General features: G+C 39.7%; 4 protein-coding genes across 11 annotated transcripts in view; 2 read left to right on the forward strand and 2 right to left on the reverse strand.

The window, feature by feature from the left end:
• The first annotated feature begins 4,407 nt into the window (after window positions 1-4,407).
• On the forward strand, window positions 4,408-22,780 carry rhogb (ras homolog family member Gb). Of its 2 annotated transcripts, XM_057820784.1 has the most exons (5): window positions 4,412-4,579; window positions 15,392-15,453; window positions 17,440-17,580; window positions 21,237-21,407; window positions 21,470-22,780. In XM_057820784.1, the coding sequence occupies exons 3-5, from the start codon at window positions 17,452-17,454 to the stop codon at window positions 21,743-21,745; spliced, it is 576 nt and encodes a 191-aa protein (XP_057676767.1). In that variant the 5' UTR covers window positions 4,412-4,579; window positions 15,392-15,453; window positions 17,440-17,451; the 3' UTR covers window positions 21,746-22,780. The 2 variants fall into 2 exon arrangements, with proteins under 2 accessions (XP_057676768.1, XP_057676767.1); XM_057820785.1 differs by lacking the exon at window positions 15,392-15,453 and having other exon boundaries at window positions 4,408-4,579.
• A 42-nt stretch (window positions 22,781-22,822) lies between these two features.
• pgap2 (post-GPI attachment to proteins 2) lies at window positions 22,823-38,941 on the reverse strand. Of its 6 annotated transcripts, none has more exons than XM_057820781.1 (6): window positions 38,778-38,909; window positions 31,968-32,115; window positions 31,628-31,877; window positions 28,482-28,588; window positions 28,279-28,387; window positions 22,823-28,214 (listed from the first exon to the last, which is right to left on the reverse strand). In XM_057820781.1, exons 2-6 carry the CDS (start codon window positions 32,055-32,057, stop codon window positions 28,084-28,086), a joined length of 687 nt encoding a protein of 228 aa, XP_057676764.1. In that variant the 5' UTR covers window positions 32,058-32,115; window positions 38,778-38,909; the 3' UTR covers window positions 22,823-28,083. The 6 variants fall into 6 exon arrangements, with proteins under 6 accessions (XP_057676764.1, XP_057676765.1, XP_057676761.1 ...); XM_057820782.1 differs by lacking the exon at window positions 38,778-38,909 and adding an exon at window positions 38,280-38,699 and having other exon boundaries at window positions 22,824-28,214; XM_057820778.1 differs by having other exon boundaries at window positions 22,826-28,214; window positions 38,782-38,940.
• A 3,936-nt stretch (window positions 38,942-42,877) lies between these two features.
• On the forward strand, window positions 42,878-46,775 carry LOC130906716 (uncharacterized protein K02A2.6-like). Its single transcript, XM_057821278.1, has one exon. It carries the CDS (start codon window positions 43,465-43,467, stop codon window positions 45,376-45,378), a length of 1,914 nt encoding a protein of 637 aa, XP_057677261.1. The 5' UTR covers window positions 42,878-43,464; the 3' UTR covers window positions 45,379-46,775.
• A 946-nt stretch (window positions 46,776-47,721) lies between these two features.
• Window positions 47,722-55,167, reverse strand: part of timd4 (T cell immunoglobulin and mucin domain containing 4) — a 14,626-nt gene continuing 7,180 nt past the window's right edge. For both annotated transcript variants that reach the window (XM_057821817.1, XM_057821818.1), the window contains 6 exons: window positions 54,531-54,693; window positions 54,360-54,434; window positions 48,444-48,523; window positions 48,244-48,358; window positions 48,111-48,144; window positions 47,722-47,901 (listed from right to left, as the gene is read on the reverse strand). In XM_057821817.1, coding sequence (XP_057677800.1) covers window positions 47,817-47,901; window positions 48,111-48,144; window positions 48,244-48,358; window positions 48,444-48,523; window positions 54,360-54,434; window positions 54,531-54,693 — 552 coding nt within the window. In that variant the 3' untranslated portion in view covers window positions 47,722-47,816. The remainder of the gene's footprint in view (window positions 47,902-48,110; window positions 48,145-48,243; window positions 48,359-48,443; window positions 48,524-54,359; window positions 54,435-54,530; window positions 54,694-55,167) is intronic.

The following is a 55,167-nucleotide window of genomic DNA, read 5'->3' on the forward strand; positions in this document are numbered from 1 at the left end:
TGGGGGGAAAGAAGGAGATGAGTTGTTGATGGCTTTCTCCACTTTATTGTGGCAACAATAAGAAAATAAAATAATAGCGGACTGCCGCCACATTCGACTGCGAAGTTTTGCTTCTCGCTGATCTCCTCCTCGCCTCCTAGTACTCCAGCGTCTCTTAAACGGATCGTGCATAGTGTCTTGTTATGAGCTTTTTGTTTACAAATGTATCGAACACACGACGTGCTGACAACTTTGTTTCTTTAACACATGGAGCTAACAGTACGAACACAGCTCGGGGCTCTCGGCAGGAAGTGGCGTCTAATGGCGTGAAGAAATGTAGTTTTTTCACACAAGCGAACAGATTACAAAGCACCACTTCAGTGTCGTCCCGAAACTGCATTTCCCATGATTCACTGCGTGACCTGCGCGCTCGCTGATTCGCTGCCAGACATTAAAAGCAACACGCTTGTTGTTGTCACCTGTCAGTGGCTCTCGTACGTAAAACACAAACTAGAAGGCTATCAAGCAATCACCGTGAAAGAAACGCCGAACCGTACAAATGCAATGCAATGCTTGAAGCATGAAGGTGGAAATACATAATACAAATACAAATAAATGTGCACAAACTCACCGGCGGTGTGTGTCTCTTACGGCAACGTGACCGTGAATTACCGCGACACCGACCCGCTTATACGCACATCCACACCCCTTTCCCGATTGACAGTGGATTAACCCTTTCGGACAAGATCGTAGATGACGCACAATTTAAACACGCTTAACCTAGCGAACGCAACAACAACTATAATCGGGGATTGCCACAAATTCACTTTCGGCTAACGTCGCAAGCTTATACTGTTCATTCCACAACAGTTGGCAGCTCTGCTTTGACAAAGTCATCAGTCATCTATTCAAAAATCACACTTATTTTTTGGCAAATCCTTGATCATAAGCAGACCGGTTAAGGAAGCAGGCATCTTCGAAGTGTTTGCAGCCGAGAACACTACTCGATCATGGCGTGAAATTCATTCGCTTCGTGCGAACGAAAGATGTCCATTTACGTGCCCTGCTATCCTTTGGCCACTCATACAACTTTTCGTTTGAGTGAGAACAAAACATCGCAACACACCGCCGTGGCATCTTACCGAGAAGCAATGCAACAAACAATACTGTTTTATGGCGGACTTCCCTCGCACTTCCCGGTGTGACGTAATTTCCGAAGATTGCCGAAGAAAAGCATTTTCGTTGTCAAGGGCGTTGCTATGGGTTAAACAAAGAATCTGGAAGGGTTGCGTTAAAAAAAAAAAAAAAGAAAAAGAAAATATGCCTATAATTGTTTAGCCATTGATATTATTTAAAAAAATGGTTGGCCAACCTTAGTTCACGTTTCTGCTTTAACTCTTTCAATGCCATTAACCAGGGGCGTCACAAGGTTTTAAGGACGGGGGGCGCGCTTAGTACATTTTTAAACAAACATGGCTATAAAAATACTACTAATTACTTGAATTTAAGAATTTAAGTAATATCGGGGGTCAGGCTAATTTGCCATACACACACATGCACACAAACATATCCAAAAATTATTCATAACATACATACATACAGTACAGGCCAAAAGTTTGGACACACCTCATTCAGTGCAACCCAAATGAAGGTCCCAACCCAATTGATAAAGCAATAAATTCCACTAATTAACCCTGAAAAGGCATACCAGTGAAGTCAAAAACCATTTTAGGTGACTCCTTTTTGAAGCTCATCAAGAGAATGGCTATAGTGTGCAAAAAAGAGCAGAGCAAAGGTTGGCCTTTGAAGATATACGTATTTAGTTATGTCACCTTTTTGTGCTAAGTGCATAATCCCACTCATGTTCCTTCGTAGTTTTATTACCTAGAACAGAGGCCACGGAACCGCGGGCCTCGGTCCGGTTCCGGACCCCCAAGCTGTCTGGACCGGATCTCAAGCTGTTGCGACTAATACACGTTGCAACAACAAAAATCATTTTTGTCTGCGGGTTTGCAGAGTTGGAGGTGGGCAACAAACAAAAACCTTAGCGGTGACGCGCTTGAGCCAGCCAATGGGAGTGAAGCATTTGAAAGTTATTTTTAGAACAGCATGTCTCAGGGGCAGTTAACATGGCGACTCTGCGACACAAAGACGCAATGACTGAGTAGCGGACTTGCCTCACGTGCATAAGGTGTCGGCGAAGACGGAAGGCGAAAATGCAAAATTCTGAATCCTGCCTCCAAAGTGGAAGAATCCGATTGCCGGGAATTGAGGGGGGCTTCCTCGGCATGCATATTAAAGGCTCCCGCGGCGCGAGACCGCGACGTTAACGTCAGCACTCGTACACGTCACATTGGGTGTGCGCAGCGATACTACTATACATTAAAAACAGCAAATATGGCAGAATGTCGGCTTTAATTTACTGTTTTAATAATATTTTTAAATTGAATATTTCAATTTCTGTGCCTTTTTGAACAAAAGAAAAATGCCATTGCTTCGAGTGGGCGGGCATATTTTTTTCCGGGCTGAGGGAGCTTGGTGGGGTCAAAGTGCATCATTCTCTGTCACACTGTAAATCTGCACTGCCCCCTAGAGCCTGGCATGAATACTATATCATTTTCATGCAGAATTGTGACATTGTTCAAATGGAGACGCAAATGCAAATTTGAAATTTTTCGTATTCTCCGCGGAGTGACAGCCAAATACTGAGCCGAATGAAGTTGGAGGAAGAGGCGAAAAAGGTACGGCAAATGGCGTGCTCAAAACTATGCAAGATTGATGCAGAAAACAGAGTGTTTAAGGAGGAGTGGACCAACACATTTTTGTTCATTTTACCTGGCGGCAGCACAAGACCGCTATGGCTCATCTGTTTAGAGACGGTAGCGCTTGTAAAGAGCAGCAATTTGAAAAGGCACTATGAGACGAAGCACGCAGCTTTTTCGCAAAGTTTCCCTATGAACTCTGCCGTCCGTTCTCAAAAATAGCGGCATTAAGGGCTCAATATGATCGCACCTCAATGCTCATGGTTCATTCATTCACTGCACAGCAACGCGCAAATGAATGCTCCCTCAGAATAGCGTGGATATTGGGTCAAAACAAAAAGTCTTTCAGTGACGCACCGATTGTCAAAGATTGTGTGAGTGCAGTTGCTGAAACTTTGCTTCATGGAAAGCAAAAAGAAGAGGTCTGTCAAAAAATAAAGCAAATCCCCCCGTCAGCATCCACAATTAAAAAAAAAAAAAAATTATTCAATTAAAGAACTTTTTAGTTTTAAGCACCTTTTATATATTATTTACAATTTTGAATGTTGTAATTATCAGCATGGCCACGTAAAGATATGTTTGAATTTTTTGGGGAGAAAAAAAAAAAAAAAAAAAAAGCATTAAAAATATTTCTGGACCCGAGATTGTTGTAATTTTTAAATTTCTGACCCAGAAGATTTTTAATTCATGATCCCTGACCTAGAATTTACAATATAAATAGTCATGAAAATAAAGAAAATACAATAATGAGAAGATGTGTCCAAACTTTTGGCCTGTACTGTATATGTGTGTGTGTGTGTGGGGGGGGTGCTATATATAATCATCTTCTTGGCTTTCTCAACTTTCTAATCATTACTTTTCTACTCACCTTTTAAGTAGAGGTCTCTCCCCTGTCACCATCTTTGCTCCTCTGCTCTGACTGCTACAGGTCGATAAACACGGTGGAGTGATTATTATTAGTGTATTATTATGAATATCAGCTCCTGTACTCATCTACGTAAAGTGGGAAACACAGCTTATGCTCCAGAAGGAAGTCACCCCAAAGATAGTGGTAACAAGAGTGCACACTTTACCCTGCGAGGACCTTCACAATGCATTTCAGATTAACGCGCGAGCAGCACCAAATTAGCAGCATTATTTTAGAGCAGTTAATTTATGTTTTTGTTTTAATTTCAACAATTCAACGGGAAATGCTCTGAAAATAACAAGAAGTGACACGATATTAACAGATTGTGGCCAAGAAATGCCCCAAAATCGACGGGCAGTGGCCCAGAAACGAAATGCTCCCAAATCAACAGGAAGTGACCCGAAAATGTCCCAAAATAACAGGAAGTGAACCAATATCAATAGGAAATGACCTTGAATTGCCACACAATTAACAGGAAGTGATCTGGAGCTATCCCAAAATTAACAAAAAAAAAGGGCCTACTGTATATCAATAGGAAGTGACCGAGAAATGCAACCAAAATAAGGGACTTCCCTTCAGGAATTAAGTGACCCGCATAAAGGCATTCTCACACAACTTCTCCAATGATTAAAGTTATGTTTTTAAAATGACCAAAAATAGTCACTTGCCCTTCCAATGTATTTTTTTGAGGCGGTACTCAAAAGTTTGACAAGCACCGACAAGCCTCCTTCCACCCGGCTGCTAAAACTCCTTCCTGATAGCAGTCCACACACATACACAGAGTGGAGGACAGTAAACTTCCTCTTCCTCCTCCTGCTGTTGCTTTCACGCTCCACCCATCCACATCCACGCATGCACTCACGCAAACATTGCACAGACCCACTGAGCTGAAGTGAACGGAGCGGGTGTGATCGGACAAGACCAATGACTGGTGAGTGAGGAGCTTTTTGACTCGATGCCTTAATATATAGTATTTTCATCATGACCAAAAGAATAATAGGCTATTAACTTGAGGAAAGCAACGTCAAAGCAAAGTGGCTCATTTTAGGATCATGTTTGTACAAGTTGACATTACAAATTGTGAACATTCCAACTACAGTATATTATCGCAGATGATAAGGAAAATTACTCCTATTATAGCACAATATTGCAATAATACATGTATACATTGTTTTTTCCTGGTCGATAAGCCAACAGAAGAGAATTTGGCACTACTATAAAACTGTCAAATGTTCATTTAGGGCATAGTTTAATACATTGGCTGACATTATAAGGTGGTTTATGAAGTAGACTTGCTTTAAAAAAAAAAAAAAAAACATTTTTACATTGACTATATACTGTAGTAACTTTGGCATATTATCACTTAGAACTTATCAAACTCAGGAAACTCATCAACAACTTTCCTATTGTTCAAAGGGCTTTAACCCTTCATGTATTCATTGTTTTTTCCTTAAATGTTTTTTATGTTATATTCATATAGGACAAGGGTCTCAAAAGTGTAGCCCAGGGGCCAATTGTAGCCAAAGGGACAATATTTTGAGGACCCCATTTGATATCCAATGGTTGCCAATAAAACAAACATACTAAATATATATATGATTTTGAAAAAAATTAAATAATTGAAGAATCACTTTTGCGGAGAACAAAACAGTGATAAATAAATAAATTAAAAATCACGCAAAAAACAAAAAACAAAAAAAAAAAACCATGAGTTGAAAAATAGAAAATATGAATAATTCTAAATAAAATAAAATTAGTGCTGCAACGATTAATCGATTGACTCGAGTATTTGATTAGGAAAACAGATTCGAATTAAATTTTCTGCTTCGAGTATTCGTTTAATTAAAGTGGCGTTGTCATGGTTTATTTTGAAAGTGTTTGCATTTAGTTGTATTGATTTGGGTGGATACGCTGCCCTCTAGTCTGCTTCATTTCACATGGCTGAATCCAGCTGCTCCATATTAAGACCAACATAAGCCAAGTTTTTGTATGAGCTTTTTTTTTTTTTAATGCATTCATAATTTAGTTTATTGGTATATTTAACCTTTTTTTTTGTGGGAATATGTGTCTGAACCGTTTGTTAAGAACATTGTAAGAAAAGAAAAAAACATTAGCGTTTTATAGCATTTAAGCTAGCAGACTTTTGCTCTGTAAGTTAGCCATTGTTTCTTTGTTGTACATAGATCCTTATTTATTTATTTTTTTACACCCTTTGAGGTTCAGCTCAGGTATTTTAAATTTTCATGTTCCTTATCCGGTTACTCGATTATTTGAACTAACTAGTTCATCAATTAACTGACTACCAAAATAATCGATAGCTGCAGCCTTAAATAAAATTATTAAAATAAATGAAAACTTCCCCAAAAAATAAAACCAAGTGTAATGAATTGAAAAAAGAAGAAATAAATTAAATTCAATAAATTCTATAAATTTCTTTTGTTGTGGTTGTTTTTTGACTTCATGCAACCTAACTCGTTGGCTTCCATTAAGACATCCAATCCATTTCAACTGGATTATATGATTCAACAGATTATTCGATCGCTTCCAGCCCCTCCCAGTTTTCAATACCCCAGTTCCCTTTTTTACTAACTACAACAACACATACTACCAGGAATAAACAAATTAAAAAAAAAAAAAAAAAAAAGACACCCCATGATCAGACGGTTATCATCGCCAATGGCAACGAAAGAGTTAAGAAGCTGACGACAAACCCTTCCTGCTTCACGTTCAACATGAACACACACACTAAGTTCCTCTATTGTTGGCGGGTCTATGAGAGGCACGATTGTTAACGAGATGAAATACTGTCAACATGGACGTCTTGGCACACACACAAGGACTCCAGTTGGAAGATGTAAATGGAAAAAAAAGAAACACAAGATGACGCAGCCACAAAAATGGCGCTAATATTAGACATATTCCTGTCAAGTCTTGGTAAGAGGCAGTTCCTCAACAGGTCATCAGACACAAAATAGAGATCTCAGCTGACCAAAAGGAAGTGTAACATTTTTGCTCACTTCCTTATAATACTCACTTAGTGTTAAGTCCCACTGAATCTCATCTTTGTCACGGGCCATATTGTAGTTAAATGTTTGTCACGGCTGCCACCATTAATTGACTAGTCAATTAACAAATAAATTTAGATAGCCAATGAACTATTTAGAGACAATGTTGACTTTAAAAATTGTCCAAATCCTTTTTTGTCCTCTTTTTAACCTCTTAGCCCGTGGTCAGCAACCTACGGCTCTGGAGGCACATGCGGCTCTTTAGCGCTGCCCTAGTGGCTCCCTAGAGCGTTTTCAAAAATGTTTGAACATGGAAAAAGATGGAGGGAAATATATTTTTTGTTTTAATATGGTTTCTGTAGGAGGAAAAACATGATTCTAATTCATTAACATTGTAATGAAGTTAAACTTAAGGCAGCATCATACAACAGAGTAGTCACGTGGTGCATTATTTTCTATAGGATGCTCTGCAAGGAGAATAAACCGTATTTTCTGCACTATAAGTCGCACCTAAAAGCCTTAAATGTTCTCAAAAGCCAACAGTGCGCTTTACGATGCAGTGCGCCTTATACAGTGGTATGATAAAGTATCTGAACTAGGGGTGTGACAAAATATCGAAATTGTGATTTATCGTGATACTTTGTATCCCAAAAGGTTATCGATATGCTCCTGTCAAGAATCGAGATATTGTTTTAAAAAGGTGTCAACAAAAAAAAAAGGCTGCCATTGACGGTGCTCAACACCCAATCCATTTAGACTGGGAACGTTCGTTCATTCAAAACCAGAGCATTCACAGTCATTCGGTCCGATTTTCGGGGCATTAACAGGTCACTTGCTTTTCATTTTAGGGCATTTACAGGTCTTTTCCTGTTGAGTTTGAGTCACTGCCTATTCATTTGGGTGATTCCCGGGTCACTTCCTGTTCTGCAACGCAAAATAAACAGCAAGTGACCCATAAAATACCCCCAAATCAACAGGAAATAACTGAAAATAAACAGGTAAATGACCTTAAATGGCCCAACATTACTCATTGACTGGCATTGGCTACCACTGACGGCCATAGACGTTCAATACGTTCGCTGCCACCCTCCCACTTCAAACGGATTGGACGTCTACTAGTGATAAACTCATTCCAATTCACATCAGAAGCTTGTTTTTCTGTTTATTAGTTTTTTTGTAGAATATCCTAGAATGATTTCCTGACCAATGTATCAAAAATCGTTGTATCGCTATATCGTCAGATCATCATTATCGGGAGCTTTGTATCGCAAATCGTATGGTATTGTGAGGTACCAAGAGGTTCCCACTCCTAATCTGATTTTGGAATTTCTCACATTTCTGCATAAAATCACCATCAAATGTAATCTTATCTTTGTCAAAATCACACAGATGAAAAAACAGTGTCTGCTTTAACTAAACCACCCAAACATTTAAGGTTTTCATATTTCAATAAGGATAGCATGCAAACAATGACAGAAGGGGGAAAATATGTAAGTGAACCCTCTGCCTAAGGACAATTAAAGAGCAACTGAAACCAATTATTACCAAACAATTTAAGTCAGGTGTGTGTCCAATCACTGATGAGTGGTTTAAAGCTGCCCTGCCCACTATAAAACACACACCATGTAAGAATTGTCTTGTTGAGAAACACTGTCTGATGTGCATCATGGCTCGGTCAAAAGAGCTTTCTGAAGATCTGCGAGCAAGGATTATTGATGTGTATAAAGCTGGGAAAAACATCTCTAAAAGTCTGGATGTTCATCAATTGACAGTCAGAGAAGTTGTCTAAAATGGAGAGAGTTTGGCACTGTTGCTTCTCTCCCAAGGAGTAGCCGTCAACCAAAGATGACGCCAAAAGCTCAGCGCAGAACACTCAGAGAGGTAAAAAAGAACCATAGAGTGCCTGCTAAAGACTTACAGAAATCACTGGCACAGTACAGTATCTCTGTGCACACATCAAGTATATGTAAAACTATGGCCAAGAATGGTGTTCATGGGAGGACTCCACGGAGGAAGCCACTACTGTCTAAAAAAACATTGTTGCTCGTTTAATGTTCGCAGAAAGGCACTTGGACGCTCCACAGATGTTTTGGCAAAATATTTTGTGGACTGATGAAACCAAAGTTGAATTGTTTGGGAGTAACACACAACGTCATGAGTGGAGGAAAAATGTAACAGCTCACCAACATCAACACCTCATCCCCACCGTGAAGCATGGTGGAGGGAGCATCATGATTTGGGGCTGTTTTGCTTCCTCAGGGCCTGGACAACTTGCAATCCATAATGGAAGAATGAATTCAAAGGTTTATCAGAATGTTTCTCTGGAAAACCTTAGGCCATCTGTTGGACAGTTGAAGCTAAAAAGAGGATGGTTGCTGCAACAAGACAATGAGCCAAAACACAGAGGTAAATCAACTTTAGAATGGTTTCAGAAGACCGAAATACACGATATGGAGTGGCCAAGTCGGAGTCCAGACTTGAACCCCATTGAGATGCTGTGGTATGACCTAAAGACAGCGATTCATGCCAGACATCCCAAGAATCTTGCTGAATTACAGCAGTTTTGTCGAGAACAATAGGTCAAGATTAGTTCTGATCGATGTGCCAGACTGATCTGCAGCTACCTGAAGCATCTGGTTGAAGTTATGTCTGCCAAAGGAGGGCACAAAATATTAAATGTGTAGGTTCACTTACTTATTTTTCCCCCTTCTGTCATTGTTTGCATACTATCTTCATTGAAATTGGAAAACCTATAAATGTTTGGGTGATTTTAGTTAAAGCAGACACTGTTTATTCATCTGTGTGATTGTGACAAAGATCAGATCACATCTGATGGTGATTTTATGCAGAAATGTGAGAAATTCCTAAAGGTTCAGATACTTTTCATCCCACGGTTCAGAAAATGTTTCATGCCACTATATATGAATCAATATTCAGTTGCAAAAGGTCTCACTGCAACTTGGTGGGCAGCTCCATCTAATAGATGCATAACGTAACCCCAGCCTCTACTGTAGTGTCTAATCTATGCGCCCTATAATGCACTGCGCCTTATATATGAAAAAGGTTTTGAAATCGGCCATTCATTGAAGATGCGCCTTTTAATGCGGTGCGCCTTATAGTGTGGAAAATACAGTAATCATGAAGGCTCATTATATATTTGTAGCCAACTTAGCAGTAGTCATTTTGATAATAGGCTAATATAACATACAGCATGTGTTACCTTCATTATGAGGCTTTTAATTTTTTGTGGCTCCAGACGTTTGTTTTTTTGGTCCAATATTGCTCTTCCAACATTTTGGGTTGCCGACCCAAGTCTTAGCCAATAATACCGGCTGTTAAAAGCATTTTAAAATGATATCGGATAACATGCACTATGCATGCTGCCCTCAAACTGAATGTAGAAGCTTTCTGCCTTTGTACAACGGCTGGTCACAGTTTATCACAGCAGTTGATATTATTGTATTTATTTTATTTGAAAAGTTATTGCCAGTTGGTCGTCATATGCTAACCTTTTACCTTTATTCACTGTACTGAAGCTGTGTGCCTTTATTGTTATTTTGAGCTACAAGTACTGTGTGAGCCGCATATTATATTGCAGTGCTTCATTGTCAATTTGCACTTACACTTGATCCAAAAAAACTGCTGTTTGCACTATTTTGATTTCCACAATAAATATAGTTGTGAAATATAGGCACTTTTTCCATAACATCTGTTGACGTTGTTCTTTTATTTTTAATAGAGTGTTATTTGGAAAACCTTAAGTTGTTACATTTATCATTATTAAAGCCTCCCGTGGGGCATCACAATACAGTACAATTAGACATAATATGTTAAGTCCATGACTGTATCGGATTTTTTGGAGTTGGACAATATCGGGATATCAGTTGTCTGTTCAAAAGTCATTATTGGATAACTCTACTCTTGACATTTTTCCTTTCATTTTTCAGTAAATATTTATTTCCCTTCAAAAAAGGAATGGGAAACCGTAAACATTGTCTTTTTTGTATTAATGACCTTTTTTTAATTAAAAAAAAAAAAAAAAAAAAAAAAAGGAAAACTGAATTTCTTGATACCGTATTTTTCGTACTATAAGTCGCAATTTTTTTCATAGTTTGGTTGGGGGTGCGACCTATACTCTGACTTAAGTGTGAAATTATTAACATATTATTATATCATTTCACATTTTATTTTGGTGTTTTGGAGTGACACTGATTGTTTGGTAAACTTATTAGCATGTTATTTATGCTATAGTTATCTGAATAACTTAATAGTTATGTTACGTTAAATTACCAGTCACGTACGCATTTCGTTGTTCATGCATCATTTAACATTATCATACTGTACACTTATTCAGCATGTTGTTCTCTATTGTATTTTTATTTTAAATTGCCTTTAGAGATGACATACAGTGGGGAGAACAAGTATTTGATACACTGCCAATGGGAAAACCCATTGGCAGTGTATCAAATACTTGTTCTCCCCACTGTATCTGTTCTATGTGTTGGATTTTATCAAGTAAATGTCCCCCCAAAATGTGACTTATACTCCGGTGCGACTTATATATGTTTTTTTCCTCTTCGTTGGGCATTTTATGGCTGGTGCGAAAAATACGGTATATTTTTTTCATTTTTGTGTATTATATAACTATTTACATTTTGAATCAACAAAAAAGGGAAAATCGTTACACATTCTGTTTCATTGTTGGATTAGATAAAAAAAAACAAGGAAAAACCCCCCTGAAATATTTCATTATATTTTGATATTTTTTTAATCTACTGCTCTCAAGGACAGTGGTAACTACAGTGGACAGCTATTAAAAGATTTATACTTAACGCCAATAGAGCAAGTGATTTTTATCACTTAAAAAAAAATCATAAGTATTAGCAATTATTATATATGTTTAATTATTTATCCTGTGTGTATAGTTTACGTTGTTCTACAATTATTAATAAGTCAAAATGTATTGGACGTTTAGAACCGTCAATGGGAGCCAATAAATTTAGTGAGTTCTCTGTCAGGGCTTAAAAAAAAACAAAAAAAACACGTGCATAAAAACACGTGCATGAAAAACTTAATTCATTAAAAAAAGGGAACTTAACAGTAAATGTTCTCCGATTTCTCAACGAAGAAAATTTTACATGTCCGATCATGTGGCTTTTTGCTGTGAATTTCTACGAGATTGTCAATAGTACACGTCCAAGCCATTCGAACTTCAAATCGCTGTCAATGGCAGCCAAACTAAATAGAATCAGGCTTTTATTAGTACTAAGAAAAAGAATTTCACAAAGCGGGGCACTGGAGATGCCGCCTTAATTTCAACACGAGACCGCAAGGACTTTTTGCTTAAGAAAAGCTTCCTTATTTTAGTTAAACGTTTAAGTTTCAACATGAGAACATTTCAACACATTTCTTTCAATGTCATCTCTGCGTAATTGTATGTGTGTAAAACTAGTTTAGGCTTTGCATGTGTCAAGACATTCAAACAAATACTGATTAAATACTTTGGAACAATTAGTCCAACTTGCTTTTTCCTCAAATGCTCATCTACTAGTGCCATTGACAGCAGTAGACGTCCAATCCATCAGACTGTCAAAATGGATTGGACGTCCAGCACCGTCAATTAGTGTGCTATAAAGGCGCAATAGTAGTACTGTATTTTTTCAATTTTTTCTTCGTGTTCATGTTTTCACTTCTCTGTAACTGGTGCATTCCAACATTTTTGGGGTGAGTAAGAGCTTGAGTAAGAGCCTGGCAGCTTCATGGATCCAACTGGGTGGAGACCATTGACAGCTTTTGACGATCTTCCTTTTAAACAAGCTTTGAAAGACACATTTTACTGTAAGTGGCAAAGTTAATAAGGGTTTTGACTTTTGAGAAATGTTACAAAAAGTAATGGATCAAAGTTTGCGGAGGTCCCCACAGACTTCTTCCAGCAGGACTAAGATGAGAGTGGGAGGGGTTGCATCCATCGGTCCCCGGAGGCTGGGCTGAGCTGCATTCTCAAAGTTAGGATTTCATTCTTCGACGCCACGTCCACCGGAATAATGTGCTGATCACTTTTCCTGAACAGAAAATGTGCGCGGAACTTTGACTCAAATCCAGTCTACAGTTGACCCGGGCATTTGTAATAGAATGGTGCCTTGAGATGCAAGTGCATTCTGTTCTCTTGTAACTCTAGTCAGGCCTTCCTATTGAAAGGAAAGGAAATTTGTTCTAGTTTCGTTCCCATAATCGCCCACAAATGTACTGGGTTTTAAATAAGGGAGTTGCATGTAGTGCAGTACTTCTCAACTAGTGGGGCGTAGAGCGACACCAGGTGTGGCGCATGTGGCCTTGGGGAACATACTTTTTTGCCCAACTAGAATAAAGTGTAATTGCCATTCCACTCAGTGGGTGGCAGTGGCGCTCTCATTTTCAGAGTGTGCGCAGTATTTTTGAACCAAACAAGAGCACACAGTAAAGAGCACTGGAGATAGAAAGAACTAAGATGAGGAAATATGACGAAGCGTGTGTAACGTTTGGCATTTGGCTTTGACTTTTAATACAGTGTGAGACAAGGAAAGACCAGTCTGTTTACTGGGTTTAAAAATGTTTGTTGCAGACAGCAGGAAGCCAAATTAAGACATCACTTACAGTCAATAGACCCCAATCACTGTGTCAGTGTTATATCAGTAAACCAGCTAGCACTGTTAGCATGCTCAGTGCAAAATAACCCCACACCATAGCAAAGCGCTAATACTGCCTGCAGTAAAAATAAAAACTGTCCCTCTGTCCAATGACACTGTCGTTTTTGTACTATTATTTATTTATTTATTTATTTATTTTTTTTGGTCAAATTGTTTGGCATATTGTCCTCATGAGTCAGTATTGCTAATCAATTTAACATTATTATTTATTGAGTTTATTAAATTTATTTTTGCAATATTAAAGGGTTATAAAATGTACCTTGAGTGTATTTTTACAGTTTGGATGTGACTTTTTGAAAAATAAATAAATAAATTCAGGCAAATTGATGCGCTTCAAGTGTTTTCTGTTAAAAACAAAACAATCTTAAAAAGTTATACTTTATTGTAAGTTGATCAATATTACTTTTTTTCTTTAATATAAAAAAGGACACAAAAAAACACTAAAGAAACATTTTGAAAACTTCCAGAATACGTTTCTGGATTTAATTAGCAAATTTAAATTGCAATATTTGTTTATTTACTTGCAACATTTGTCTTAAGACCACTCAACATTATCTTTCTAAATAAATACTAGTAAATTAAATATAATTGGAAAAAAAAGCCAAACCCTAACAAAAATAAAAATGGAGCTGTCCTTCAGGTAAAACACTCCTGCTTTTGTCTACAAGCACAGCCAAACTGAACAAAAAAATGAAAAAGCTCCTTTGGGCGGCTTTAGGACCACATAAATAAAATAAAAATGAAAATTGAGGAGAAGGGGGTAAACCTCGGTTCACAAAATTTCTCACAGTTAACGTCAACAGAAGAAAACACATACAAGACGACACTTCTGTCTAAGCAGCTTTCCTACTTGAGTTTAGCAAGTTCACACGTTCAATGTTATGCTATGTAAGTCAGACTTTCAGTAGCAAAATTATTGGTGTGCTCCCCACCTCCACAATATTGACGTCTTTTTACATTACTTACAGTGGCTACTTACAATAGCTGCTGCTGGCCGGAAAAAAAAAAAAAAAAAATCCCTAATACCGTATTGGCCCGAATATAAGACTGTGTTTTTTGCATTGAAATAACATTGAAAAAGAGGGGGTCCTCTTATATTCGCGGTCTACACATTATACCCATTCACGACGCTAGATGGCGCCAGATATCATTGAAGCGATGTTCTGTCATGACAGATCTCAGCTACTCTCCCCATTCACGACGCTAGATGGTGCCAGATATCATTGAAGCGATGTTCTGTCATGACAGATCTCAGCTACTCTTTTTAGTTTAACCAGTTTGCATTATTTTATTGCAATGTTTTTCCTTATTCAGATTTGTTTCAAGACTACAGTTACAGTTAGACTTCACTTTGATGGTTAATGCAGTTATTGCAATTTTGTTGTTTTATCACGATAGATTGGTTTATTTACATTTCAAAAACCAGAGCCATTCATTTACGAATGTGACTGCACTTTAGTTTACATATTTAAATGTTCAGATATTAAGATTTGAATGAGGCAAAATAACATGTTTTTTCTCTCAAATATATTGTTATAATCATTTGTTTTGAATGTACTGTAATTATTTTCTGTATAAAAATTAATTTGGTGTTCAAAAAGTCTTTTTTTAAACTTGAGTCTTGAAAAAGAAGGGTCGTCTTATAATAAGGGCCGTCTTATATTCGGGCCAATATGGTATCTCTAATATTTAATGTGTGTGTACGTGTGTGTGTGTGTTGGAGTCAAGTCATCAGACATTTAAACATGCGTTTACAGGGGGAAAAAATTACAGGCACGTTCAGCAAGTGAGAAGGGGTAAATGTAAGTCCGAACATAATGAAAATAATTCACTTAATAATGGTAGGGTCAATTCTATTCTTACAACATATGGGAAGACAATCTAAATGACCAGTATAACTGAACTAATGATATAGTGCAAATAAGATTGCTTAAAAGTTGGTGGGGACAATTTGAGCATCCTGAAAAGTTGTTAGTAGTGGTATGTCCCTACCGTCCCGATGCAAACCTACGCCCTTGTTACTGTATAAGAATTACTCTTTTCTCTTCTCAGGAGCCAGACGATGGGACGTCATGAGTCTCTGAATAATTAATTAAATCCAATCAGGCAAACAGGTAAACATGAATAAATTACATTTTGTCAACCAACTATTCATTTTACTTTAGCCATGTTCCTGATCTTGTTACCTTCGTCGTTTGGTGAAACCTACTGAAGACTTATTTGCTTCCCCATGTCGGCAAGTTAGTCCATATGTTAGTGTTCACGATAAAAACACATAAAGGAATTCTTATCGAACTTGCAGGATATGTTTGTAATATGAAACCAAAGAGGTGATTCAATTCTGGGGTCATGGGGTCATGAGATCAAAGGTCACATACAGTCATGCGAAAAAAATAGGACACCCCATTAAATAGTCAATTCTTTATTTAAAAATGTTCCCATATCAATGTCTGATTTGTTTTTCTTTATTTCTGGAAAAGAAAGTGATTTAATTGCACTTAAACAACAAAAATTAACATAGTTTTACTCATTAAACCAAATATACTAGTATCAACAAAAATGCATATTCTAACTGAGGAAAAAGTTAGGACACCCTACCACCTAATAGCTAGTCTTACCTCCTTTGGCTGAAATAACTTCAGTGAGACACTTTTTGTAACCATCTACCAGTCTTCATCAGCCTGAAGAAAGTTTGCCCCACTCCTCAATGCGAAATACTTTCAACAGTGACTGACTGTTGAAGTGAGAGAAAACAGCATGGTGAGACCAAAGGAGCTGTCTGAGGCCTTCAGAAAGAAGATTGTAGACGCTTATGAGTCTGGTAAGGGATTTCAAAAGATCTCAAAAGAATATTATATCCGCCATTCCACTGTCCGGAAAATAGCCTACAAGTGGAGGGCATTTGAAACAACTGCCAACATGCCCAGGTCTGGCCGTCCAAGCAAGTTCACCCCGAGAGCAGACCACAAGATGCTAAAAGAAGTCTCCAAAAACCCTAAAATGAAAAAGGAAAAGAACCTCATACCGACTGTGAAGCATGGAGGTGGAAGTGTCATTGTTTGGGGTTGCTTTGCTTCAGCAGGACCTGGCCAGCTCACCATCATAAAATCCACCATGAATTCTATCGAGTATTAGAAGGTGCTTGAGGAACATGTGAGATCACCTTTGAAAAAAATTAAAGCTGAAGCGAAACTGGACCCTGCAACATGACAATGACCCAAAGCATATCAGCAAATCCACCAAGGACTAGCTGAATAGAAATGGAGATTCCTGGAATGGCCGAGTCAAAGCCCAGATCTTAATCTCAATGGGATGCCGTGGGGTGACTGGAAACGGGCTGTACATGCAAGAAACCCCTCAAACATCTCACTGTTGAAAGTATTCTGCGTTGAGGAGTGAGGGGGGGATGCAAACTTTCTTTAGACCGGTGTCAAAGACTGGTTGATGGCTACAAAAGTGTCTCACTGAAGTTATTTCAGCCAAAGTGGGTAACACGCTATTAGGTGATAGGGTGTCCTAACTTTTTCCTCAGTTAGAATATGCATTTTTGTTTATCATATTTGGTTTAATGAGTAAAACAATGTTAATTTTTGTTGTTTGCCTGCAATTAAATCACTCTTTTCCAGTGATAAAGAAATACAAGATCAGACTTTGATATGTGAACATTTCTTAATAAAGAACTGAATATTTCATGGGGTGTCCTAATTTTTTCATATGACTTTAGTTCAGAAAAGGAAGTTGATACAAAATTAGCCTATTTAACACCAGTTTACAGGGTAGGTAATATGAGAAGAGGCGTGGTCAAAGGTCACATAGGCTATTTTGGTAAAAGTCTGTTCTTTCAGAATGCTCCTCGTTTAGTTTTGAGTTGTCACATACTGTAACAGATCCCATTCATGCCTACTTACGTTCCGCCGGTTGCAGATTCTCCTTAACTAAGTCGTAATTGGTCTCAAGGACATACAGTACTGTATGTTGATTTGATACACCTTGAGAGAGACAAGATTTGCACGCTTCAGGGAGGAACGAAGTTTAGCTTAAGCCGTACATGAATTTAAGGAGCGTCACACTTGTTTTAACTGCGTGTATGTCTGTTGCAGGTTGCTTTGATCATGCAGACAATCAAGTGCGTAGTGGTCGGTGACGGCGCCGTGGGGAAAACCTGCCTCCTCATCTCCTACACCACTGGAGCTTTTCCCAAAGAGTACATCCCAACCGTCTTTGACAATTACAGCAGCCAGGTGTCTAAATTTTCACAACGTCCCGATCAAATAACAATGGACCATAAAGTCCCACACCAAATTACAGTGCTGGCCAAAAGTATTGGCACCCCTGCAGTTCTGTCAGATAATGCTCAATTTCTCCCAGAAAATGATTGCAATTACAAATGCTTTGGTATTAATATCTTCATTTATTTTGCTTGCAATGAAAAAACACAAAACAGAATGAAAAAAAAAAATCATTATCATCTCACACAAAACTCCAAAAAGGGGCTGGACAAAAGTATTGGCACCCTCAGCTTAATACTTGGTAGCACAACCTTTACACAAAATAACTGCGAACAACCGCTTCCGGTATCCATCATGTAGTTTCTTACAATGCTCTGCTGGAATTTTAGACCATTCTTCTTTGGCCAACTGCTCCAGGTCTGTGAGATTTGAAGGGTGCCTTCTCCAAACTGCCATTTTCAGATTTCTCCACACGTGCTCTATGGGATTTAGGTCTGGACACATTGCTGGCCACTTTAGAAGTCTCCAGTGTTTTCTTTCAAACCATTTTCTAGTGCTTTTTGAAGTGTGTTTTTGGGTCATTGTCCTGCTGGAAGATCCATGACCTCTGAGGGAGACCCAGCTTTCTCACACTGGGCCCTACGTTATGCTGCAAAATTTGTTGGTAGTCTTCAGACTTCATAATGCCATGCACAAGGTCAAGCAGTCCAGTGCCAAAAGAAGCAAAGCAACCCTAAAACATCAGGGAACCTTCGCCATGTTTGACTGTGGGGAGCGTGTTCTTTTCTTTGAAGGCCTTGTTTTTTCCCCCCTGTAAATTCTATGTTGAGGCATTTTCCCAAAAAGCTCCACTTTTGTCTCATCTGACCAGAGAACATTCCTCCAAAACGTTTTTGGCTTTCTCAGGTACGTTTTACCAAACTCCAGCCTTGCTTTTTTATGTCTGTGGGTCAGAAGTGGGGTCTTCCTGGGTATCCTATGCATAGAGTCCCTTTTCATTCAGACGCCGACGGATAGTACGGGTTGACACTGTTGCACCCTCGGACTGCAGGACAGCTTGAACTTGTTTGGATGTTAGTCAAGGTTCTTTATCTACCATCCGCATAATCTTTCGTTGAAATCTCTCATCAATTTTCCTTTACCGTCCACATCAAGGGAGGTTAGCCATAGTGCCATGGGCTTTATACTTATTGACAGGGGTGAAAGTGGCTAGAATTTCTTGCCAGAACACCTTGATGTGAAGTTCGCCACAGAGTCAGAAATTGTATTTATTTTATTTTTGTTTTCCTTTCCTTTTTTTTAAATTTTTTTTTTAGCACAGTTATTTCTATAACAAATACCAAAACTGATTTTCATTCTAAATTGTATTTTTTGAATGATTTGCAAAATAAAAGTTTACAAAAACAGCAGTAACCCCAACCTCCATCTCCTAATTTTTATTTTCCCTCATTTCCTCACATACTAAATGCCAAATCTCAATTTTAACTACTTAAGAACATAGGATGTATATTAAAATTGAAGTAATGTAAAGTGACGTAAACATGTATTTATTTATTTTTATAATAAAGATATAAGTAACATACATTCAGAAAAATAAGTACAACTGACCTATATCATGCAGAGTGAAATGGAATATATTTTGAAGATCCCGCAAACATTGACTTTTTTATATCATAAGGAAATGAATAAGTAGCCTAACATAAATGAACAAATCTAAGTCCAAAGTGCACATTGACAGCTAAGATGTTTTGAACCTCCCCATCAGAGCAAATAAAACTAATTATGATAAGTAAGCATCCTCAACTATTTTGTTGATCTTAAAGATTTGATCCATTTTATGTTGCATTTCCCTTTTTTTGTCGCATCAATTCAACAACCTTTTTTTTTTTTTTGCTGTTCCAGAAAACATGCACATTTGAACCAATCAGTGCTAACTATCTCTGCTGATCACATGTCAGTATGTCTGCCAATTGAACGGATAAATGAGTCCAGGCGTTTTGCTTTCCTGCGTGCATTCGCACATTGACGTATCTCATCATCGTCAGACTCAGATAACTGCAGCAGCTGGGGAAACATCCATGCCGTCCGTGGAATAAAATAAATCATAAATATTGGTGGAAACAGATTACGCTACACCAGCACTTTATTTAGCTTGTTGTTAACACTTGTGTATGTAAATATGATGTTGGTATATTGTTTTCTTCTTAGAGATAAAATGCATGTGCGTCATCTTAGCAGTTTTTTTTTTTTTTTTTTTAACATAGCATTTTGACAGTTGTCGTCATATTTTTGGAATCAAAGCACCATGAACAGCATTCTGGCTCTTAATGTTATACCGGAACTAAGTTCTGGCCCTGAATCTGCGTTTCTGACCGTTCTGGCCCACTTTCACCCCTGCTTATTGATGACACTGTGCACTAGGGGCGTGACAAAATATCGAAATGGTGATACTGTATATTGTGATACTTTGTATCCCAAAAGGTTATCAATATGCTCTTTCCAAGAAGCGAGATGTCGTTTTAAAAAGGTGTCAATGTTTAAAAAAACAAAAAACAAAAACAAGGAACCAACAAGTTGCTACCAAAATCTTCCACCATAATAGCGTGTCAATTAAATCTAAGGCTGCCAATGACAGTGCTCGACGCCCAATCCATTTAGACTGGGAACGTTCGTTCATTCGAAACCAGAGCATTCACAGTCATTCTGTCCGATTTTCAGGGCATTTACAGGTTACATGCTGTTCATTTTAGGGAATTTACAGGTCATATTCTGTTGAGTTTGAGTCACTGCCTATTTATTTGGGTGATTCCCAGGTCACTTCCTATTCTGTAACTTAAATTAAACAGGAAGTGATCCATAAAATGCCCCAAAATCAACGAGAAGTAACTGAAAATCATCAACAGGTAAATCACTTTAAATGGCCCAAAATGACCTCGTTGCCTGGCATTGGCTGCCACTGACGGCCATAGACGTTCAATCCGTTTGAAGTGGGAGGGATGGCAGCGAATGAATGTTCATTCGCTGCCATCCCTCCCAGTTCAAACGGATTGGACGTCTACTCTTGATAAACTCATTCCAATTCACAGCAGAAACTTTTTTCTGTTCATTAGTTGTTTATAGAAAATCCTAAAATGATTTCCTGACCAATATATAGATAATCGTTGTATCGCCATATCGTCAGATCATCGTTATTGTGAGATTTGTATCGCAAATCGTATCGTATCGTGAGGTTCCCACTCCTACTGCACACGGTAGAACATTCAGGTCTTTGGAGATGGACTTGTAGCCTTGAGATTGCCCATGCTTCCTCACAATTTTGTTTCTCAAATCCTCAGACAGTTGTTTGGTCTTCTTTCTTTTCTCCGTGATCAATGCAGTACACACAAGGACACAGGTTGAGACAATTTTAATCCATTTTAACTGGCTGCAAGTATGATTTAGTTATTGCCAAAACCTGTTATGTGCCACAGGTAAGAAATGCAGAATTGCAGGCGTGCTAATACTTTAGGCCAGCAGTGTAGTTCCTTGAGATGAGTGACTTGAAGTGTCTTCTTCGCCCAGTTTGTTTTGAACTTGAGGAATGAGGCTTTTACTGTCCAACCACTGCACATATTTTCTGCAATGTTCACATTAAGATGGTATTTTCTGTGTGTCCATGGTGCATTCAGGTGACCGTAGACAGCAGGATCATCAGCCTGAACCTGTGGGACACGGCGGGCCAGGAGGAGTACGACCGCCTGAGGACACTCTCGTACCCACAGACTAACGTCTTCATCATCTGCTTCTCCATCTCCAGCCCGGCCTCCTACGAGAACGTCAAACACAAATGGCACCCTGAGGTATGTAAGGGAGGAATCCCGCCACGACTCTTTGACGGACTTTGGTATTCTTCTTCCCTCAGGTTTCCCACCACTGCCCCGGGGTCCCCATCCTCCTGGTTGGCACCAAGAGTGACCTCCGAAATGACGCCGACACCCAGAAGAAGCTGAAGGAGCAGAATCAGGCACCCGTCACTCACCACCAGGGCGTCGCGCTGGCTCGCCAGATCCAAGCCGTGCGCTACCTGGAGTGTTCCGCTCTCAACCAGGACGGAATTAAGGACGTGTTTGCCGAGGCCGTCAGGGCCTTCCTTAACCCGGAGCCCGTCGTCTCGAGGAAACCTTGCGTGCTGCTCTGAGAACCAAACCGGGCTCATTTGTGCTTGGGGGACTCTATGAAAAATATCAATTTTTTAAAAGAATATGACGCGTGTACTGTTTCAGTGCCATTGACGATGATACACGTCCAATCGTGGCATCCAGTCATCCTTTTGCTGTGAATTTCGATGAGTTTGTCACTTGTAGACGCCCATTTCATTTGAACTGGGAGGATCTCCCACTTCAAATGGATTGGAGGTCTAGCGCCGTCATTGGCATCTGTTGAGTTTATAGGGTGCTTATTGAAATGCTATGAATTTTTAAAAAGTGTTATTGGGGGCCAGAACTTGAGTTTAATTCTCTTTACATTGATTTTAAATCCAACAAATCAACAGGAAGTGACCCGGAAATCCCCCAAATCAACTGGAAGTAACCCAAAATAAACAAGTTGCCAGCCTTCCTAATTAAAATGCATAGACTTCATAATGATATTGACGGGACACAAGGCCGATTAATAGGGGGCCTGTATTGTTGGCGTGGCCGTCAAAGCTGGCCGAATGGAATCACAGACAAAAAGCTTTTTTCATTGAAAATTCTGATTCTGAATTTGAAAATGCCTGAATTTTTTATAAATATGGACGCAAAACAATCTTGATTCTTGGTAAAAACAAAACAAAAAAACCAGTGCATTTAGCATTTGTTTTACACAATTATGTCGAAGTACAATGCTAGTCTGTCGATCAATGTGGCGGCCACCATATGTAAACAGAGCTTTTCCGGTGAAAATTAATGTGAATAAATGCTTAAATCCCTTAATTTTTTTTTGTAGTTATGGATGTAAAACAGTCTCATTTCTTGGTTGAAAGCAAAAAAAAACAAACAAACAAAAAAAAAAAACGTGCAGTTAGCATATATTCTACGTAAATATGTCGAAGTACGAGGCTAGTCTTTTATTCAAAGTGGCGGCCGCCATATGCAAACAGAGCTTTTCAGGTGAAAATTCTTGTGAATAAATGCTTAAATCCCTTAATTCTTTATAGTTATGGATGTTAAACAGTCTTATTTATGGGTTAAAAGCACACACACACACACACACACACAAACACAAAACATGCAGTTAGCATTATTTTACGTAAATTTGTCAAAGTACAATGCTAGTGTGCTAGTCAATGTGGCGGCTACAAATGTAAAGAGAGCTTTTCTGGTGAAAATTCTTGTGAATAAATGCTTAAATCCCTGAATTCTTTATAGATATGGACATAAAACAGTCTCGAGTCTTGGTTAAAAGCACACAAAAAAAGAACGTGCAGTTAGCATTTATTTTACGTAAATATGTTGAAGAATTATGCTAGTCTGTCAGACAATGTGGCAGCAGCCTTACAACAAAGAGCTTTTTACGTTGAAAATTATTGTGTAAAAGAATTTATTTCTTGAGAAATATAATAATTACCTTGAATCCTCCAACAAATCACTCCTGAGACAATCCTTCCTGTTTGTATGCGGTACAGCTTTCGTACTTTTTCAACAGAAATCCGGCATTGGCATGGCAGCATGTGTCGCTGCAACTGACTGCGAATATCTGAAGCGGATTGTGGGATGGCTCCCTTCTTGAACGCTTGGCGCAGTGAAGGCGGAATCTGACCCGTCAATATCATTATGAAGTCTATGTTAAAACGGATTACACACTCAGTGGCAGCCAATGAGCGACTAAACAAATTCCATGAAATCTTAGAAGTTGGAATGTTCCAAGTGCAAAATTTTTTCAGATTTTTATCATTTTCTTCATGAAAAACGGTAAGCAAGAAAAATAATTCCCACAGAGGCTACCGTGGAGGAAGATGGCGCCAATTGTCCAGTTTCCAGCAACTCCTCAGAGATGGGAAGTCGCTTTCTCTTCCTGTATGCAGACCTTTTTTTCCCCTCCCAAGCTATAAGAAAAACCGAAAATAAAACAGAAGGGCTGTCAAAAGGCCTATACTATATTAATAAATATTTGATCATCACACAGGCCTCCACCGTGTTTCTTTAAAATGAAAATAAATGACAGTTTACCACTAGTAGATGTCCAATGCCAGGCAATGAGTTGAAAAATAAGATTTGTTCCTCCTGTATGAACTGGAAACGCCACTTGATTCTTTGGCATACATACAATTTGGAATTTTGGAGTGTGTTTTACCTTTGTGCACATGGTAGTGGGTCTATTATTGTCAAGGGCAGTTAATAAGTTAACATTTAATGTGCCCATAGTTAGCTGGGATCGACTCCAGCACCCCCGCGACATTGGTGAGGATGATATGTACATATAATGTGCATTGCAAAAACACATCTCCTTAAAACTAGTTGAATTCCCTTGTTTTCAATTTTTAAATCTAGACATAAGTGAAATTATCTGCCAGTGCTTCAAGTAAATTTGACTCATTTGTATTGAGTTCATTTTGACCACACTTATACACTTCTGGTCAAAAGTATTGACACCCCTGCAATTCTGTCAGATAATAATTTCTCCCAGAAAATGATTGCAATTACAAATGCTTTGGTAGTAAAATCGTCATTTATTTTGCTTGCAATGAAAAAACACAAAAGAGAATGAAAAAAAAATAAAATCATTATCATTTTACACAAAACTCCAAAAATGGGCCCGACGAAAGTATTGGCACTCGTTGAAAAATCATGCGATGCTTCTCTAATTTGTGTTATTAACACCACCTGTTACTTACTTGTGGCACATAACAGGTGGTGGCAATAACTAAATCACACTTGCAGCCAGTTAAAATGGATTAAAGTTGACTCAACCTCTGTCCTGAGTCCTTGTATGTACCACATTGAGCATGGAGAAAAGAAAGAAGACCAAAGAACTGTCTGAGGACTTGAGAAGGAAAATTGTGAGGAAACATCTCAAGGCTACAAGTCCATCTCCAAAGACCTGAATGTTCCTGTGTCTACCTAGGATGGTAGATAAAGAACCTCAACTAACATCCGAACAAGTTCAAGCTGTCCCGCATTCCGAGGGTATACATGTGCCAACCCGTAGGCCTACTATCCGTCGGCGTCTGAATGAAAAGGAACTCTATGGTAGGATACCAAGGAAGACCCCACTTTTGACCCACAGACATAAAAAAGCCAGCCTGAAATTTGCCAAAACTTACATGAGAAAGCCAAAAACGTTTTGGAAGAATGTTCCCTCGTCAGATGAGACAAAAGTAGAGCTTTTTGGAAAATTGCATCAACATCAGAGTTTACAGGGGGAAAAAACGAGGCCTTCAAAGAAAACACGGTCCCCACAGTCAATCATGGCAGAGGTTCCCTGAGGTTTTGGGGTTGCTTTGCTACCTCCGGCACTGGATTGCTTGACCGTGTGCATGGCATTATGAAGTATGAAGACAAATTTTGCAGCATAATGTAGGGCCCAGTGTGAGAAAGCTGGGTCTCCCTCACAGGCCATGGGTCTTCCAGCAGGACAATGACCCAAAACACACTTCAAAAAGCACTAGAAAATGGTTTTAAAGAAAGCACAGGAGTCTTCTACAGTGGCCAATGAGTCCAGACCTGAATCCCATAGAACACCTGTGGAGAGATCTGAAAATGGCAGTTTGGAGATGGCCCCCTTTAAATCTCAAGAGACCTGGAGCAGTTGGCCAAAGAAAAATGGTCTCAAATTCCAGCAGAACTCATTGATGGATACCTGAAGTGGTTGTTCGCAGTTATTTTGTCTAAAGGTTGTGCTACCAAGTATGAGGCTGAAGGTGCCAATACATTTGTCCAGCCTATTTTTGGAGTTTTGTGTAAAATGATAATGATTTAAAAAAAAAAATTCATTCTTTTTTGTGTTTTTCACTGCAAGCAAAATAAATGAAGATATGACTACCAAAGCATTTGTAATTGCAATAATTTTTCAGGAGAAATTGAGCATTATCTGACAGAATTGCAGGGGTGCCAATACTTTTGGCCAGAAGTGTACACTTTAAAAATACACCTCCTTAAAATTAGTTAAATTCCCTTGCTTTCGGTGTAAATCTACTAGAGATAAGTATAATTATCTGCTTGTGCTTCAAGTAAATTTTACTCAGTTGTATTGTGATCATTTTGTCTACACATATAGATTACTTGAATTTTTCTTTTATCCCAGACAATTGTGACAAGAACACAGAGATATGGTGACTTTGCCGTACGTTTGAGGAGTCGCGGAACGTATCCAAAGAGTCATGAAAAAATAGAACATAAACACACCAGTCAGACCACAGACAACACTCTGCCAGATATTGGTCCATCCAAAGGACAAAATCAACCCAGAAAACAAATGCAACTCCATCTATGAAATTCCATGCAAATCATGCAATAAATCATACATTGGGGAGACAGGGAGGAGCTTTATTACATGAAAAACAGAACACAAGAAGGAGTGTAACAAGGAGACAGCAATAAGATAAACAAAAGCAGTAAACGAACAAGTGCAACAGGAACACCACAAGTCAGCCATCACTGATGACTGCACACATAACAAACCACATAATGGACTGGGAAAAGGCCAGTCATCTGCGCCAAAGAAAACAAACATCAGCGCTGGATGAGGGAGGCCATTGAAATCCGCAAGCGGGGCCCGAGGACCATCAACAGGGACGAGGGGGCGTCATGCTCTCCTCTACTTGAACCAGCATCCTGGAAGAGTGAATGGTCAGCAGAGTGCGTGACTCGCCTGTCAAATCTGACAGGTAAGTTACGCCTTCATCCATCAGCTGATAAAGACGCATCACACCAACATCAGTGACACTCTGATGAAGGCGGAAGTAGTCGCCGAAACATGTCAGGTCAATAAAACAACCTAAAACAATTGTCTGGAATAAAAGAATAATTTAACAAAATTTTACTCAGATTTTTGGAAATAAGAATAGCTAGTTGAAAATAGGCTTAACAGACTAATTTTCAGCAATACATTCGTTTATTTAATCGTAAAAAAAAGCTTGTTTGTCAGAAATGTTCTAAATTCAGGAATAGATATTGTTCAAAATATTAGTTGAAAGCAATTATTTCTTTATTTAGGTGAAAAATTACTAACTTTTATGTGTATGGGTTTCATAAAAACAAATGTAAATGTAAAGTAAATGGAATAATCCGACGCATTAATCTGTAAACTAGTCTTTAAAACTTAAAACAAGATGGAGAAAAGTATTTGACTAGATTTAAGAAAAATAATCTGATCAAGACGTTATAAATTTGCAGCATAATGCAGGTCCGGCCCTGGGTGACTAGGTGCCCCCCCAAAAAATAACAATATATACAGTATATTCTAAATATTTTATATTTTGCCAAAACACTGTAAAAGCTACTGTTTCTAAATATAAATGAATAGCAATTAGCAAATTATTTTTAATTATCTTTATAGCACTTGTTGCTTTTTGGTCACATTCACACAAGCACATTCATATCATTTTCTTAAATAAATACCCATAGAAATCTCAACACTTTGCCTCTTGGGCTTCATGACCACTTGATTGCACCATAGAGCAAATGAACCATTATTTGGCTTTGCAGCCAACTAATGCAAAGCTTCTTTGCTTCAAGAAGCTTCATTGAAAGGTGGAAAAGCGATATAAGTATAACACCATTTACCATTTGTCCACCACTGCTAAATGTAAATTTTACTTCCCTTGAGAGATCTCTGCTGCCACCTGCTGTCAACACTGTTGTCGTACAACATGCTTCTCAGCATGCATTGCCGCACTACAGATGGAAATAACATTTAAAACAAGTTCTGTGCTAATTATTTATTTATTGTTTCGGTTGTTTCATTAATTGCTAGTTGTGCCATTTAGTTTGATGTGAACTTTTTTGTTTTGTTTAGAAAATGTTTGTTTGAATGACTTTGATATAATCACGTGTGCATTATTTTTGTAAAGTGGATCTGCTTACATACAGTAAGCATGGACTGTTCCTTCCTGCCTCAAATGTGCCACAAATTAGCAGATGGCTACTAAAATCCAGGTTGGAAATGGAAAGTATTTTTAAATGTAGTCGATTTAAATGTACTTGATATGTTAGAAAACATTCTGGAATGAGAGAATTTTTTCAGTGTATTTTTTTTCCCCAAAGCAATTTGGCGCCCGCGCCACTAGATGGCGTCCTAGGCAACCGCCTAGCTTGGATATGCCCAGGAGGAAGGAAAACTACTATGGGAGCAGTATAACCCCAAACAAAACAGTCAAATGATGGGCGGTACGCGAGTACCTTCAATTGTTTGAAGGAAAGTTGACTAAGGAATCTTTTGAAAATTTGTTTTTCATTTATACATACATTTTATATACAATGTTTTTTTTTTTTTTTTTTTTTTTTTTTTTTTAAAACTGATTAGAAAAAAAAAACAATCAACTTCTTCCTGTGCAGTTCAATATCGTTTGTCTTCAGGCAATACGGTCACCATGACAGATTCTTTTCCAAAGTCTAAGATGGACGTGGTGTGGAAGGCCATGTTGGAGAAGACCACCAGGTACTCGCAGAGCGCGAACAGCGTGTAGACTGAGGACAGCAGAGTACGCAATCGTCATCGGTGAAAGTGTCGAAAAGGTGAAGGCAAGCTCACCTCCAGCCTCGCAGTGTTTGTTGTGGCGTCTGAAGAAGTAGGCGGCAGCCAAGCAGCAGCTCAAGTTGAACAGGAGCAGACGCAACTTCCACCTGAACGACATCAGTTCCTGACATGCAAACAATCAGTCAGTACGCTCCTTCCCTTTATCAATTGAACTCTGAATCAACTCAAATCAATCCATCGACCGCAGTTGAATTTACCTCTTTCTTCACATAGTGACTCTTGATCACATACCACAACCTACATGTAATAAGCATGTAGAGAGTTGAGCTCCCAATGAAAGCGATAAAGGCGCCTTTATGAATGTCTGCAGAAAGAAAACAATATCCATATTTTAAACACTTCATGTACTTTTATTTTAGTTAAAACCAGGGGTGAAAGTGGGCCAGAACGGTCAGGAACGCAGTTCCGGTATAAGATTCAGGGCCAGAACGCAGTTCCGGTATAAGATTCTGGGCCGGAATGCTGTTCCGGTACGCGGTGCTTTGATTCCAAAAATATGACGGCAAATGTAAAAAAAAAAAAAAAAAAAAAAAAAAAAAAAAAAAAAGCTGCCACACATGCATTTCATCTCCAAGAAGAAAACAATCTACCAACATCAGATTTACATACACAAGTGTTAACAACAAGCATAATAAAGTGCTTGTGCAGCATAATCCATTTCCACCGATATTCATTATTTAGTTTATTCCACTGACGGCATGGAAGTTGCCCCATCTGCTGCAGTTATCTGAGTCTGACAATGATGAGTCACGTCAATGTGCGAATGCAAAGCAAAACCCCTGGACTCATTTATTCGTTCAATTGGCTGACATACTGACATGTGATCAGCAGAGATACTGTAGCTCTGATTTGTTCAAATATGCATGTTTTCGGGAACAGCAAAAAAAAAAGTTTGTTGAATTGATGCGACAAAAAACAGCAATGCAACAGAAAATGGATCAAATCTTTAAGAGCTAGGAAAGAGTTGAGCAGCCTTATTTATTATAGTTTTATTTGCTCTGATGGGGAGGTTTAAAACATCTTAGTGTCAATGTGCACTTTGGACTTATAATTGTTCACTTATGTTAGGCTACTTATTCATTTCCTTATGATTTAAAAAAGTCAATGTTTGCACGATCTTCAAAATATATTCCATTTCACTCTGCATAATATAAGTCATTTGTATTTATTTTTCTGAATGCATGTTACTTACAGTGCCTTGCAAAAGTATTCGGCCCCCTTGAACCTTGCAACCTTTCGCCACATTTCAGGCTTCAAACATAAAGATATAAAATTTTAATTTTTTGTCAAGAATCAACAACAAGTGGGACACAATCGTGAAGTGGAACAAAATTTATTGGATAATTTAAACTTTTTTAACAAAAAAACAAAACAAAACTGAAAAGTGGGGCGTGCAATATTATTCGGCCCCCTTGCGTTAATACTTTTTAGCGCCACCTTTTGCTCCAATTACAGCTGCAAGTCGCTTGGGGTATGTTTCTATCAGTTTTGCACATCGAGAGACTGACATTCTTGCCCATTCTTCCTTGCAAAACAGCTCGAGCTCAGTGAGGTTGGATGGACAGTGTTTGTGAACAGCAGTCTTCAGCTCCTTCCACAGATTCTCGATTGGATTCAGGTCTGGACTTTGACTTGGCCATTCTAACACCTGGATACGTTTATTTTTGAACCATTCCATTGTAGATTTGGCTTTATGTTTTGGATCATTGTCCTGTTGGAAGATAAATCTCCGTCCCAGTCTCAGGTCTTGTGCAAATACCAACAGGTTTTCTTCCAGAATGTTCCTGTATTTGGCTGCATCCATCTTCCCGTCAATTTTAACCATCTTCCCTGTCTCTGCTGAAGAAAAGCAGGCCCAAACCATGATGCTGCCACCACCATGTTTGACAGTGGGGATGGTGTGTTCAGGGTGATGAGCTGTGTTGCTTTTACGCCAAACATATCGTTTTGCATTGTGGCCAAAAAGTTCAATTTTGGTTTCATCTGACCAGAGCACCTTCTTCCACATGTTTGGTGTGTCTCCCAGGTGGCTTGTGGCAAACTTTAAACGAGACTTTTTATGGATATCTTTGAGAAATGGCTTTCTTCTTGCCACTCTTCCATAAAGGCCAGATTTGTGCCGTGTACGACTGATTGTTGTCCTATGGACAGACTCTCCCACCTCAGCTGTAGATCTCTGCAGTTCATCCAGAGTGATCATGGGCCTCTTGGCTGCATCTCTGATCAGTTTTCTCCTTGTTTGAGAAGAAAGTTTGGAAGGACGGCTGGGTCTTGGTAGATTTGCAGTGGTCTGATGCTCCTTCCATTTCAATATGATGGCTTGCACAGTGCTCCTTGAGATGTTTAAAGCTTGGGAAATCTTTTTTTATCCAAATCCGGCTTTAAACTTCTCCACAACAGTATCTCGGACCTGCCTGGTGTGTTCCTTGGTTTTCATAATGCTCTCTGCACTTTAAACAGAACCCTGAGACTATCACAGAGCAGGTGCATTTATACGGAGACTTGATTACACACAGATGGATTCTATTTATCATCATCGGTCATTTAGGACAACATTGGATCATTCAGAGATCCTCACTGAACTTCTGGAGTGAGTTTGCTGCACTGAAAGTAAAGGGGCCGAATAATATTGCACGCCCCACTTTTCAGTTTTTTATTTGTTAAAAAAGTTTAAATTATCCAATAAATGTTGTTCCACTTCACGATTGTGTCCCACTTGTTGTTGATTCTTGACAAAAAATTAAATCTTTATGTTTGAAGCCTGAAATGTGGCGAAAGGTTGCAAGATTCAAGGGGGCTGAATACTTTTGCAAGGCACTGTATATATTTATTATTTTTTTTAAAAAGCAAAAGTAAATGTTTACATTAACTTCAATTTTAATATTAAGTACATCCTATGTTCTTAAGTAGTTAAAATTGAGATTTGGCATTTAGTATGTGAGGCAATGAGGAAAAATAAAAATTAGGAGATGGAGGTTGGGGTTATTGCTGTTTTTGTTACCTTTTATTTTGCAAATCATTGAAAAGATACAATTTTGAATGAAAATCAGTTCTTGTATGTGTTATAGAAATAACTGTACCAAAACAGTTTTCTTTGCATTCTACTAGTTTTAGGAGGTTTGACCCCAACACACACACACACACACACACACACACACACACACACACACACACACACACACACACACACACACACACACACACACACTGTAAATAAATTAATTAAATAAAATATCTGGCTCCGTGGCGAACTTCACGACGGGGAGTTCCGGCAAGAAATTCTAGCCACTTTCACCCCTGGTTAAAACCCTGCATTTGATACCATCTGCTTTTGCATACTCACCGTAGTCCTCTGTGGATGACACATAGGTGAGCAGCAGAAGGGCAGAGTTTTCGACCAGGTTGCATACGAACGCCAGCCAGCTGAGGAGCAGCTCTGGCAGCGCGGCGGCAAAGCGAAGGCGGTAAAAAGAGAAGTAAGTGGTAGCCAACAGGAATCGTGGCGCCGAGTGCAGCCCGATGCAAAACCGCCAGATGTAGAGCTCTGGCACGCGGCTAATGGCGGCACTGATGGATGGGAGGTAGTTGTCTACCTGGCGGAGGACATAAAACTCTACATCTTAAAACTAACATCTTGGGTTTTTTCTGCTTGAGCACTTTGAAAACTTTTTGTCAAAACTTACATGACAGTGCGTGTAGTTGGCATCTTCAAAATGGTAAATAATAGAGATGAAGAGTGACAATGTAAGGCCAGTCACAGGGAGAAGAAGCATCCCGATAACAAAGGTGGTGAAGGAAATTCGGATGAGGGGTTGATCCCGCTCCAGGACGCTGTATGGCAGGTGGAGCATTCTGGGTCATATCAGAAAAGAAATGCTTGCATAACAACAAGTTTACTCTTTTAGTTCTGTAACGATTAACTCGAGTAATTTGATTAGAAAAAAGATTCGAATTCAATGTTACTGCTTTGAGTATTCGTTTAATTAAAGTGGCGTTATAATGGTTTGTTTTGAAGGTGTTTGCATTTAGTTTTATTGATTTGGATGGATACACTGCCCTCTAGTGGCAACAGTGAATATGACAAAAACTCATTTTACATGGCTGAATCCAGCTGCTCCCTGTTAAGACCAACATAAACAAAGTTTTTGTTTGAGCTAATATATTTTTTAATGCATTTGTAATTTAGTTTATAGGTATATTTAGCCATTTTTTTGCGGGAATATGTGTTTGAACCATTTGTTAAGGGCATTGTAAAGAAAAAAAAAAGTTAGCATTTTATAGCATTTAAGCTAGCGGACTTTTGCTATTTAAGTTAGCCAATTGTTCTTTTGTTGTACTTAAATCCTCATTTATTTTTTTTGTATACCGTTTGAGGCTCAGCTCAGGTGTTTACATTTCTTATGTTCCTTATCCGATTACTCGATTCTTCGAACTAATTAATTCATCGAATAATAGACAGCTGGAGCCCTAAACTCTTTATGTCGTCCAATCATGTGGTGTCCATTCATCCTTTTGCTGTGAACATGATGTTTTACACAAAATGAGCCCAGTTTGGGTGTCCTCAGTCAACCTCGCAAGCGCTATGTTATCAAACTCAAACAACAGGTTAGCCCTGTGTATGCTATGGTTTCATGACATGATAACACGCTCAGATTCCGCATCATATGCAAACAATCTGATCATTGGTAATGTCAACACAGTACGTCCTGATGCCCCTGCTGAGATTTGTGTTTCTTTACCAGCAAAACCAGTACCAAAAGACAACAAATCCAGAAAGGTTCTGCGGTCCAACAAGTCAAAATATTATTATTGTCTTTTAGTGACTTTTTTTTCTTTGAGTGACTTTCGAGTGCCTTTAAGCGATTGTATATCCAATCAACACATAAGTTAATATATTTCAATAAGAGGCACAAAATTGTTAGTTTGAGGATATTAAACCACATCTACACGATACTAAAATTTAAAAAATGTACAGTGGGATGAAAAGTATCTGAACCTTTAGGAATTTCTCAGATTTCTGCATAAAATCACCATCAAATGTGATCTGATCTTTGTCAAAATCAACCATATATAAAAAACAGTGTCTGCTTTGACTAAAACCACCCAAACATTTATAAGTTTTCATATTTAATGAGGATAGTATGCAAACAATGACAGAGGGGGGGAAAATAAACAAGTGAACCATCACATTTAATATTTTGTGCCCTCCTTTGGCAGCAATAACTTCAACCAGACACTTCCTGTAGCTGCAGATCAGTCTGGCCCATCGATCAAGACTAATCTTGGCCCATTTTTCTCGACAAAACTGCTGCAGTTCAGTCAGATTCCTGGGATGTCTGGCATGAATTGCTGTCTTTAGGTCATGCCACAGTCTCTCAATGGGGTTCAAGTCTGGACTTTGTCTTGGCCACTCCAGAACGTGTATTTCGTTCTTCTGAAACCATTCTGAAGTTGATTTACTTCTGTGTTTTGGATCATTTTCTTGTTGCAGCATCCATCCTCTTTTTCGCTCCAACTGTCTGACAGACGGCCTCAGGTTTTCCTGCAAAACATCCTGATAAACTTTGGAATTCATTCTTCCATTAATGATTGCAAGTTGTCCAGGCCCTGAGCGAGCAAAACAGTCCCAAATCATGATGCTCCCTCCACCATGCTTCATGGGGGATGAGGTGTTCATGTTGGTGAGTTGTTCCGTTTTTCCTGACAAATGATGCTGTGTGTTACTCCCAATCAATTCAACTTTGGTATCATCAGTCCACAAAATATTTTGTCAAAACTTCTGCCTTTTTGCGAACATTAAGCGAGCAACAATTTTTTTTTAGACAGCAGTGGCTTCCACAATGGAGTCCTCCCTTGAACACCATTGTTGGCCATAGTTTTACATAAAGTTGATGTGTGCACAGAGATATTAGACTGTGCCTGTGATTTCTGCAAGTCTTTAGCAGACACTCTAGGGTTGTTGTTTTTCTTACCTCTCTCATTATTCTGCGCTGAACTCTTGGCATCATCTTTGGTGGACTGAGACTCCTTGGGAGAGAAGCAACAGTGCCAAACTCTCTCCATTTGCAGACAACTTCTCTGACTGTCGATTGATGAACATCCAGCCTTTTAGAGATGTTTTTGTGCTCGCAGACCTTCAGACAGCTCTTTTGACAGAGCCATGATGAACATCAGACAGTGCTTCTCAACAAGACAATTCTTACCAGGTGTGTGTTTTATAGTGGGCAGGGCAGCTTTAAACCACTCATCAGTGATTGGGCACACACCTGACTTTTATTTGGTAATAATTGATTTCAATTGCTCTTTAAGTGCCCTTAGGCAAAGGGTTCACTTACATACTTTTCCCCCTTCTGTCATTGTTTGCATGCTATCCTCACTAAAATATGAAAACCTATAAACTTTTAGAGATGGTTTTGTTTCCTTTCCCAGCTTGATACAATCAACAATCCTTGATCGCAGGGCTTCAGACAGCCCTTTTGACTGAGCCATGATCCACATCAGACAGTGCTTCTTATCAAGACATTTCTTACTAGGTGTGTGTTTTATAGTGGGCAGGGCAGGTTTAAACCACACCTGCGCACACACCTGACTTAAATTGTTTGGTAAAAATTGGTTTCAATTGCTCTTTAAGTCTCCTTAGGCAGAGGGTTCACTTACCCCCGAACCCCGCCCCCCTCGCCATTGTTTGCATGCTAGCCGCATTAAAACGTAAACTATAAATGTTTGGGTTGTTTTAGTTAAAGTAGACACTATATTTTCATCTGTGTGATTTTGACAAAGATCAGATCACATTTTATGGGGATTTTATGCAGAAATGTGAGAAATTCCAAAATGTTCAGATACTCTTTCATACCTCTGTATGTTGGAATATTATTTCGACTGATCATTAATATGCACGTATTTCACACAAAACTCCAAAAATGGGCCAGACAAAATTATTGGCTCCCTTTGAAAAATCATGTGATGCTACTCTAATTTGTTTAATTAATAGCAACTGTTAATTACCTATGGCACATACCAGGTGGCGGCAATAACTAAATCACACTTGCAACCAGTTAAAATGGATTAAAGATGACTCAACCTCTGTCCTGTGTCCTTGTGTGTACCACAGTGAGCATGGAGAAAAGAAGGAAAACCAAAGAACTGTCTGAGGACTTGAGAAGCAAAATTGTGAGGAAGCATGGGAAATCTCAAGGCTACAACTCCATCTCCAAAGACCTGAATGTTCCTGTGTCTACCGTGCGCAGTGTCATCAATAAGTGTAAAGCCCAAAGCACGGTGGGTAACCTCCCAATATGTGGACGGAAAAGAAAAATTGACGAAAGATTTCAACGAAAGATTGTACGAATGGTAGATAAAGAATCTCGACTAATATCCAAACAAGTTAAAGCTGTCCTGCAGTCCGAGGGTACAACAGTGTCAACCCATACTATCCATCAGCGTCTGAATGAAAGGGACTCTATGCTTGGATACCCAGGAAGACCCCACTTCTGACTCAGAGACATAAAAATGCCAGGCTGGAGTTTGCCAAAACTTACCTGAGAAAGCCAAAAACGTTTTGGAAGAATGTTCTCTGGTCAGATGAGGCAAAAGTAGAGCTTTTTGGGAAAATGTATCAACATAGAGTTTACAGGAAAAAAACAAGGCCTTCAAAGAAATGAACACGGTCCCCACAGTCAAACATGGTGGAGGTTCCCTGATGTTTTGTGGTTGCCTTGCGGCCTCTAGCACTGGACTGCTTGACCATGTGCATGGCATTATGAAATCTGAAGACAAATAACAAATTTTGCAGCATAATGTAGGGCCCAGTGTGAGAACGCTGGGTCTCCCTCAGAGGTCATGGGTCTTCCAGCAGGGCAATGACCCAAAACACACTTCAAAGGCGCGACAAAATGGTTTGGGAGAAAGCAATCGAGACTTCTAAAGTGGCCAGCAATGAGTCCAGACCTGAATCCCATAGAACATCTGTGGAGAGATCGGAAAATGGCAGTTTGGAGAAGGCATCCTTCGAATCTCAGAGACCTGGAGCAGTTGGTCAAAGAAGAATTGGTCTAAAATTCCGGCAGTGCATTGTAAGAAACTCATTGATCGATATGGGAAGCGGATGTTCAACACGTTGATAACCCCGAAACGCAGTGTCAGCAATAAAATGTACTTACAAGAATATTTATAATAAAAAGTTGACAATCAGGCTGCTTAGGCAATACTTTTCGCCAAGATCGTCATCCATTGAATATAGTACGCCCGCCGGTGTCGTGCCAATGTAGTTACCCCAGTCAAAAATTTTATCTCCGGGGCGGAGCCATATGGAGGTAGATTTGTGTCTTTATTTTAAAAAAAAATGGATTCAATCAATATATATATTTTGAATTAAAAAAAAAAAGTTGCTTCAATCAAAAAAAAAAATGTTTGAATGCAAAAATAAATTTAGAACTCCAAAAAATGCATGTGAAAGCTATTTTGATTTTTGATTGAAGCAACTTTTTTGATTGAAGTGTTGATTTGTGTTAGGGTCACATTTTGGCAAGGGCATATTTGTCTTTATCATTCAATCAAAAAATATGTTGCTTCAAAAAAATATATATTTTCAAAAAGAAAAACCACTTCAATCAAAAAAAAAAAAAAAAAAAAAAAATCAATCATGGAAAAAATATTTGAGATTGAAAAATTTGCATTTGAACACTTAATTTTTCATTGAAAAAGTTTTCTTTGATTGAAGCAATCCTTTTTGTGTTTGGGCCATATTACGAGTAGGACATTTGTGTCTAAATCATTAATCCCCCAAAAAGTGGCTTAAATAAATAAATTTTAAAAATTCAATCAAAGAAAAAAAAAAACATTTCAAAAATAAAATTGCCCATCCCTAATTTTGTTTTTGAAAATTATACGCAAATGACCGTCTAAGTTGCAAGTCACATGATCTGTTGGAAAAAATAATTTTGACCCATTATAAAAATATATTTTTTTGTTCATTTCATTCATTTTTGTTGCAGTTTTATTGCTTTACAAGTTTTATATATATAGGAAAGTCAATTACATGCAATCACACTTTTTGGCCAGGAGGGGGCCTGGCCCCCCTTTAAAATCCGCTTATGGGTGTCAATACTTTTGGCCAGCACTGTAGCAGGTGGGAGCAGAGGATGACTGTCTCCCCCAAGGGAGCAGTGATGGCCAAATAAAGCTTCTTGAAGCACTTAAGCTTTGCAGCCAATTGGTTCAAAGCTTAATGGGGTTTGGTGTTATGATGCCGCTGTCAAATAAAGTATTACCTGTTAATATCTTTTGGTGTAAATATTCCATGACACAGTGAGGACGGCTGCAGCTTATATTCCAGTGCAGTTTATCAGTAAACAAATGCCGTTTTTGTGTCAAATTTGGTGGGTGGCGGCTTATAGTCAGGTGCGCCTTGTAGTCCAAAAATTACGGTAAATGATAAAGGTAGGGTCAATTCTATCCTTACAACACATGAGACGGCAATCTAAATTACCTATATAACTGAAGTCATTATATAATGCAAATAAGGTTGCTTCAGAGGTGGTGGGGACAATTTGAGCATCCTGAAAAGTTGGTCGTGTTATGTCCGTACCGTCCTTATGCAAACCTGCGCTCTCACGCAAAACATATTTTTACTGTGTATGTAGTGTGTGGGAAGGCTTGGTTTTATGATCTCTGCCTTTGCCCTGTACATTCTGTAATTTCTTTTTCTGTAAATTTAAGCAACATGTCAATCTGTGCTTTGGACTACTACTTGGTCTCGCTTTTCAACTGTCCATTTTGAATATAATCATACTACATTTCATGTCATTAATTGAAAATGACAAGGACAGATAAACAATTGACCCACGATTATGTCATTGTTCCTCTTCGTATTAACGTGTAATCCGACCAATTGAGGTAATTCGGTCATGTGACATTAAGAACATCGACGTAACGTGACGCTGATACATGACATCACTATTTAGTGTGAATAAATGAGCGAAACATGAAATACTCACTTTTATTGCGCTCCAGGCTTGGTATCTCAAGACATTCCACAGCGTTCGGCACCAGAATACGCAAGTTAGCTTCAAGGCTAACGTAGCTTCCAAATCGAGCTATCTCATGCGTAAAATGTTGTTTCAATATCAAGTTAAGCAAAATAAGCGCATTTTAGGTTCTGTCCTATGTAGGGCAGTTAGTTTAGAACCGAGAAGAGATATAAGAGTTACTCTTCTGCCGCCGGCTTTTCTAGGCTTACATTTTCGACCAATGGTCAGCCTCGTTAAGTGACAGAAATCTATTCCGGAAAAAGCACAGTTCTTTTCAAAATAAATGGGCGTTAGTTTTTCAAATTGATTTTACATTGGACCATTGGTTCTAGGTTTGTACAAGTACTGTATCATTATTATTTTTGTTTGTTTAAATAGTTCTTTAAAAAATAGACAGTTTTTAATCCCGAAATTAGTTCGATTTGCCAAAACAATGCTTAAATTAAGGTGAGTACAATTTTTTACCTACTGTTTCAGTGCCATTGACGATGATAGACGTCCAACCATTCAGCTCTTTTTATCCTTCATGTGTGAAATGAAACCAGTTCATCACTAGTAGACTTCCAGTCCATTTGAATAGGGAGGATGGCAAATGGATCGCCCCTCCCAGTTATAATGGCTAGGACGTCTCGCACCATCAAAGGCAACCAGTGAGTTTACAAACTGTGCTGTTGCCATAGTGTGCACTTCCTGTGAGTGTGGTATTACAGTATAAAAAGGAATCTCTGTGATGTCTCTGTGACATATATGCTGAGAAGCACACTGAATAAAGAAGTGTTGTTCCATTCAAGTCTCGGCCTTACATGTACGTAGATCAAGGACGTACATAACAAAAGTGGCGACGAGGACGTCTGGACCTGCGTCAGCTTGGACGTGCTGTTTTTGGAGTTTACTGCGGGTCACGGTGCTCCAGGGCAGGGGCGGGCTGGGACCAAAAAGCAGCCCTGGACTTTGACTCAGCCCAGCCCACAAGGATCGCTGTACGAAGGGAAACACAGACCCTCTAGAGGGGTCTGGGGGCATGCCCCCTGGGAGAATTTTTTTTTTTTTTTTTTACATTTTATTGTAAAATGCATCAATTTCGTGCACTTTGAGAGAAAAATGAAGCGGCTATGAAGAACTACACATTGCATTATTATACATATACAATATAGTTTATGATTTTCTTTGCGGTATGTTAGCCATTTTCTATCTGTGCCCTTTTTGCGTATGAATACTTTTTGTACAGTCAGATGTTTTGTCTTCTGAAGGTGGTAAGTAAAAAATGTGTCTAGACTGTGACTGTCTGACTTGGGCAGCTCAAAGTACTGCAAGGTTAAACTGGAATTGGATTCATCTTCAGCCCTAGCTCTATGATCAACCTGAACAAACAAATTAAAGAATTTATTTTTTAAAGCAAGTTTAATGTATCCAATTGATTATAATAGCACCTATCCTCTGTGTCTATAAAATGACTTCATTGTTTATGCCATCAATTAATCTTACCACACAAATAATAAATTTCAGTGAAAATACAATAAATATTTCAAGACAAATCCTTTATACATAACCTTCATTGGAAAGTATTAACAAGAAAACAAAACGATATTAAAATGATTAAAAAAATATATAATATCAATTTAGCTACCTCAACTTTAAAGTAAAACCATTCATTTCATTAATATTTTATATTTCTTCTGATTTAATATTGCTGCTGCGTGTGCATACGTTGTTTTACAGCTAAAATATTTTTTCTGTAGGACTAGCATACTGTAACTTCACACGATTTCAAACGGGTACATGGACTCGCTGGCACTAACCCTTTAATTGTCATTTATTTCATTTAAAATGTAGCTACCTGGTGGATAACAATGGCGTACCGCAAGCAACACGTCACTTCCGCTCATTAATATTCATGACATTAGCTACTGTTGCTAAGCAAGTCACCGTTTGTCCCTAATAGGAAATGAATGGAAATCGTGTACGAAGGAGATGTTTACAGCACTAAACCTACCAATTCTCTCCGAAAATGATGTGCCTGGTGCCAAATTGACTGGCATAGATGTGGAAGAACATAAAAATGTTCAGTTAAAGAGATGGCTTTAGTGTCGAAGGCTGAAAAAGACGAAAAAAACGAGCCGACCTAAGCATAGCTTTAGCTTTTTTTTATCGATGCGACTGACAATGACATTCTCCGGTTTCAACAAGCTATCCTTTACCATCATCCCTGTCTTTCTTATATATCCTCTGGTTGTCCTACGTCTCTTACCGTTCTTGGGGGTAATTTAGTTAGTTTTGTGTAGCGATCGCAAATGCTACTCAGTGACAGCCAACGAACACTTTTAATTTTTTCATTGATAACACATCTTAATCCTATAATTTATTTACACTTCCCCCTTACTAAAGTTGTTTTTTTATATATATATAACAGAAACGGTAACAGTGGCTGTCAGATACCATTGTAATTTTTTGCAGGTCATTCATTGTCAGACAGAAGCAGTACGGCACAACGTTACGCAAAAAAAATAAAGTAAAAATATAAAAATGGCTTACCTCTTTGTACTCCGAAAGACCATGCCAACCCAACATAATTTTTACTGCATATGAAACGTGAATGGATTCGCCGAGCTGGTGTTAAAGTCCGCGCAAGTTGATTCAGTCTTCACATTTTTTCCTCCCGAGTTTTTGGTTTCCGGGAGTGTGTGTATGAAGAAAACATCCTTCATGGTCGTAATGTCTAGAGTCGTTTCTACAAGTTCCAAAAAAGCAATGCGTGATCGGCATATTCGTTTTTGAAAGATTACGGGCGAAAAGTAGGACTTTTTACGTTGGGTCTATGCGAGGGCGGGTCTATAATGTCCCACTTCGGCTTTACTTCCGCTTTACGATGCGACGTCACGGTTTAAAAATAGCCTGCGTGCGGTACGCCATTGCCAGTATACCGAGCAAGTAAACCTCTTCATCCCTACTTACTTGCTCTGCGCTTGTCTGGGGAACTTCCACCAGCTTATCATTACCACCTCCCTCTTCTTTTCTTTCTCCCTGCACCGGCTGCACGTCAGCGCGGCTGCCGCTCCCACTCTCACCACCGTCGGGGGCTGGGCAGTTGTTACCCGATGCGGCCGTTGCAGCCAGACTGCTGCTTGCGAAAATATTTGTCAACTTATGACATTTTAATGCTTCGCTCTCCAGTTTCTTTAATTTTTTCTCCCTAACCTTCTCCGCGCCACCCTTCTCTTTTCTTTTTTTTTTGCCACCACCATCCATATTGTGCATTTACGCTCGTCGCTATTTTGCTTCCACAAGGAACCAATGAACTCTGTGCTTTCTTCGTCCTTCTATCAGATTGGCGGTGAACATGAACAGCCAGGCGCATTGCTGCCACCTGTTGGATTGGATACGAACTGTAGATAATCAGAGGATGGGGGGATAAAAACAGTGATGTATATAACGAATGGCGGCTGCCGGCCGTCCAGGGCCACCGGCCGTTCTGTGATTCTCCAGAAGCCACAGATTACCAGTCCGCCCCTGCTCCAGGGGACAGACGGCGCCGACCTCAGCTTCCACGTTGTGACTTCGTGGGTAGGACGAGCGGAGTTTTCAAAAGGAGCGTGAAGGTGCTGTATAACCAGGCGCTATGGCGGGAGTTATCAACTCTGTTGGTCCTTTTGATGAGCTTTTGGAACAGTGGAGCTCGTACACGAGCGGTTCGGCTATTTCGTGGAAGCTAACGAAATAGCGGAAGCGAAAGTGGTGGTTATTGAGCCAAAGACTTTCTATTTACTGAGAAACTTGCTTCAACCCGATAAACCTGGTAGTAAAACGTACAGGGAAATCGTGGAAACTCTTAATGGACATTTTTCACCCAAGGCCCTTGTGATAGCAGAGAGATTCCGATTTCACAGAAAAAATCAGGAAGAGGGGGAATCAGTCACTATGTTCGTAGCTGCGCTGCGGAAGCTGGCTGAACATTGTGAGTTTGGTGATGTTTTAGACGACACATTAAGAGACAGATTGGTATGTGGACTGAGAAATGAAGCAACACAAAAGAAGTTACTCTCAGAAAGTGGACTGACATTAAAGAAAGCCTTTGATGTAAGCGTGGCTATGGAAATGGCTTCAAAGGAGGTTCAACAACTGAACATTACGAGCAGAATACACCAAGTGACAAGTACCCAAAGCAATGTTGCTGGTCCCTGTTTTAGGTGCGGTAAAACAGGGCACCTTTCCTCCACCTGCTGGTGCAAAGAAATGAACTGTCATAATTGTGGGAAGAAGGGTCATGTTGAGCGTGCCTGTCAGAAAAAAACAAGCACAGACAAAGATAAGGAAATGAATGACAAGAAGAAAACAAAGAAATATGTCAAAGCGGTAGAGAGTGCCTCTACTTCCGAAGATGAAAGTGACGTGCACACCGTGCATGTAATGAGCGTGGACGGGAAGTCAGGCTGTTACTGGGTCACACCAAAGTTAGAGGGTCACCCAGTCAAAATGCAAATAGATGCTGGATCACAGGCATCGCTTGTGTCTTACCAAGTCTATAAACAGTGTTTGAGACACCTTCCATTAAGACCGTCAGACACTGTGTTCAAAGCGTACACTGGACACAAAGTGCACATGAAAGGAATGACTGACATTACTGTGCAATGCAAGGATCAAACTGCTAGTGTATGTCACAAAAGGGAATTTTGCTTCCATCATGGGACGACTGTGGATTAATGCACTTCGTGTAAATTGGCTAGAAGTTCGGCAGCTGTCAGACGGTTCTTCACAACTACAAGTCATCCTGGACAAGAATGAAGAGGTTTTCCGTGAGGAATTGGGCAGCATGAAGGACATTACAGTGAAATTGCACATTAAACCAGGAAGCAAACCAGTGTTTATTAAGGCTAGGACAGTACCATATGCTATTCGTGACAAAGTCGAGGCTGACCTGGATGCGTTGGTCAAAAGTGGTGTTTTGGAACCAGTCACCACCAGCGAATGAGCGACACCAATTGTGCCGGTTCCGAAAAAGAATGGCGGAATTCGCACATGTGGCGATTTTAAAGTGACTTTGAATCCGGTGCTTTGTGTGGAGCAGTACCCACTTCCATTGATCGATGATTTGTTTGCAGGTCTGAGCGGTGGTCAAAAATTCAGCAAAACTGACCTCAACCAAGCTTATCTGCAGATGCATGTGGACGAAGAATCACGGGAGTGGCTGACAATTAACAAGCACAAGGGACTTTTCAGATATTGCAGATTACCTTTTAGCATCACATCTGCTCCTGCTCTGTTTCAACGGGCTATGGATCAAATTTTGAGTGTATTGCCAGTAGTACAATGTTACTTGGATGACATTCTCTGCACCGGTGCCAACGACGAGGAGCATCTTCGCAACTTTGATGCTGTCTTAAAAAGGCTAAGGCAGTATGATCTTCGAGTGTGCAAGGAAAAATGCGAATTTTTGAGACCATCGGTGGAGTATCTCGGGCATGTGATAGACCACGAAGGACTACACAAGGCTCCATCAAAGACTAAGGCAATTGTGGATGCACCCGCCCCAGAAAATGTAAGTCTGCTTAGATCTTTCTTAGGTCTATTGAACTATTATGGACGGTTTATTCCCAATTTGGCATCACTTCTTAAACCATTGCATGAGCTGTTGTGCAAAGATGTAAAATGGAAATGGACAAATGAGTGTAACAAAGCTTTTCGAAATGCGAAAAACACCCTGATTTCATCAGAGGTTCTCACTCATTTCAACCCTTCATATCCAATACAGCTGGTATGTGATGCTTCACCCTATGGGGTGGGTGCTGTCATCTCCCATGTGTTCCCGAACGGAGATGAAAGACCAATTGCTTTCGCACCGAGAACACTTAACAAAGCAGAGTCAAACTATGCTCATTTGGAACGAGAAGCATTGAGCATTATTTTTGGTGTGAGGAAGTTCCACCAATATTTGTATGGAAGGAAGTTTACTCTGTTAACGGATCACAGACCACTGACAACGATTTTGGGACCTCATGCGGGAATCCCTTCACTGGCTGCTGCACGTCTTCAGAGGTGGGCTTTGTTGTTATCAGCTCACTCATACGACATCAAGTATCGTAAATCTGATTTGCATTGCAATGCTGATGGACTTTCGAGGTTGCCGCTTCCTGTCACAAAACATGAACCTACCTCAGTGGACATATTCTATTTCCGAAATGTTGAACATGCACCAATTTCAGCGTCGCAAGTAAAACGTGCAACTCGGAAGGACCCCGACCTGTCAGTCGTCATGGACATGGTAATTAAAGGACAAACCAAGTGTGAGAACACCGCTCTCAAACCTTTTTTGGATAGGAGGTGGGAACTTTCTGTTCAATCGGGTTGTTTGCTGTGGGGAAGGAGAGTGATTGTGCCACAGTCATTGCGTGCTAAAATGCTTGCGCAACTGCATGCAGGTCACAGTGGTATTGTTAAAATGAAAGAAATGGCGAGAAGTTTTTTTTGGTGGCCAGGATTAGATAAACAGATCGAAGAGACGGTAAAAAGTTGTTCATCTTGCCAGAAGATTCGCAACAATCCACCTGCAGCCCCACTTCATCCTTGGGATTTTCCTCAGGACCCTTGGCACCGCATTCATATTGACTTTGCGGGGCCTTTTGAAAATCGAATGTTTCTGGTTGCTATCGATGCCCATAGTAAGTGGCCAGAGGTAGCTATCATGAAATCAACCACATGGGAAAAGGCAATTGAGAAGTTAGGGGAGATGTTTAGTCGTTTCGGAGCCCCTGCACAACTCGTCTCAGACAATGGGCCCCAATTTGTGTCAAAAGAAATGGTTGAATTCCTGCAAGCCAATAGGGTTCAACATATTAAGTCGGCTCCCTATCACCCGGCAACCAACGACTTGGCAGAGAGGTTTGTGCAGACCCTCAAACATGCTCTCAAAGCATCACTAGGGCAAAGTACACTCCATCAGAGACTACAAGAATTTCTCCTCAAATACCAAACATTTGTGCATGCAACTACCAAAGTATCGCCAGCGAGCCTCATGTTTTCTCAAGAGATACCAACTAGCATGGATCTTCCGAAACCACCAACCCTGAGCTAGATTGTTCAAATGGATCTACGGAAGCAAGTCAAGTACAGAGACCTGCATTCCAAGAACCGAGTTTTTGCACCTGGTGACTCTGTTAATTTAGTTTAGTTTATTCACACATCATATCATGGTACACACAGGAACATGGTCATATGTACTGTACAAGCAGTTCATCTGATCAGATGCATGAAGGGGACACTCCGAATAAGCTATTTAAAGGTTTTAGTAGGGGCCCAGTCAAACAGCACACACATACACACACCCATACACATACATACAGTTGACAATAGAACATTTTAACATTCTGATCACATCGGATTTGACACGTGATACCGTAGTAGTGTTAGTCAAAGACTCAGCATATTAAGTATACATTGCAAGGAGGTGAGCTTTCAGTTTTTTCTTAAAAATGGAGATGGAGTGTGACATTTTCAGTGTTTCGTCCAGTTGATTCCAGATCTGTGCTCCTCTGCATACAATGCCAAAGCTTGTAGACTTTAGACTTCTGCTTTTTCCAGTGATGTGATTTTTTTCTTCTGGTAGTATATGTGTGCTGAGGAGTACTGATTGGGATGAGATCACTTAATTTATGGTTTAGTTTATGGATGACCTGATTTTGAAAGTAGTTATATTCTTTTAGTCTCAGAAGGTGGTGGTGGTGAAATATTAATTTAGTTGGAGCATTGAACCCAGACCATGTTATGGCACGTATAACTTTTTTCTGTAGGGGTTCAAGCTTTTTTTAGATAGGTTGGAAATGTGTTGCACCATATGATATTACAACATTATCTGTTATGGCCCGGAGTTACCAGAGTAAGGAAAAGTGGGCCCCTGCCACCATCATTGCTCAAACTGGGCCTGTTTCCTACACCTGATGGTGTTCAGACAGCTGATGGTGTTTGCCGTCGCCATGTGGATCAATTGTTGGGAACACCAGACACTACTCCAGAACTGTCTATTGATTGTGATGATGCTAGCAGTGTAATTATACCAGAAATGTCTAGCTTACCGGATGTGCCAAAAATACCAGAAATGTCTAGCTTACCGGATATGTCAAACCAAAACAATCCTGCTGTAATTGTGTCTAATTCAACCAATGCACAAACAGAACCTGAAACGGTATCGGAACCTGTTTCCACAAGTGGAAAATCGGAAGTGACTGTTGAACGTCGTTATCCTGCACGCGACAGGCGACCGCCTGATAGATTGGATTTATAAGTAATAAGTAATGAGGGGAAAACAGGAGGTATTTTTGTGTTTATTTTGTTTTGTTATTTTGTTGTTGTTTTGTTTGTAAGGGGGGAAGAGATGTGACATATTTATGTCACACTGCTGTTGCCATAGTGTGCACTTCCTGTGGGTGTGGTATCACAGTATAAAAAGGAATCTCTGTTATGTCTCTGTGACCAGTCTGTGACATATATGCTGAGAAGCACACTGAATAAAGAAGTGTTGTTCCATTCAAGTCTCGGCCTTACATGTACGTAGATCAAGGAAGTACATAACACAAACCACCGCAGAAATCTGAAAACAAAAATCATCTTGTGGGGTCACCCAAGGATCTGTTATGGGCTGCTTCTTGTTTACGGATAGTAGTGAATAAAAATTGTAAACCATATGCATTACGGTGATCCCTCGTTTTTTGCGGATAATGGGGACCAGAACCCGCCGTGATAAGTGAAAAACCGAGAAGTAGCCCTCCCTCCCCCAATTCAATTGTTTAATTATGATACGTTTTAAACATGTTACTGTCCCACCGAATTATTTTTAAGAAGAATAAAGTAGAAAAATGCTTGTCTTTATTAAATGCTTCATTGAGTGAGTCCACTCAAATCCGCTGAAGCTGCTCACTTAGATACAATGAGTTACCACGGCAACCGTTTAACAAGCTAAACGATGATTGACGCACGTGGCGCTTTGAATTTTCGGCTTCCATACATCTCTGGCAAGATCATACCTTAATGTCTGTCAATCATTGTTAACTTTAATAAGCAACTCCAGTGCACTGCCTGACCAAGAAAAGCAGAGTGAGGGAGAGTGAGACTTGTGACTGGATTGGCACAGCTAATCTGTATTTAAAAAAGCTGCGATGGACTGAGGGCTCGAAGTTTGAAGCACGAAGTGGAAGGATCACTGTATAGTTTATTCACTAAGGGGAAATAACTCAAACTCTGAGGGCCACATCTGGCTCAACGCATCATTATGGGTGGCCCAAATTCTAAAAAATAATTATAGTAATTAATAAACATGAATTATGTACAATGTGAGACAAAAAAAAACATTTGAAACCAGAAGCAGTAAACCAAAAGTAAGTTTATTCACAGCTTAAGAGTAAGAAAACATTGTTTCCGTTAACATTGTGAATGCAATTGTACTATAATCAACCAAATAGTCAAGACGGGCATCATGGAGAATGTTGTCAATCTGGCTGACATATTGCGTGATTGAGTCTAGTCAAGAGTGTAGATATTCTCCTGAACTGGTCTTCTCATCCTGATCTCATAAATGATGTGAGGAACTTCCTCACTGGAAAAACTGGAGGAGGAAATTCAATCGTCAAATCTGAACTTCGCTCTTCCTAACATCTTCGCCAGGGTTGTCAAAACCACTGCGAATTGTGGCCCATTGACCCTCCGCACATGTTGTTTTAAAATGATCTTGCCACCATATTTTTCTTTGTTAGAACAGTTAGAACACCCCAAAAAATACACTCAAGTGAGTTTTAAAAAGAATGTTGTGCTCACCAGCCACGCCTTAAAGTTGGTCTGCGTAACCCACCTGCGAGAAAAAACACAACATCCACATTCCGGGTCTCATTCTTCTTTATGTTATCATTACGGTGATGATCACAGCGATAATGAGATGACAAAAACATACGCTTGAAGGCCAGAGAGAAGAAAACTGCAGCCAGTGTTATCAGCACTGTGAGTGAGAGCGACAGCACCGGAATGTTGATGTGAAGGGAGAGTGAAGCTGGAGCCTGGTTCACCACCTTACAGTTCAACAAGTTTCCATTCATGTTGATTTCAATTACATGAGACAAAACAGGTAAGCAGGGAAATATAAATATTCCTCACAGTGATGATGGTGGAGCGCAGCATTGTCGAGTTCCTCTTGACAAGGTCAAGCTGAGGCGGCTGCAGCATTTGCCTAGTAACTATCAAAACACAGAAATATGGATATGATGACAATCCACATATTGATTTCAAAGTCAATTGCTGTTTCTCAGTACTGTGTGAAACAAAATCCCCCAGGAAGTCATCACTAGTTCTATTGTTACCTCGCTCCGCCAGTAGGTGAAACATACTGAAGGTGGAGATTATGTAGTGAGGAAAAAAGGTATTTGAACATGCTACGATTTTGCAAGTTCTCCCACCTAGAAAGGACTGGCGGGTTTCAAATTTTCATTGTAGGCGCTTGTCCACTGTGAGAGACAATCTAAAAAAAAATCCAGAAATAACAGTATGTGATTTTTTAAACAATTTATTTGTATTATACTGCTGCAAATACAGTTGTGGTCAAAAGTTTACATACACTTGTGAAGAACATAATGTCATGGCTCTCTTGAGTTTCCAGTTATTTCTACAACTCTGATTTTTCTCCAATAGAGTGATTGGAACAGATACTTCTTTGTCACAAAAAACATTCATGAAGTTTGGTTCTTTTATGACTTTATTATGGGTGAACAGAAAAAAGTGATCAAATCTGCTGGGTCAAAAATATACATACAGCAGCGCTAATATTTGGTAACGTGTCCCTTGGCCATTTTCACTTCAATTAGGCGATTTTGGTAGCCATCCACAAGCTTCTGGCAAGCTTCTGGTTGAATCTTTGACCACTCCTCTTGACAGAATTGGTGCAGTTCAGTTAAATTTGATGGCTTTCTGACATGGACTTGTTTCTTCAGCATTGTCCACAAGTTCTCAATGGGGTTTAAGTCAGGACTTTGGGAAGGCCATTCGAAAACCTTAATTCTAGCCTGATTTAGCCATTCCATTACCACTTTTGATGTGTGTTTGGGGTCATTGTCCTGTTGGAACACCCAACTGCGCCCAAGACCCAATCTTCGGGCTGATGACGTTAGGTTATCTTGAAGAATTTGAAGGTAATCCTCCTTCTTCATTATCCCATTTACTCTCTGTAAAGCACCAGTTCCGTTGGCAGCAAAACAGCCCCACAGCATAATACTACCACCACTGTGCTTGACGGTAGGCATGGTGTACTTGGGGTTAAAGGCCTCACCTTTTCTCCTCCAAACATATTGCTGAGCATTGTGGCCAAACAGCTCGATTTTTGTTTCGTCTGACCACATAACTTTCCTCCAGAAGGTCTTATCTTTGTCCATGTGATCAGCAGCAAACTTCAGTCGAGCCTTAAGGTGCCGCTTTTGGAGCAAGGGCTTCCTTCTTGCACGGCAGCCTCTCAGTCCATGGAGATGCAAAACACGCTTTACTGTGGACACTGACACCTGTGTTCCAGCAGCTTCTAATTCTTGGCAGATCTGCTTTTTGGTGATTCTCGGTTGAATCTTCACCCTCCTGACCAATTTTCTCTCAGCAGCAGGTGATAGCTTGCGTTTTCTTCCTGATCGTGGCAGTGACAAAACAGTGCCATGCACTTTATACTTACAAACAATTGTTTGCACTGTTGCTCTTGGGACCTGCAGCTGCTTTGAAATGGCTCCAAGTGACTTTCCTGACGTGTTCAAGTCAATGATTCGCTTTTTCACATCCATGTATGTATATTTTTGACCCAGCAGATTTGATCACTTTTTCTGTTAACCCATAATAAAGTCATAAAAGAACCAAACTTCATGAATGTTTTTTGTGACAAAGAAGTATCCATTCCAATCACTCTATCGGAGAAAATTCAGAGTTGTAGAAATAACTGGAAACTCAAGAGAGCCATGACATTATGTTCTTCACAAGTGTATGTAAACTTTTGACCACAACTGTAAGTACACCTATCTATTAGCTAGAATTGTGAGCCTCAAAGATCTGTCAGTCGCCTTTAAAAAGTCCACCTCCACTCCACTTGTTCTCCTGAATAAGTGGAGTGGAGGCGGACTTTTTGAGTCTTGACTTTTTGACCTGTTTGAGGCAGTTATCTGCATAAAAACACCTGTCCACCCCATGCACCCTAAAGATCTGTCCAAAGACACCAGAGACAGAATTATAGACCTCTACATGGCTGGAAAGCGTTACAAGGCAATTGCCAAGCAGCTTGGTGATATAAGAGCGACCGTTGGAGCAATTATTAGGAAATGGAAGAAGCTAAACATGACTGTCATTTTTCCTTGGACTGGGGGTCCATGCAAGATCTACCTCGTAGGGTGTCAGTGATCCTATATGAATGGCGAGGACTCAGCCAAGAACTATACAGGGGGAGCTGGTCAATGACCTGAAAGGAGCTGGGACAATTTCCAAGGTTATTGTTGGTAATACATAAAGACGTCTTGGTTTAAAATCATGCATAGCACAGGGTTCCTCTGCTTAAACCAGCACAAGTCCAGGCCCGTTTTAATTTTGTCTCCTCTGGATGATCCAGGGGAGTCTGGATCATCCAGAGGAGTCATGTGAGAAAGTCATGTTGTCATATGAGATCAAAATGCAATTTTTTGGTCTTAATCCCACTCATAGTGTTTGGAGGAAGAAGCATGGGGGCGGTAGCATCATGCTTTGGGGGTGTATTTCTGCACATGGGGCTGGATGATTGCACTGTATTTAGGGGAGGATGACCAGGGACATGTATTGTGAGATTTTGAGGAATTTGGGGGTCTTCCAACAAGACAATGGCTTGAAGCAGACAGCCAGAATAACTAAGGAGTGGCTTCATAAAAATATATCAAGTAATCATATAATATCAAGGTTCTGGAGGGGCCTTTCCAGTCTCCAGACCTAAATCCAATCGAAATTCTTCTGAGTGACAATCCAGAAACCTGATTGATCTAGAGAAATCTGTGTGAAGCAGTGGTGCAAAATCCCTGCTGCAGTCTGTGTAAACCTGGTGAAAAGTTACAGGAAACGATTGACCTCTGTAATTATTAACAAAGGCTACTGTACCAAATATTGACATTGATTTTCTCAGGTGTTGAAATACTTATATGCAGCAGTATAATATAAATAAATTGTAAAAAGATTTTGATTTCTGGATTTTTTAAAAGATTTTCTATCAGAGCAGACAAGCACCTACCATGAAAATTTCTAACCCATCCATCATTTGTGAGAGAACTTGCAAAATCGCAGGGTGTTCAAATACTTATTTTCCTCATTGTATTTGCTTCTGTATGTCTTTTTTTTGTCTCTGTTTGTATCCAAGATAACTCAGGAATGAGTAAAATAATTAATCTCACAGGATATGTTTGTAATATGAAACGGAAGCGTTGGTTAAATTTTGAGGTCATGAGGGCAAAAGGTTACAGAGGTTTGTTTGTCTGTATGTTTGTGTTCAAGATAATTTAAGAACGAACGAATAAAGGGATTACAGGTAGTTTCCGGGTTACGACGTACCCGATTTACGTGATTTCGACTTTATGTCTGGTCTGCCATTTTTCATTTCGTTGTCTCAATGGTAAGTACAGTATCTGATTTTTTTTTAATATTATTTAATAAATATGACATATAATACATGTTTTGGATACTTATTTTCAGATTTAGGGGGTATTTAGGAGTACTTAAAGGGTTAACTTCAAATTACGTGGAAATTCTGGTTACGTCACCAGCGTAGGAACTGAACTTGTTTGTAACCTGTATCATCAAACTAGTGGGGTATGCTTGCAATATGAAACAGAAGTGGAGATTCACTCATTGACTGCCATTGACGGCGATAGACACCCAAGCAATTTGGATCGTTTAATCGCTGCCAGGCCCCCGTTCCAAATAGAATGGGCGTCTATTGCCTTCAGTAGCGCTGAAAAATGACCATTCCATGCCAGCTATCCCGGTTAACATGGATTTGATGTCAATTGCTGTTAATGGGAGTGAACGAGTTGAATTATGTGAAAATGTGGTCAAATTTCACATAGGTCAGAAAAGGAATTTTTCGGGGCCGGATGTATGGGGGGCCACGGTGGGAACGGCCCACCCAGATCACCCTACCCTAATCAAAATGTCGGGAATATCTACAGTGGGGCAAATAAGTATTTAGTCAACCACTAATTGGAATATCAACAGTGGGGCAAATAAGTATTTAGTCAACCATTAATTGTGCAAGTTCTCCCACTTGAAAATATTAGAGAGGCCTGTAATTGTCAACATGGGTAAACCTCAACCATGAGAGACAGAATGTGGAGAAAAAAAAAACAGAAAATCACATTGTTTGATTTTTAAAGAATTTATTTGCATGTCATGGTGGAAAATAAGTATTTGGTCAATACCTAAAGTTCATCTCAATACTTTGTTATGTACCCTTTGTTGGCAATAACGGGGGCCAAACATTTTCTGTAACTCTTCACAAGCTTTTCACACACTGTTGCTGGTATTTTGGCCCATTCCTCCATGCAGATCTCCTCTAAAGCAGTGATGTTTTGGGGCTGTTGTTGGGCAACACAGACTTTCAACTCCCTCCTCACCCCGTAGCGTCAAAATGATAACAAGAACAGGGAGTAAAAATCCCAGAACCACACGGGGGGACCTAGTGAATGACCTATAGAGAGCTGGGACCACAGTAACAAAGGCTACTATCAGTAACACAATGCGCCGCCAGGGACTCAAATCCTGCACTGCCAGACGTGTCCCCCTGCTGAAGAAAGTACACGTCCAGGCCCATCTGCGGTTCGCTAGCGAGCATTTGGATGATCCAGAAGAGGACTAGGAGAATGTGTTATGGTCAGATGAAACCAAAATAGAACTTTTTGGTAGAAACACAGGTTCTCTTATTTGGAGGAAAAAGAATACTGAATTGCAACATACCCACTGTGAAGCATGGGGGTGGAAACATCATGCTTTGGGGCTGTTTTTCTGCAACGGGACCAGGACGACTGATATGTGTAAAGGAAAGAAATAATGGGGCATGTATTGAGAGATTTTGAGTGAAAATCTCCTTCCATCGGCAACGGCATTGAAGATGAGATGTGGCTGGGTCTTTCAGCATGACAATGATCCCAAACGCACAGTCAGAGCAACAAAGGAGTGTCTTCGTAGGAAGCATTTCAAGGTCCTGGAGTGGCCTAGCCAGTCTCCAGGTCTCAACCCCATAGAAAATCTACGAGGGAGTTGAAAGTCCGTGTAGCCCAACGACAGCCCCAAAACATCACTGCTCTAGAGGAGATCTGCATGGAGGAATGGGCCAAAATACCAGCAACAGTGTGTGAAAAGCTTGTGAAGAGTTACAGAAAATGTTTGGCCTCTGTTATTGCCAACAAAGGGTACATAACAAAGTATTGAGATTAACTTTTGGTATTAACCAAATACTTATTTTCCACCATGATTTTCAAATAAATTATTTCAAAATCAAACAATGTGATTTTCTCGGTTTTTTTCCACATTCTGTCTCTCATGGTTGAGGTTTAACAATGTTGACAATTACAGGCCTCTCTAATATTTTCAAGTGGGAGAACTTGCACAGTTAGTGGTTGACCAAATACTTATTTGCCCCGCTGTATTATAGCGTCACACTGGATATAGAGAACACACGAAGAGTTGGTCTCACCTACTTTTTTTATTGCAGGATTAACGGTTACTGTTGGCCGCAACCAAGCCGAACAAGCAATCACCAAAACAAGCTGTTTTTCCAACAGTGTCCTACTTGCGGCGGTCCTAAGCCCGGAGAAATGCAGATGGTAAAAAAAAAGCCTGCATTGGGGGTGCCTCCTCAAGATTTCTTAGTGCCCACTCTGGTGGGTAAACCTAGATCCGGGCCCGGAACTTTTCCGTAACTTGTTTCATACTTAAAGGGAGTTCCCACGCTGCCATATATGGCAAGGCTTTGACTTTAGCTACCTAAGCGAAGGTCTGCATTTCTCAGAGTGTTACTCTATTTGGAAATCATCTTACCTCCTGAAGTCGACGCCTCTGTTACTTGTGTTGTGGTCGTTGTTGCCAACGTAGTTGTAGGAATGTTGATCGAAGCTGACAGAGATAACAAACGAGGCACCCGTGCACAGATACCAACAAATCAACACGTTAGGACACACATTTGTTTTGTCTTAACCAAGCAAAACATACCTTTGACCACCCGCAGGTTCATGATCACTTTCTTGTCATTGAACAGCCCGTCGATGTCCACCCTACAGCAATACGGCCCGCTGTCGCTGCGCCTCACGTCCAAAATGTCCAGGTCCATCTGTCCGTCCAGGATGTCTCCCGTCAGCCGGTAGCGGTCCTCCACCTGCAGTGAGGTTGGCTATTATCTCGGCCAACTCATTTGAATAATGAACTCACTTGGCTGCTGTTGACTGGAGGGGCGAAGGAACAAATGAATGTTCATTCGACTTCCTCCCAGTCAAAATGAATGGGACGTCTAATGCCGTCAAAGGCAGGTAAATTCTGTCAATCAGGTCAGATTTTTACACGAATTAGATTTTTTTAAAAACTGATCTTTTGACTGAATCTATCATATTTTTGTGAGATCATCAGTTAATTTCTCATTCAAAGCAGGTTTTGGAAAAGAAAAATATTTTTCTAAAAGTACGTATTAATTAGAGCTGTCCCGACTAGTCGACATAGTCGACGTCATCGATGACGTAAATCCGTCGACGAGCACAACATCCCGTCGACGGTTAATGAAGGGTTAAAAAAAATATATGCGTGGAAAGTTCAGCATGTCGGATGCTCTGTATGCAAGCGGGGAAAGCGTCACAAA

Source organism: Corythoichthys intestinalis, chromosome 18, assembly GCF_030265065.1.
Source record: "Corythoichthys intestinalis isolate RoL2023-P3 chromosome 18, ASM3026506v1, whole genome shotgun sequence".
In the NCBI taxonomy this organism is placed as follows: Eukaryota; Metazoa; Chordata; class Actinopteri; order Syngnathiformes; family Syngnathidae; genus Corythoichthys; species Corythoichthys intestinalis.

Excerpts from the sequence above, each read along its gene's own strand:
- pgap2 (XM_057820777.1), bottom strand. The coding sequence starts at position 38,819 with ATGGTTGGACGTCTATCATCGTCAATGGCACTGAAACA. Across the intron at positions 28,589-31,627 it reads GTCATCCACAGAGGACTACG|ACATTCATAAAGGCGCCTTT; the intron begins GTGAGTATGCAA and ends TTCTTTCTGCAG. Across the intron at positions 28,388-28,481 it reads GTCACTATGTGAAGAAAGAG|GAACTGATGTCGTTCAGGTG; the intron begins GTAAATTCAACT and ends TTTGCATGTCAG.
- rhogb (XM_057820785.1), top strand. The coding sequence starts at position 17,452 with ATGCAGACAATCAAGTGCGTAGTGGTCGGTGACGGCGCCGTGGGGAAA. Across the intron at positions 17,581-21,236 it reads TTGACAATTACAGCAGCCAG|GTGACCGTAGACAGCAGGAT; the intron begins GTGTCTAAATTT and ends TGGTGCATTCAG. Across the intron at positions 21,408-21,469 it reads AACACAAATGGCACCCTGAG|GTTTCCCACCACTGCCCCGG; the intron begins GTATGTAAGGGA and ends TTCTTCCCTCAG.
- LOC130906716 (XM_057821278.1), top strand. The coding sequence starts at position 43,465 with ATGCATGTGGACGAAGAATCACGGGAGTGGCTGACAATTAACAAGCAC.